A 70,111-nucleotide genomic window follows, 5' to 3' on the forward strand; every position below is an offset into this window, starting at 1 on the left:
CTGTGGGGCCAACGACACTGAACAGGGGGGCGAATCCTGGCATTGCCCCACGCCGCGGCCGTTGCCCCAGCAGGGCCAAGGACACTGAACTGGGGGGAGGAATCCTGGCATCGCCCCACGCAGCGGCCGTTGCCCCAGCGATGCCAACGACACTGAACTGGGGGGTGCGAATCCTGGCATCGCCCCACGCAGCAGCCGTTGCCCCAGCCGTTCAGGGCATCTGGGGAGTGAACCAGGACACAGGGCTCGTTCTCCTTCTTCGCCCTCCCCAGATTCCAGCAAGACTTCCTCCTCTGGGCCTTCGTTACACGGAGACTTTCAAAACCCATGCAGGAGCGATGGACTTCCTGCTGAAGGACTACATGTAATAAGAGGGGAACCGGTGCGTGTGGGCAGGGAGCGGGGGCAGTAGAAGGGAATCCCTGAGCCTATGAAACTGTATCATGCAAAATAAAATGAAATGAAAGAGCCATGGGCCACCAGCGGCTTGCAGGGCCTTGGCAGTGCCCTCAGTTGAGGGCAGTCATTCAACCATTCATGTCTGTGGGAAAATAATAATAAAACTCATGCAGACCTGAGATTTTCAGTTCCTCTCCATGCTTGGATGACCCTGCTACAGGCGGTCGGGACCCACTGCCTGGGGCCGAGTGCTGCTGGGCGCAGGTCCTAGGGTGCAGGGCTGCTAAAGCCAGGACAAGTCTGTGGGTGCCACCGCAAACTGAGGCTCGAGGTTGAGAAGCCTTCAAGGTCTGACCGTTCCAGATACCTCCCTCCCTGCCACCAGAGGAAGACTAGAAATCGGCCTGACCAAGTGCCCTGCCCACACCTGGAGGAAACACCCTGGGCACAGACAGCAATGCACCCTCTGTCTGTACTGGGCTCACTCCCAGTCTGTGGGAAAGCGCCTCGCTGCTGGGGAAAACCACCTTCCAGGCCCAGCAGCATCCACCCTGGCCACAGCTGGTCAGCGGGCAGGCAAGGGGAAACACAGCTGAGCGGGGAGGCCCGGGCAGCACCAAGGCGCCCTTTGCTCAGAACTTGGGTCCAATTACAACACCTGCAGGGGATGAGGTGTGAGCACTGCCTGGCCAGTGTCCACGGCTGGGCATTTGGGAAGGGGCTCTGAGGTGCCCTGCCTCTGAGCTCCTGTCATGGCCACGCCCACCATGGCAGGGAACGTCTCAGCCCGGTGGCCATGCCTCTGTGCTGGCCATGACCCTCCACAAACCAAGGCCTGCTTCTGTGCTGCTGGCCTTAGCAAGACCATGATGGCCTTCCTGCTGGACCCACTGCCCACCTCCCCAAACCAGCTGCACGCGGGCACCATGGGCACGGGAGCTGCCCCTACAGGCTCCCCGTTAGCACCAAATGATGAAGTAGGGCTGCAAAGGCACAAGGTGTGGCGGGGCTGAGCACTCCTCAGCTGCCCTCCCCACACTGCCGCCCCCTCCATCCTGGGCAGCCCCACTGCCTTTGGCAAGATCCGCCCTCCTCTCAAACCCCACGCTTGGCCAGGCTGTCCCTCGGGTCGCCCCGCGCCTAGTCGGCTGCTCCCTGGGACAGGAGACCTGTGCTCCGGGCAGGAAAGCGCCAGAGGACCAGGGGCCTGCGAAGTACCAGCAGAACCCAGTGCAGTCGCAGCCTTGCCATGCACAGGCTGGCTCTGCGCCCAGGCCCTGGCATCCTGCCAACGCCCACAGCTCCTCTCAGAAAGGGCTCCATCTGAGAAAAGTTTGATGAGCCACGGTCTGCGGGAGAAGTGTGCTGTTGAGTGCTGGCCCTCACGCCCGATGGATCGAGATCTGCTGGTGTTGTAAATGCAGGACAGCGACTGGTACTGTGGTGCCACAGGATGAACCACCTCCTGTAATGTCAGCATCCCATATGGGCCCTCACTGGAGTCCCAGCTGCTCCACCTCTGACCCAGTGCCCTGCTGCTATGCCTGGGAAAGCAATAAGGACGGCCCAAGAGCTTGAGCCACTGCACCCATGTGGAGACCTGGGTGAAGCTCCTGGATCCTGGCTTCAGCCAGGCTCAACTCTGGTCACTGAAGACATTTGGGAAGTAAATCTGCAGGTGGAAGATCTCTCTCTCTCTCTCTCTCTCTCTCTCTCTCTCTCTCTCTCTCTCTCTCTCCTCCTCTCTCCATAATTCTGACTTTCAAATAAAATAAATATTTGTTTATTTTTAAATATGCAGGACAGAGCAAGGACCAAAGTGATGCAGATGTGGGGGGCAGGTGGATTCCTTCCGTGCTGAGGTGACAGGTGCAGGCGGGCACCAGCTTCGTGTCTCAGTGATTTCCACATTCATCTGCTCATGCTGCAGAAGCAGGTGCCCAGTTCCTGTCTGTGGTAGGGCAGCTGTGTTTCCCTCTTTTCTCAGCAGCTCGACAGCTGTACAGAGGCACCATGTCAGTCCTTGGATCAGCACAGAGTCCCAACAGCTCGAGGAAGGATGGCTGTCTCCTGAGTGCAGATCAGAAAGCAGAGACACAGCCACATGGGTAACAAATTGCAGAGCAAAGCAAAGGGCCAGCAGCACCCACGGGCCAGGTAGGAGTTGGGAGGACCTTGAGGGAGGGCAGGGCTGTGCTCGTCGGAGCCTCGGACACAGCCCAGGAGCCCTGCTGGACTGTTTGGGGCGTCCTTTGCTCCCTGTCTCTATGCACCTCTGCACAGGGACCCGGGAAGACCCACCTGCACCCTCCCTACACACACACACACCGGTCTTGCCAAAGGGCCTGTCGCCTCTGACAGCTGGCTCAGCCTCTGGAAGCAAGCAGAGGCACTTGCCTCCTGTAGCTGCGGGTCCAGGGCAGCTTTGGGCTCTTGTAGTCTCTCCCCACCCATTGTCTGTTTATTCTGTGTTGCCCAAAGCTGGCACGGAACCCTCAGTGCTAAAAAAGGACCCGACATGCAACCCCGCGGTTGCATCTGATTTCAACAGCGCTTGCTTTAGTTCTGTGAAAACTGTCGTTGAGACTTTGATGGGAACGGCACTGAATCTGTAAATTGCTTTGGGTGCTATGCACATTTTTAACAATATTGATTCTTCCAAGCCATGAACATAGGGATGTTTTTCCATTTCTTTGCATCCTCTTCAATTTCTTTCATCCGTGATTTATCGTTTTCATTTTAGAGATCTTGCACCTCTTTGGTTAAATTTATTCCCAGGTATTTCTTGTGTAGCTGTTGGAAATGGGATTGCTTCCTGACTTCCTTTTCCAGATGATTCATGATTAGCGTGTAACATTGTTACTGAGTCTTCTACATTAACTCGGCATCCTGTGACTGTGTTGAATTTATTTATTCCGAACACCTGGAGGTATGCTGATAGCTTTTTGGCAGTCTTCAGGAGTTTTCTTTATGCAAGATTGTGTCAGAACAATGACAACTTAACTTCCTCCTTCCAGCTTGGGTGTCTGCTAGTTCTTGGTTTAGCAACGATATTTGGGGGCCCAATATGATAGCTCAGCAGCTAAATCCTTGCCTTGAATATACTGGGATCCCATATGGGTGCTGGTTCATGTCCCAGCTGCTCCACTTCCCATACAGCTCCTTGCTTACAGCCTGGGAAAGCAGTAGAGGACAGCCCAAAGCCTTGGGATCCTGCACGCCCCATGTGGGAGACACAGAAGCAGCTCCTGGCTTCAGATCAGCTCAGCTCTGGCCAGTGCAGCCACTTGAGGAGTGAACTAGCAGACAAAATTTTTCTGTCTCTCCTCTCTAGAAATAATAATAATAATAATGGAAAGGCAGATTTACAGAGAATGAGAGACAGAAAGATCTTCCCAAGCCAGGAGCCAGGAGTCCCAGGCTTTGAACCATCCTCCACTGCTTTCCCAGGCCATAAGCAGGAAGCTGGACGGGAAGTGGAGCAGCCGGGACACGAACCAGCGCCCATACAGGATGCCAGTGCCAAAGTTCGAAGCTCAGCCTGCTACACCACAGCGCTGGACCCGTCCTCTAGTTCTAGAGCTTGCTTAGTTGCACTCCCCTGGACCCCGGTACTGAGCGGAACCGCACGGCAGGAGCAGGCATGCTCGGCTCGTCCCTGGTCTTTGCACTCCTCCCCACTCCAATGCTGCACGCCAGCTTGCACGCGGTCTTTGCTGTGCAGAAGTTTGCTCCTAACCTGTCCCTAATTTCATTCACGAGTGTTGAGCTTCATCAAGTACCTTTCTGTATCTGCTGCGATAGGCGCCCCACTGCCGGCCCGCACAGCATGGCTTGGCGTGTGCCCCGTGGACTTCCATGTGCGGAACCAGCCTTGCGCCCAGGGTGGACCCTCCTGAGCGTGGTGAAGCCTGAGGAACTTGCTAGAATTCTGTCTTGGATCAGCACGGCCTCGTAGGACGAATGTGAGGAATCCTCTCCTGTTATCTGAGATAACTTCAGGATTGGTGTTAATTCTTCAAACATCTTGTAGAATTCAGGAGTGCAGCCCTCTGGTCCCGTGCTCTCCTGTGATAGATTTTTTTTCATTGCTGGTTCGTCCTACTTGCTCCCGGTCTGTTGGGATGCCCTATGCCCCGTGAGTGGATCTTGGTGAGGTCCGTGTGCCCTGTCCGTTTCGGTTGCTGTCAGCTGTGACAGCTCCTTTCTCGTCTCTGAATCAAGACAGCCAAGCCTCGTTTTTTGCGTCTGTTTATCTGTTTTTCTTTTCCAACAACCAGCACTTCATTTCATTGATATTTTATATTATTTTATAGTCTCTACGACATTTATTTGTGCTCCGGGTTTTGCTATTTCTTTTCTTCTACCAATCTCGGATTTTGCTTGTTTTTTCTCTGGCCCCAGGGACACAGTGGTAAGTTGACTATTTGGAACTTTTCTGGGCTTTTACTGCGGCGCTCATTGCCGCATCCCACAGGTGCGGGAAGGCTAAGCTTCCAGCTGTGATGCACTTCAAGAATACTCCGTGAGTTCCTCCTTGGTCCCGGCTGTGAGGAGGCAGTGGCTCAGTTCTGTGTTACTCCGCCTTGCGCACCCACGGGGCGGCTCCGACTGCTGTCTGTTAGTCCCGCCCCACAACCCTCATTTGTGGCTAAGTGGTTTTCTCTGTGTGTTTTATCCCCGCTTATTATTTTTGATAATTCTGTTATAGGCTTTCAGTTGTGCTTATCACAGGATTTAGGGAAAAGTGTTGTGGCTGTCAGAGCAATCTCGAAATGACGACAATCTGACTTGATCATCCAGATGAGAGAAAAGACGTGAGAAGCCCTGGTAACGGGGCTTGCGCTCCGTCCACCTCACCGTCTCAAGGTTTGACGCCCCGAGTGACATCACACACACGGCCTGACTCGCGTTTCCAAGCACCCACTGTGGCCGTCTCTGGCCCATCGACGGCTCCCACGCCACGTGGGCAGCTTGGGGAATTCGGAATCCTGGGTGCAGACCAGCTGGTGCTTCTCAACTTGGGGACTTTCATGTCGGGATTTCCTCATCCTCTGCCGCCGCCCTGGCGTCTCAGCCCTCCCTGAGCCCCCGCAACTTGACGTCTGCCCTTGCTGGCTGCCCCACGCTCTCAGGAAGCGCATTCACTCCTTTCTTTATTTCTTCCAACCGTGTGTTTTCAAACAGCCTTCTTCAAGGATTCTCCTTTTTAATCTGTCTGTTCTTAGTGTTTTCTATCACAATTTTAATTTCACTGAATGTACTTCTCGGTGAAGGATTTCCACTTGGTTTTGCTTAATTATTTCCATCTCTCTAACAAACCTTTCTCTTAAAATACTGACTGTTCCTCTGTGTTCTTCTGAATTGCTTTGTTTCCTTAAAACAGTTCTTTTGAAAACTTTATCCAAGTAGTTAGAAATTTCAGCTCTGCGGTGGCCGGTTTCTGCCACCTCATCTTGCCTTTCGAGAAGTTTCTGACACATGTTGGGGTCCAACATCGTCTGTGCTGAAGAATGGGTTACAGTAACCCAGCACCACCCGGGGCTGTCCTTCCAGAAGCCCCGAGCAGTCGGAGCCAGCGCACACCTCCGTGTTCTCAGCACCACGGAGCGCCCGAAGCCGAGAGCCCCAGCTCTAAGGCCGAGTCCCTTCTCACTGCGTTATTCCTACTCTTGGAAGTTCACACTCAAGCTGGCGTGTGGTTCCGAAGTGCCTAAGAAGGGGCAGTCTGCCCTTCTCATCCCTTTCTGGGCTCACAGAAGGCTCAGACTTCTCACCCTGTGCCCACCCATGCCACAGCACTGGCTCACATCGAACACCACAGCCTACCAAGCAGTGCAGCCCGACCCCACAGAGCATGTCTGCTGCTGGCACTGCTCACTGCCCCACGCTGACCACAGCAGCCACTGTGATGCCGGCTGGGGTAGAAGTCAGCCCAGCCAGGATCCTGGCACTCCACCAGGCACCGAAGCAGACCCACTGCAGAGGACGGTCAGCCTGGCATTCAGGCCCAGACAGCCCTGTGATCTCACCACTCTTCCAAGGTTGGCCCTCACAGGCACCAGGCCCATGTGAGGCTGGTGGTAACGCAGGCCAAAGCAAGCCTGTCTCCTGTCTGATGCGGGGCATGTCCACTGGTGCCACACATGCGCACACACCTCGGGGTGGCAGCCGTCGGGATCTGCCCAGCCCAGACCTCACAAGATCAACACAGAGTTCTGACACGGCCCTGAGGCCACTTGCTGTAGGGACAGTCCTCTGGCCAGCTACACGAGCCCCAGGCTGGGCACCCTTGGGTCCCATGGTCACTGGATGCTCATCAAGGCCACCTGGAGCCAGCAATGACACATGTCAAATGCTCCAAGCCCCCATAGCACACAGGTCAGCCTGTACCCAGGGGAATCTGCGGGCCACACCGGGAGTAAGCAATGGCCAGGAGCTCTGGCCTCCCTGCGGCTCCACGTGCTGCCTGTGGACACCCTGGAGCTGAGAGAGGAGTGACACAGGCAGCTCTTGCTTCTTGCTTTCCTCAAGGGACTTTTTCCACTTCCAACAAGATGAGGCCCCAGGCTCTCACAGGGCTGTCACTCAGCAGAGGCGGTCTGGCGTGTGCACAGCTGTGTACAGGGGCGTGTCTGTGGCAAGGCACTCTCCATCTTGGCGGCTAGAGTTCCGTTAGGGAGGCACTAGCCCATCACGAGCCCCACTCCCGGAGGCCCCAGCACCCCATCCCATCCCAGAGGCCCCAGCACCCCGTCCATCCCGGAGGCCCCAGCACCCCGTCCATCCGGAGGCCCCAGCACCCCATCCCATCCCGCAGGCCCCAGCACCCCGTCCATCCCGGAGGCCCCAGCACCCTGTCCATCCCGGAGGCCCCAGCACCCCGTCCATCCGGAGGCCCCAGCACCCCGTCCATCCCGGAGGCCCCAGCACCCCGTCCATCCCGGAGGCCCCAGCACCCCGTCCATCCCGGAAGCCCCAGCACCCCGTCCATCCCGGAGGCCCCAGCACCCCGTCCATCCGGAGGCCCCAGCACCCCGTCCATCCGGAGGGCTCAGGGTAAGCAGAGGGCCGTACAGGCATTAAGTCTGTGACACCTGTTTTCCTCACTGGTCATATCCACTAGACTTCCCTGGAGCTCCTGGCACTTCCACGTTCCATGGCTCCCCACGGCCAGGAATGGCATCCCCACGAGCCAGCCCAGCTGGCATGGCTCTGGGCACCACCCTCCACATGCAGAGGGAAAAGATGATGGAAGACAAAGCCCCGGGGCCTTCCCAGGAGTCCCTGCCAGGGTCAACACAGCTTGACCCAGCTGCAGGATGTCGGCAGACACCACGGTCAGCAGAAGGTGAGAGGGAAGGGCACAGGACACGGCTGCTTCCCCCAGCCTCGGGCTCCCCAGCCTCTACACAGGGGTTGTTTTCCTCCTGCAGGAGCAAGGCATCTCAGGCCACCTCCCTCTGCCCCCACAGGGTTCCACATCTGAGAAAAGAGCTGCGGGTTCTGACCGACAGCCCACGGCCGCGGACGGGAATCCATGTCTGATTAATTGCAAGGAAGACCTTAGTGAAGGCGTGCTTCTTGCACTCGCTAATCAGCCCCGACAGCGTGGAGGCCCCTGCGTGGACTCACCCTTGGCAGGAGGCAGTAACGGCACCACCGCAGGAAGCCCTGAGCAAGGCTCCGGCACAGGAGCCTCGGGAGCCAGCCAACTGTCCGGCATCCAGGGCCACGAGGGGACACCCAGCCCTCCCTGGCCCTCACCCCTAAGATAACCCCAAGACCGTGAAACAAGGGGGCCTCCGTGTGGAGGGGGCTTGGCAGTGACGGGACACCAGTGCCCGACCAGCGTGGGGACAGACAACACGCTACACTGGGTCTGCTTCGGTGCCTGGTAGAGTGCCAGAGGCACACTGTGTGGGGACAGACTGAGGTGTGATCTGACGTGAAAACCCTGGGAAGAAATCCAGGGGTGGGATGGGCACTGCCTCCTGGCACCACCTCCTGGTACTGCCTGTGCTGGCAGGCAGCAGACAGCTCCAGTACATCCCCATGTGAGACCCAGATTAAGTCCTGGCTCCAACCCCAGCCCCACCCAGCCTCAGCCACTGTGGCCATCTGGGGAGTGAGCCAGCAGCCGGGAAAGCTGTGCCCATGCCCTGCCTCTCAAATTTAGGATTATTTTTCATTCCAAACTACCCATTCTTTGGTGATTAGAAGTTGCCAAACTTTGGGGCTGGCACTGTGGCACAGTGGGTAAAGCAGTCACCACTTGCAATGCCGGCATCCCTTACGGGCACCAGTTTGATTCCCAGCTGCTCCACTCCCTGTCTAGCTCCGTGCTAATGCCCCCTGGGAGAGCGGCGGAGGAGGGCCATGTGCCTGGGCCCCTGCACCCACAAGCAAGACTCAAGAGAAAGTCCTGGTTCGGGCCTGGCCCAGCCGCAGCATTGCACCATTTGGGGAGCGAGTCAGTGGAGGGAGTGCCACCCACACCCCTTCAGATTTCAGTGATTAGAAATGGCATGCGCCAATCCACAAAGAGCGAGCCACATGGACAGAACCCAAGGCCAGGGAGTGGGGAGGCTGGCACCTGCTCGTATGCTTGTCACCTCCCTGACTCTGACCCAACTGCAGCCCCCTTGCAAGGTCCCTGTGATGCCCCTGGACCCCAAGACGACCCGGCCAGCTCTCCCCTCGCCACCCAGGGACTCAAACATGCTGCACAGGCCTGGCCCGCCAGGCAGAGGGCAAGTTCATGACCCCAGCATGGGATCTGCCCAGGAAAGGCCCATCCAGGGAAGGCCAGAATGTGTGTCCACCCTGGTTTCGCCCCTCCTCGGAGGCTGGCCCCACTCCGCCTGCCCTTGACTGAGCTAACGGGATGCACCCTGTGCCTCTGAACACCCTCACCCCTTCTCCTCCCAGGCGTCTAAATTGACTGTACCCAGTTTTCCACCTTAAAGCAGAGTCCCAAATCCCACAAAAGAGCCTCTGGCATCTGACGCTTTCGTGAGAACAGAGTTGATGGGAAATCAGGGGTTTTTTTTGTTGTTGTTTTTTGACGTGTTAATTAAGCCAGTGAAGAGCAAGTAGATTTGGTTTCCTGCCGAACAAAAGTCGTGTTGGATGGGGTATTTAAGAGCGCCTGATGGGACACATTCTGCATGACATTTGCAAGCTCAACATTTCGCGTTTCCCCAAGCCCCCCGGAACTCCTGACATGAGGGATTCTACTCCGGCCCAGGCCACACACCCCATAATTAACTCGTGCTGCCTATGAGAGCCAGAGCTATGAAAGTCTATTTAATCAAGCCTCCCTCTCCGGACTTTCCTGACGTCACACACAGTCTGCACACATTCCGACCATGGAAGGGACTGTTGTCCATTGAATCACAGACTGGACACAGCAAAACTAAACTTGGAAATTCGCCCCGAAGCAGCAGCCACGGAGCACCCTCTTCCCAGAGCTGCTGTGTCCCCGCACAGGCCGGATGTGGCCGCATGCAGTCCTGCCAGCTGAGCGTCTGTGCTGGTTCTCCTGATGCTGACACTGCGGGTACGGCCAAGGGCACCCCAAAACACAGGGCAGTACAGGATGACGTGAGCTTGTTCCCTTAGTGCTCCGTAGGACGGCTGAGGTGGCACTTGTCCAGGGTCTGCCCTGGGAGTTTGCACTGACACGTCTGTGAGCTGAGCCCCCCAGGTGTGGCCAGCCACGTGTCTGGAGATGGTCCTTTTATAGGTGGATGACAAAAGCAAATATGAGGGGAGGGATTCCCAAACTGCACAGGAAGCCAGGACACAGGCAGCCCTGTGAGGCCACAGTGAGGGACAGAGGCTGACTACACCTGACCCGAGGGGTCAGCTTGCTGCTCACCCGGCCCAGCCTGCTGCAAAGCCGGAAGGCTGCTGCTCCACAAAGCCAGCGTCTCCCAGCCAGAGCCTGCCAGTCACTGCACATGACCCCTGTGTGTCCACTGCCGCCCCAACCCTGCACCTGCTGCCCACAGCACACTGGCCGCTCCTTCCCCGATGTTGTCACCCCATGGTTCCAGGGCAGATGGGGCCACAGCAGCAGTCCAGGCCCTTCAGCCTGGGGCCTCCTGCCAACCGGCCAGCGCCAACACAGCTGGCTGACAAGCTCCACTAAAGGACAACAATGGCCACAGCACTGAGCCATGCGTGCTTCTGCTCGGCTCCCTGCCCCCTTGGGACCTCCCTAACCCCACCCCGGCACCCGGACATGCCAGGGGGCGGCCAGCCCCCAGGGACAGGGTGGGTAGCACACACCACACATGTCCCAGAACATGGCCAGCCACGCCATGCGCTCTCAGGCAACAAACGTGTCCCAGAGCAGGGTCAGCAGTGACTGTGCAGACTTGGGCAACAGGCACATCTTGGTTTCCAGCGCCATCCCCCACCTGGACTCCCTGTGCTGGGGAAACACGAGGAAACAAGCTTTAGTGGGAAGAGCAAGGAACTCAGATCACACCAATGACAAGGATGTAGGGCCAGCCAAACAGGGAACCGCTGCCACCAGCCAATGCCAGGACCATCGGATGCCAGCATGATCAGGAAAGGATGGACTAGAGCCCAGGCCATGGAATAAATGCGCATGTGCCTCCAATGAGACAAATCATGAATAAGTAAGCGAGTGGAAGGGGAGCCGCGTCTTCGACCATTAGGCAGATCTTTCCAATGCCACCCCCTCCTGTTCATTATTTCAAAGCAAACACCTTGGCAGGCTTGGACGGCCCCTAGCCTGGTGGGCTGGCAGTCCCAGCTTCTCTTCCTGCAACAATCCAAAGGGAGCGAGCAGGCGCCCCGCCTCTGCAAGCCCTGTGGCCTCCTCCTGCGCGTGGGGCATCACTCAGGGAAGCCACTGCGGCCGACTGTGGCTCTGAGTGGAACAGCTGCATCACAGCACAGCCTGCTCTGCTCTGTGGTGCTTAGTGTGGGCGTCAGGAAGGCAAGAACACAGCACAACTGGTAGGAAGCCCCGAACCTGCGGCAGGGAGGGGAGCTGGCAGGGAGGGGAGCAGGCAGGGAGGGGAGATGGCATCCGTGCTAGATGGGGCCCAGTAAGGAGGCTCTGTCCCTCCCCCACTGGAAGGTTCAGATGAAGTTTGCAGGCAGCCATGAACTATTGTGGCAATTTTGTCTCAAGTTGCCAAGAACCTCCAGAGGAAAGGGGCGTGCTCCTTGGGCTGACTCACAGCCCAGCAGGTAAAGGCCCCCCGCCCCACAGCGTGAACCTGCACCCCCCACAGCATGAACCTGCACCCCCCACAGCGTGAACCTGCACCGGTGGGCCCCAGCCATTCTCCATGGGCTCCTGAGGCCGAGGCATGGCTGCCCGGTCCCCAGTATGCTCCCCGGTCTCACTGAGCCGGGTCCCCCGGAGACCACTGCCCTTCTACTGGTCCAGCCCTATGTGCGACCGTTGCTGTGGGCACTGCATGGGACTTCGGAGCAGCCAAGGTGCGGTCACCATTCCACAGGTGGCTCCTTCTCTGCCCTCGTGGCGCAGGCCCCACTCCTGAGCATCGAGAGGCTGAGAACACACACTGACCAAGGGGCCTCGGGGTGCCCTCACAGAAGCCGGCAGTCACCGGAACACGGACCCTCTACCCTGGCCCTGGGACAGGCATCTGCCCTGGGCCGTGACCTGGGCCCATCTCCACAGCGCTCCTACCGGCTGACAACCCCATCTTGCAATCCTTCCCTAGTCTGAAAACAGCGGCCACACTTTGCTTTCACACCGGGCTCCCACATGAAGCGGCCGGCTCTACTCTGGGCGTGACGTTCAGAGGGCGTGGCCACAGGCGCAGTTCAAGACAGGTTGCTGCATTATTCGTTTCTCATCCTCGAGGTCGCAGAGTCCCTGCTGGTCCAGACAACCCAGCTCAGTGCCACGCACCGCACCCAGCGCAGGTGAACAAGACCGTGGAGCACACGAGCCAGACACCTGCACGGGCTCCGAGGACATGGTGAGAAATCCTAGCCCAGACCAGTGGGGCAGGAGGAAAACACTCCTTCCCCTAAGCCCTCACCCCTGCCGCCAGCAGGAATGCTGACCGGCACAGCAGCTGGGACCACTACAGAACTCACGTGCCACGCCAGTGTGCGCCCATAACAGCAGCAGAGAGAGGTTAGCACAAACATGCATAGCACATTCCTCACCAAGCCCACAGAGGCCCGGGCACCCACTGACCACAGGTGGGTAAGAAAAGCATGCTTCCTCCATGCACAGCGTCATTCAGCCTGCAAAAGGCCCAGCACGTGCCACCCCATGGTGAGCCTTGAGGGTGTGTGCCCCGTGAGACCGGCCATCCACAAGAGGACCAACCCTGTAGGAAAAACCTGGAAAAGAACTCCACGCATCTCCAGCAGCCCTGAGCATCGCTACCTCAAATAAAACGGGTCCTGAACTGCTGCTGTACTGTCAGAACTGATGTTTTTATTCTAGAAACTTTCAAGACACACAGGAAAATGGAAGTGAGTAGTTACCACACCAGCTGGGAATGGCACTTCTGCCATGTTGGTGTGTGACAGGTGCACACACGCACACACAGTCCCGGTAGTCCAACACTGAGTGTCCCCAGGCCCACAGGTACGTGACATGTGTCGCTGGAACAGACCTCAGAAAGCTTCACCAGTGGTGCGTGACAGTGCCCGCAAGGAAACCAACTTTGACTCACATCAATTTGCTACATAAACAGCAAGGACACTGAGCAGACACGAGAAGGAGAAGATGCAGCTTCCGGGGACTCCTGCACCTTCCGGGGATCAGCCATCTGTCCAAAGACTGCTTGGCATCCACTGCAAATGTGCAACCCAGCCCCAGTACCAACATGCTGCCAAGGCCAGGCCAAGACACCCAGGGGACCAGGCCAGCACCTCTGTGCCCTCGGGGCTCACACGGGATTGCCAACCTTCTGTCCACTGGCACTGTTGGCATCCATCTCCATTGGACATCAGAGCACTGGGTCTGAGTGGTCTTGGTGCTGACCCCTAGGATGCATTACTAGTAAGTGGCACCACGTCTCTCCATCCAGACAGGGTTACAGGACTAGGAGCATCTTCCAGGCAGCAAGGCACAGGACCAGAGCCCAGGAGGCCATGGGAGGTGGACATCCTGGCCACTCCCAGTGTCCTGGGGCACCTGAGAGCCAGAAGCCCCTGGTGCCACACTGCGTGGGCTGAGCCTGCGTCATGGTGCTTGTGGAAGTCCCGGCAGCTACTCTCCTGTTGCCTTAACTCTCCTAAGCTCTCACAAGCTGGGAAAGGTCCGGCTTTTTCAGCACCTGCAGCAGTGGGCATGGGCACCACCTTCAGGCCACTGGCAGACAACCACAGCCTGCATCTTAGCTAACAACCCACAGCTGCAGACAGGGCCCAGGAACCCACCTTTTCCAGCAGCCCCACGGAGGGCCAAGCAACCCCGAGTTGGAACACACACCGGTCTGTTTTCAAGTTCAAGGAGGGAACAAGTTCAGGAGATGCTGGCAGCAGCATCTCCTGCAGTTTCTTTTAATTCCTCAGGCCCAAGAACAGAGCCAACGTGCAGACAGAAGCCTCTTCTGGGGCAAACAGCTTATGACGCCCACGCCCAGCTTCTCCCGACGCGGTTCCCGCTCCCTTCACCACGATCTCTCAATCATGTGGATCTTCCCACCAGACCAAACTCACCTTCTCCTTCCGTTTCCACGAGCTCCGTGAAGTGAGGGGCCCCGTGCGGAGGGGCTGGCAGTGCCAGGGGACACCAGTGCCCGACCGGCTTGGGGATAGATGACATGACAACTTGGGCAGACTTGAACTGTGTCAAAATACCCCTTTCTGGTGTTACAAGCCACAGTCCCCGCGGTGTGCTGGCCATGGTGGCCTGGCCGTGGGAGCTGCAGACATCTCTCGGCACCCCAGGGAGAGGCTCGGCAGGCAGCCTCCAGACCCTGCTGTCCCGGCTCCGAAGGACCACCCCGTCACACCCAGAGTCATGCTGATCCCCTCCAGGACCACGCCCCCAGGGAAGCTGGTCACCCTCCTCACACCACTGCAGCGTCTGGGCCGGGAGCTCCCGAGAACCTTCCCTCCAGGAGCTCGCCAAGGCTGAAGCAATCACATCTGATTAAAGGAACGGCCCTGGTAGACCCCTCACCCCCACACGGCCTCCTCCCACGCCTAGTAACAGAGTCCTGTGGTTCTGCGGTGCTTCGGCAGCTGAGCCCTCAGGGTAACCCCTGCTTCACCACCCTCCTTCAACCAAGGACTCTGGGTGTCCACTCGGAGTCCACCTAGGCTGCTGCGGCAGGCTGACTGTGGCCCTCAAATGCTCTGTCCTCAAGCTGACCCCCACTCCACTGCCCCTCGATGGCCATGCCCATGAAGCCCTCTTGCTGTCGGGCCCTGAACCCAAGGACAAGCCTCTGCGCTGAGAAGAGCAGGTGCAGGGAGAAGGGCACGGGAGGGTGGGCAGGCACAGGGGTCAGGGAGACAGGGACGTGGGGCCTGGCCGGGCAGGCAGGCACAGGGGTCAGGGAGGCAGGGACGCGGGGCCTGGTGGGGCCTGGTGGGGCCTGGTGGGGCAGGCAGGGGCAGGCATCCGGCTCCGCCCCTACCTGGGCCCGGAGCCTACCGAACAGTGAGCACCCCCCTGGACACTCACGGAGGTGACACAAGAGCCGTGCAGCCAGGGCAGGGGTCCATGCCAGAGCAGGGGGCATCCCCCTGCCTTGACAAGCACAGGAGAGGAACGTGGGACTTCCAGAGAAGGCGAGGGGCTTCAAGGACAGGTGAGTGGCACAGGCTTCCGCGCAGGCCCACGCATGAGCCACTGGTGGCAGGTGCGCTAGGCGCACACGGGGCACTGTGGGACAATGGCAGTGTACACTGGGCCTGGGGCCTCCCGGAGCTGCAGGGTGAAGAGGGGCTGGGCCCTGGCGGCGGCTGGTGCTGCCCCAGCAGGGGACACGCCTGTGGCCACCCTTGCAGGATCCAGACCAGTGGGCCCCAGCTCCGCCACCCTCCTGTGCAGGTTAGCAAAGGTTTCAAGCTGTGTCGCTTTGGGGGATCTCTCCACAGCAGCAAATATCTAAATTCTTTTTAAAATGTGAATAATTCGAAAGCAAAGCAGCAATGAAATATACATGAACATTCCTGTGCGTGGCGTTTTAGCTTGTTACCACAACGCTTCAAAGGCTTGTGTTGCTAGGAGCCATTTATAAGAGAGCAACATTACAAAAAACACATATCCAGTAAGGGCCCATGGGCCAGGAGACACCACTGTGGCCATCAACAAGGACCAGGGGGCCAGGCCTCGGGCATAAACGGAGGATGGGCGAGCTACAAAAACTACCACCCAGACCAGCTGAACACAGACCAGTCCAGGCCACAGATGTGCCTGCCTCACGGGGCACAGCTCTCAGCGCCTCGTGGACTCACCTGCTGGCTATGTGACAACTGCGTCACTGCCGGCACCTCCCTGTGCCCTGCCACACCTGTCCCGTGAGCATCCTCCAATAGCCCATGCTTCCAGGTGTGTGTGGCCATGGGGGAGGGTCCTGTGCCCCCCATGGGGGGGAGGGTCCTATGCCCTCAGGGATGGGGAAGGGTCCTGCCCTCAGGTGTGTGTGGTCATGGGGGAGGGTCCTGTGCCCCCAGGGATGGGGGAGGGTCCTGCCCTCAGGTGTGTTTGGCCATGGGGGAGGGTCCTGTGCCCCCAGGTGTGTGAGGGGGCTGGAAGGGAGCGGTCAGTGTCCTCAAGAGGGTGTCTCCTGCCAGCTTCCTGGAGCTGTCATTTTCTTCCTGCAGTCCCCTGTTTGCAGGCACAGCTTTCTGCATGGCCATGGTCACTGCCTGGCCCTGTAGAATGGGTGTTGAGCTGTCCTCCTCAGCTCTGCCTGGCCCCCCGCCCACATCTGCCTGCCAGCCTCGCTGCCTTGTCTTCAACCCCCCAGCTGCTGTGGTCACCCCTGTGTTAGCAGTATTTGCCAGGGGGCCGTAGGGGTCCCTTTTATATCCACAGCCCTCCTAGCCTCATGTCCAGCCCATCTCCGCCCTCCTAGCCTCACGTCCAGCCCATCTCCGCCCTCCTAGCCCCACGTCCAGCCCATCTCCGCCCTCCTAGCCCCACGTCCAGCCCATCTCCGCCCTCCTAGCCCCACGTCCAGCCCATCTTCAGCAGACATCTCTGCACATTGTAGGTGCACCTGCTCTTTGTGGAAATCAGCTCCTTTCGCTGCACCTGTCATTTGCCTGCAGCCGCCTGGGAATGCTGCTGTTTGGGGGCGGGCCCCCTGGCCTGGGTCACCAGGGCACACCACCCCTTTCCCAGGTGCACAGCCCAGCTCTGTCCATGGCTGTCTGACGACCCTGAGCACCCTGGGAATCCTGGACACACCCTCATTTGTCAATTGATATTAAAGTCTCAAAACCATTCTCTTCCACGGGCCAGCCTCTGCAGCCTCCTGACTTCATGGTTGGAATGCTTCCGTGTGCCAAGGAGCTGTGACCGGCAGCCCAGCCGCGCCCCGCAGGATGCCCTGCACTGGCCTGCCAGACACCAGGCTGAGGATGTGAGCCACTCTGAGTCTGCTCAGAGAGGCCAGGCAGTTCACCTGGGGTGCACAGCGGGAGAGCGCAGGGCAGTGCTGGCCCTGGAGTCAGCCCCACGTGGGCTCATCAGCCTAGGTCCTGCCAACGGCACAGGGAGAGCCAGCTGCTGCCTTGGCTCCCACAAAGGCCCTGGAGGACAGGTCGTCCACATGTCCACACAGTGAAGCCCTTTCTGGAATGTTCTATAGCACCACGCACGTGTCAGGCATTGAGCCCGGTGTTTGCAGTCCGTGCTGCGCTCAGGTCAAGCAGCTGTGACCAAGAGGCTTAAACGCCTGCATGTTTTGTCTCAAACACCTAGGAGTGGGGCCAGGGGTGGGGGTCGAGCTCGGCTGCGAGGACACCTTTGGGATTGGGACCCCGTGAAGTGGCACTGCTGCCCGGTAACAGGCAAGAACTGCAAGTACCACTGCCACCTGGGGAGCAGGGCACTCTCAGACCCCACCATGCTGACTGCCAGGTTCCTTCTAGAAGTTTCCTCAGGTCACCAAACACGGTGACCTCATCTGCCCTGCCGGCTGTGACCTCAAGCTGGAGGGGTGAGGGACAGACAGGCAGAGGCTCCTGGCCTCAGCCTCCACCTGCCAGCCCCGTGGCAACCCTGCTGGGTCCCCAACCTGCCCCTCTCACAGCAGACACGGGGCCCCTCTGCTGGTGCAGAGTCTCGCTGGCTGGCCCAGAACCTCCTCACGCCTGCACCTGTCAGCTGATGCAACAGGAAGCAAAGCAGTTCCAAGTGAGGCTGTGGGCGCAGAGCTGTTTGTCAGTGTCTGAACACCCTCCCCTTCCCTCGGAAAATAAATTTCCTCAATTACAGTGATAAACTTAAGAGCTTTTTCCTTAAAAGGTTTCCTAATGCCTCATCTCAACACTAAAAGCCAAATACCTGCTTTGGGTGCTCACTGGGCCAGGCCGGAGACGCTGCATCCTGCTGGTCGGCCAGCTCTCCCCGCCTCCACCCCTCCCTGTGGAGTCTGTCGACCCCACCGTGCAGGAAGGTTGGGGCGCTCCAATGGAAGGAGCAGCCGGTGGCACCATGGGCAGACACAATCAGGGAGCGAGAGTCGGGCCTGTTTTACAGAACCTGCCCTGTGCAGCTCCCATGGGTAAGTGCTGCGCCTTGTCAAAGTCAAGGAGAGCGGATGGAGAGTGGCCTGGGGGCACACACAGCAGGTGCTTCCCTGAGGCAGCAATGAAGACCCACATGGGGGACGCCCTCAGTAAAGCTCATCAGGGCACAGGGGCAGGTGCCCAGGTGTGTGGGCCCAACAAGCTTCCAAGCTGGCACCCTACACACCTGCGGACCTTGGAAGACGCGCCAGCCCCACGCCGGCGTCTGACGTGCAGGGGGTTATCAGGAGGGTGCCCTGTCAGACTCTCGGTGTGTCGTCACAGCAGGGATTGCCGCCGTGCGAAGGTCGGCTAGCAGAGCTGTAGACTGCCCTAGCATGGGGCCAGGTGGGACAGGACCACCAAGCCTGCCCCTGAGCAGTCGGCCTGAGCGCCAACCCCCTGGAGCGGCTGCTGTGCCCGCCCCAGCCACAAGCCCAGGACAAGCCAGGAGACTGCCTGGAGCCGCTCAGCTCCAAAGAAAGGAAGGGGCAGCTTGTGCTCTGCCTGCTGCCCACTGTCTGCTGCCCACCACCGGCTGCCCACCACCGGCTGCCCACCGCCGGCTGCCCACCACCGGCTGCCCACTGCCTGCTGCCCAGTGCCTGCTGCCTGCTGCCTGCTGCCGGCTGCCCACCGCCGGCTGCCCACCGCTGGCTGCCCACTGCCGGCTGCCCACTGCCGGCTGTCCACCGCCTGCTGCCCACTGCCCACTGCTGGCTGCCCACCGCCGAGGGCACAGGTGAGGTAAGCGTCCAGGCCCGACCAGAGCTGCTGGACCAGGACTGCCTGTCAGGCTGGCACAGCAAGCATGGCACCAACAGCCTGGCCATTAAGAGCGCCTGAGCACTAAGGGGTACAAGAAGACAACCACCATGCCTGGGCCCCAGCGGACCCTCTGCTGTGCTGTGCCCTGGACGTGAGGCCGAGCCACACGCGTAGCAGCCACCGCACCGCCGACCCCCAAGTCCCCAGGGAGGGAGGCAGAGCTAGACGGGGCGACGGCAAGAAGGGAGAAGAGACAGAACGGCCCAAGGCTCACGGAGGCCTCCCAGTGCCACCCTGCACACGGGGCCAACAAGCCAGGCTCTGAGACCCTCACAGGACCCTGTAGGGCAGGTGCGTCCTCAGCCGGCACAGGCAGACCTGCGGGTCCGGACAGCCGAGAGCGCCCCAGCCCTGGGGTCCCAGTATCTGTGCCTGGGCCCGTCCCCTGCCCCGGGGCATCATTGGGCAGCACGGCAGCGTCACAGGCCCTCCGTCAGGACTGCACGACGCACCTTTGCAGGAGCCTCCCAGCAGCGAGGCTTCCCCCGAACCCAGAGGCAGTCCTCTCCTGAGTGGAGGCTGAGTGGAGGACCAGCCCTGGATCAGCAGGCCACACAGGCACACCCGCACCCCAGGGAGCCCTGCTGAGCCCCCCGAAGCCCCACGTCTGCCTTCTCAGTGAGCAGGTCCATGTGGAGAGCCACAACCTCAGCAACGACGCTTCCACAGGACGGGCTGGGGCGCTGGCACAGGCCACGGGCGGTCGGACGGCGCGGGCAGAGCCCTGGCCTGGTCCCGGGTAACAACCCTCCTGGGTAACCGGGGCCTCCGGCACTCATGACCCACGGTGAGGGGATGTTTATGTGTGTGCGACTCCATCTGGAGCGCGTCCCCAGAGGAGAAGGCCCGCTGCCTCCCCCTGCGTGGGTAACGACCAGCACTCAGAGGTGAAGAAGCCAAATTACCTCGCTCCAGCATCCCGCCATCTCCTGGGGCGCAGGCAGGCCGACGCAGCAAGCCGCGGTGAACTCCGCCTTCCCGCCTTCCGGGAGAGACGAGACGGAAGCGTGTCAGGGAGTCTGGGCGGTGGAGAAGACACGCCTCGGCGATTCGCAGCTTTATTAGAAATCAATTGCATTTCTACTCAGCTGGCAGAATCGCTTCCCAGCACAACGAGACCTTGGTCAGCATACATTCACCTGGGCGCTTGGGAAGGAGAGCCGATCCTGTGTGGCTGCAAAGGCCTATGGGCCACCTGCACCTGCCAGCTGACGCCCCATCAAAGGAGACAGGTGAGGCCCTGCCCCTCCTCCTCTGGGGGGGCTGGGGGGAGCTGGGGGAGCTGGGGGGAGCTGGGGGCGCTGGGAGGAGCTGGGGGTAGCTGGGGGAGCTGGGGGGAGCTCGGGGGAGCTGGGGGAGCTGGGGCGCTGGGAGGAGCTGGGGGAGCTGGGGGCGCTGGGAGAGCTGGGGGGAGCTGGGGGGAGCCGGGGGAGCTGGGGGGGGGGCGCTGGGAGGAGCTGGGGGAGCTGGGGGAGCTGGGGGGGCTGGGGGGGCTGGGGGGGGCTGGGGGGGCGGGGGGGGCTGGGGGAGCGGGGGGAGCTGGGGGGGCTGGGGAGCTGGGGGGAGCTGGGGGAGCTGGGGGAGCTGGGGGGCTGGGGGAGCTGGGGGAGCTGGGGGGAGCTGGGGGAGCTGGAGGGGAGCTCGGGGGAGCTGGGGGGGCTGGGGGGAGCTGGGGGAGCTGGGGGAGCTGGGGGAGCTGGGGGAGCTGGGGGAGCTGGGGGGGCTGGGGGAGCTTGGGGAGCTGGGGGAGCTGGGGGAGCTGGGGGAGCTGGGGGGGAGCTGGGGGAGCTGGGGAGGGGAGCTGAAGGGGAACTGAAGGGGAGCTCGGAGACCCTGGGGGAGCCCAGACAACCGCCCTGTCTCCGGTTTGGGGTAGCTGGTAGCACAGCAGGGTCACCCCTTTCCCCAGGTATCAGTTCTCAGCCATAAGTAACAAATCTGCCCCCAGGGCAAAGGACCGCTGGCACTACAAGTGGGCCGGACCCCACAGCCAGGCCTGGGGGGCAGGCACAGAATGCAGGGCGCAGAGCACGTCCCCTCCACCTCCAGGCCCCTGGCACCGCCACAGGTCAGCTGGTGCCCTGCCCACACCAGCCAGTGCGTCAGGACAGCTGTGGGGCAGAGAGGCGGATGAGACAAGGCTGTACACCCCACATCGAGCCAGGTGAGTCTGCCTCGGGGCCGCACGCAGTCCTGCAGAGGCCGGGGGTCGCTCTCTGGCCTTGTCCCCCTGTCTCCATGTGGTCCCGTGGAGGGTGATGGCCAGTCCACAGCACACAGACACACACTCCCAGCAACACTGGGCAGCGAGGGGCATGGCCCCGTCAGAGACTGCGACGGGCAGCAGAGCTGATGCCCCTGTTGGAGGTCAGGGACACACACACGTTCTAGCGGGTTATGCCCCGGCTGGGTGACAGGTGTGCAGGTGACGCCCCTGGCCCGGGATCCAGCACGAAAACCGGAGGCTGGCGCGCCCTGGACCCGGTCCTCGCGCGTCCTCTGGCGGCCGGAGGTCGCCTCCGCGGGCGCGTGCCGGGCCAGATGGCGGTACGCAGCGCCCTCGCGTGGACACGCGCCGCCATAGCCGCCGCGGCCACCTGCACCTGCCGGGGAGCTGACCTCGGGGTGCAGCCGCTGGGCAGATGGCGTGACCGGACCTGGCGCTCTGGGGGCTGCGCTGCAGCTCCGCGTGGAGGCCGAGGGGTGTGCGGGTGCATGCCGGCCTGGCCACTCGCGACGGGACAGCGCAGAGTCCCCAGGCCCGCTCCCCGCGGAAATGCCCCTGTGGGGCAGCCAGGATTCACCCACGTGGCGTCTGCCGGGTGTCAGGGGGACACACCTTGCGCCCGCCTGGGACCCACGAGGGCAGGGGTGCGGGCTCCTCGCTTCGGCAAGCTGCCCGCGTAAGCGGCACCACGAGTGACCATGGTAGTCTACCGACTGGACGCCAGCTCCTCGACTCCCGGTACACCCCATTCTGGGGACCCCCCCAACGTCAGTCCGGCCTCACGAGGTGACTCAGGGCAGCCCGCCTAACCCGCAGAGCCAAGCTGTTAGGGCTGCGGTCAGATCTGAGCGACAACCGAACCCCAAGTCCGCTGGGAGGGGCCCCTGTGGTCACACCACCTACCACCCCTGCAGGGCAGCTGTGCTGCAGGGCTGGGGCCCTGGTGCTCCCCACTTCCAGAGGTGTCTGCCAGGAAGAGAGTGCCCCCCACTGCCATTGAACCCCAGCATCCAGGGCTGGACCAGGGCTGGAACTGGGAGTCCAGTTCCTGGAGCCGTGGCCATCACCCCCGTGGCCTGTGCCCCCGATGGGCACAGGATCAGGAGCCAGAGCTGGGCACCACACCCGGCCGCAAGGTGAGTGGCAGGTGTGCACACTCCTGTACCCTCCCTCTCCACCTGCAGCTGGACTCGGCATCCCAGGTCTCACGCAGCTCCACGCATTGGGACGCGGCTGTGGGCGTCGGCAGGGCTCGGCCACCGGCTCCCAGGACGCTGTCCCAGAATGATGGGACTCGCGCTGATGACCACACTTACCAAGAGGAGAGTCCAGTTAACTTTGGTTTCTTTCACGGAAGGACAGAGACGACAGGAAATGACCGCTCCCCCGGAAAGCCTCCTCTAAGGTGACGCCTTCTGACCGTGTACGCGAGCTCCGGCAGCAGCCGCCACTTGCCTCAACCCTGTCCAAACAGCCAATGGTTCTTCTCAAGTGAATGGCCGTCCAGCCCGGATGACCCGAGAGAGCCCGGATCCCCGGGGGAAACTGAACAGGTTCAAGGGCTCAGAGGTCCCAGCAGACCCGATGCAAGGGGCTGGCACTGTGGCATTGTGGATTAGGCCTCTGTCTGTGGCACTGAATTCCCACAGGAGCTCCCTGCTTATGGCCAGGGCAAGCAACGGAGGGTGGCTCGAGCCCTCGGGTCCCGGCTCCTAAATGGAAGAGGCTTGAGGCTCCTGGTCCCTGGCCTCTGGATCCTGGCTTCTGCCTAGCCCCCCTGGCCCTTAGCGCTCGGCCCCTGGCCCCAGGCCCCTGGCTCCCGGCTCCCAGCTCCCAGCTCCCAGCTCCTAGCCCCTTGCCCCCAGCCCCCAGCCCCCAGCTCCTGGCCCCCTACTCCCAGCTCCCGGCTACTAGCTCCTGCCTTCAGATCCACTCAGCTGCGGCGGTTAGAGCCTTCTGGGGAGTGAACCAATGGGTGAAAAGTCTCTGTCTCTCCTAACTTCTAAGTCCTGGGGGGAAAGCACCACACACCCCAGCTATAGGCAACTGCCCAGGCTGCCTTGTACCTAGGCAGGAGTTACACTGCTGGGAGAACAGCAGCCGGGCACTGCCAGGCATGCCAATCAGTGTTAACTATGCCAGCATGCCAGCTGCTTCACTGTTCTATTCTTTCCTCTTCGTCTCTCAAGGTAGGTCGGGAAGGAGGGGGACTCCGGGCTAGGAGACCCCCTGGCCCCCAGGCAAGGGGCTGCAGACTGCCTGGGAAGGGCGTTGGAGCAGCTGAGGGCATGTCTGACGGCAGGGACAACTTCTTGGGGACTTCCAGGGACCAGCCCCCTGCACTCGCAGATAGCGGAGGGAGCGAAGACGGAGTGGTTCACAGGGGCATGTCTGCTGGGGCCAGGGCACCCTCCCATGTGGGAGATCTGGGCCGGGCCAAATGGCATCACCCACTCCCCGCTGGTGTATGGGGTCGGAGACATGCCTGTCTGGGCTAGGCAGTGGTGCCCACTGCCTGGAGTGTCAGAGCACGGGGTGGGCCACATGAGGCTGGGCCGTAGCCCCCAGAAAACACGAGAGAACAAGTTCTGGGGCAGCTTCCAAAGGGGAATTTTGGGCTCGCCTCTGTAGGACTGTCGCCCGTCAGTTCATGCCCAGAGCTGGGGGCAGTGGCAGCCTCAGCCAGGCTGGACCACAGAACTCACTGACAGAAACCGACCTGACACTCCACAAGACCCAGAGCTGCGAAGAGGCTGGCCAGGGCTAGGCTGAAACCCACTGGCGCATGAAAAAGCCAGGACAGGGTATGGGCTGCGTCCAGCTGGGCCAGGCTGCAACACCCACCGCTGAAAGCCGACACTATCGGGTGAGTCACGCCAAGCTGGGCCAGAGCACCTACCAAGACCGGGGGTAAGAATGGGCCTGGTGGAACTCTGGGGCTCCCTGCCAAGCTCCCACTGGTGAATGTGAGGGCAGACCAGGCTGGGCAAGGCCACAGCATCCATGGTGGTCTGGGGGTAGGCCAGGCCACGCTAGGCTGCAGCATCCACTGAGTGCAGGACTGAGAGCCAGCCATGTCTTGAGCTCTGCTGCTGGCGTAGGAAACACCCCTTCCAGGTCGCAGGTTCCGCAGACGGACACGAAGCCGGGGCTAGAAGCAGGCCAGACCAGCCTTGGCTGCAGCACCTGGGCTGCGTGAGCCACAACTGGGGAAGGCTGGACAAAGTGAGAGCCAGGACAGAGTGCAGGCCGGGCTGGGCTGAACCGTACACCTGCCAGTTCACATGAGGGCTGGAGTCGGGCCAGGCTGGGCTAGGCTGCTGCTCTTACGGGAGCTGTGACAAGGGCAGACCGGGCTGAGCCAGGCTCTGGCACCTGCTGGTGACTGCTGAGACTGGGGGTGGGCCGTCTCAGACGGGGCACAGCACAGACCTGGGGCTGCGAGGAGGCCTGGTTAAGGAATTCAGGGACCCCCTGGTGGGGTGCTGGGGTGCTGCTTCACTGGAGAGCGTGAGAGCTGGGGCCGGTGGTAAGCTGGTCTAGATGTGGGCAAGCTGGGCTTGGCTGCAGCACCAGCTGGCAAGTACCAGGGCTGGGTATGAGCCATGTCAGACTGGACGGCAGTTCCCCCCAGCAGGCACAAGCTCCAGGGTGGGCACATGCCTCACAGAACTGTGGGCACTGCCCTGCTAAGCTGTACCTGTCACTGGGGAGTACAAGACCCAGAACTGGGGCAATCTAGGACAAGGCAAGGCCACCTGCTGTCAACCACGAGGACCAGGTCTGGGGGTTGGTCAGGCTGAGCAACGACACAGCACCCACAAGTGTGCACTAGAGCTGGATGGGATGTGGGCAGAGCTGGGCTAGGTTGCAGCCGAGGCTGGCATGTGCAAGAACGAGGGCTGGGCGCAGGCCTGATGGGGTTACTGAGTTACCCAAACCAGGCTGTGGCACCTGGTGACGTGCGAGCACTGGGTCTGTGGGCATGTGGGTCTGGGCTGTAGCACCTGTCGGTTCGTGTCAGACTCGGGTGGGGGCAGAACTGACCCTGCTCTGGCTGCCACACAGTACTCAACAGTCACCCAGGCATGGTGTCTTGGGGGGCTCCCCGACTAGACCACTGGACTGGACTCTGGCTACAGTGAGGGAAGTCACGGATGTGTGGTCCGACCTTGGTCTGCATGCATCGGGACTGTGCACGAGGGGACGTGACGGCCAGCTCAGGGAGGCCAGCAGGGACGGAAGGCAGGAGAGCTTGGACAATTCTCCTGGCCAAGCTTCGCGGCGTGTCCCTGGGCCTGTGGAAGCACTAAGGCGGACTTTGCCAACCAACAGAGCTTGGAAAGATTTTCTCAAAACCTTAAGCAATGAAGCCAACAACCCAGAACTGTCAAAACCACCCGAGTCGCACCCTCAAATGACCGTCCCCCATCTGCTGGCGCTGACGCAGCTGACAAGCAGTGTCTTCCCGTCCTGCCCTGCAGAACCAGGATGGAAAAACAGCTCCTTTGTCACACTCATCTTTGTACCTGAACCCCCTGCCCTAATCAGAGGCCCACAGAGGTACGCAGCCCCTCAGCTATGTAAATATGAAAAATGAAAGATTTTAAAGCTTCTTATTGGAAAGGCAGATCTACAGAGAAAGAGAAAGAGAAAAATCTTCCGTCTTCCAGCTCACTCCCCAAGCAGCTGCAATGGCGGAGCTGAGCTGATCGAAGCCAGGATCCAGGAGCTTCTTCCAGGTCTCCCCATGGCTGCAGGGTCCCAAGGCGTTGGGCCGTCCTCCACTGCCTTCCTAGGCCACAAGCAGGGAGCTGGGTGGGAAGTGGAGTGAGTGCCTGGGACACAAACCAGTGCCCATATGGGACCCCAGTGCATGCAAGGCAAGGACTTTAGCTACTAGGCTACTATGCCAGGCCCAAAAATTAAACATTTTTAAGAAGTCACACTGAAAGTGCGTCTCTCCCTCTGTCCTCCCAAGAGGCAGCAGAGGACTGCAGACAAGTGGACCTTGTATTTTTACTATAGAATTCCTAATGTTGCAGTGCTCGCCTGGGAGGTGCTTCCCTTTTTCCTTTCTATATTCACCTGGTCACTTGCCAAATGAAGCCACAATGCAAGAGGTCCGAGGACTTCCTGTGTCACATGTGCGAAGCCAGCCCGTCTGACCGGCATCTTTACCTCGTCAGGCAAACCCCTCTGTTGGAGCTGCCCGAAGGATTAGCTGTCTCTCGCAGACCTGCAGAGGGGACAGACAGAACCCAGCTCGGCCCTCAGCACCACAGCCTTCTGCCAGGGTGGCCTGTGCGAGCGCCAAGCCTGTATCCATGCACGCCTTTGAGCGGGCCACTCAGGGTCCCCGCGCTGCTCACCTACCAAGTACAAGTTCCCACTTCCCAAGCCTGTTTCTTCCCTTTTTGTATTTCAAAGCACTGTGCTGCCAAGCCCTCACATGGTGCCAATGAGCCCTACCAAACACAACCAAGGAGTAGCGGAGGAAGCCACGGCTGCCAGAGCTGACCCCGTGGGCAGCAACAGCACCCTGATGCCCAAGGCAGAGCTGTGAGTGCAGACACACCCAAAGCCGCTGCAAGCATCCAGCACCTGCCGGCAGGTCCCTCCGACACCCGACAGAGTACCACGCCGCCCAAGCAGCGGTCCTTGAGGACAGAGGGCAGGGACCACACGTTTCCACAGGCTCAAGGAAAGAACATGTTAGAAAACTTGACAGGTGGGTCCACCTGGGACAAATGACACTTGATCAAGCCAGGTGAGGAAAGGCCACCGACCTCTGACCCTCCCCATGGTCAGCCAGGAACACGTGTCAGTCAGACGGGCACCATTGCCAACAGCTGCCGGCACCGAGGGCTCCGGGACACTGCAGCGGCGGTCCGCGCTCAAGCTGTGCTGCCCAAGGAGCGACCGCAGACGGCACCAGGACCCTCCCGCCGCAGCAGGCGCTGGCGCTCTATCCCCAGCTAGGGGCAGGCGTTTACTCTCAAAGTTACACCAATGTCTCCATGTGTCTCGGGGAAATAAGCCAGGTTTCACATTGCACCCAGGACACAGGGAGACTGCAAGCTGATTACACGACAGGACCAGTGGCACTTGTGAAAATGGAAGCAGAACTCTGCAGGCACAGTGAGCACAAGGAGTCCGCCTGCCCTCCTCCACGACCGACTGGCGTCCCCAAAGCCGACAGCTTAGCAGAAGTCCATTAGGAATTGTCTACACCTGCATTTTAAGTCTCACATGGCAGTTACTCTCACTTTAAATGGAAAAAAAATGTAGGGACCAATGTTCAGGACACTATGGCTACTTGGTCACAACAGCAAGAAAACCCAGACGCCCAGCAGCACGCACTGCCCGGGGCAGCTCTGTGCTCGCCATGGGGGCACACAGGCCCCCTTCTCCCATCTCTACAACAAGCTGTAACTTAAAGACACCAGGCGCTCTGGGGGAGCTGGGCTTGCCCGCTGAAGGCCTGCACTCCAGAGCCCCCAGGAGCCACACTCAACACCAGGCCGAGAGCCAGGAGCACCACGGAAGGTTCCAGGACTTCAGGTGTCCTCAGCCAGTCTGGAGCGCTAAGCAGCATGTGTGACGACAGACAAGGCAGCGTGTCATACTTCCCTGCTCCTTGCCAGGTCTCCCAGACAACCCGATGAGAGCCTGTACCCACACCTGTGTGCCCCGCTCTGCCCAGGCTCAGATCCTGTACCCACACCTGTGTGCCCTGCTCTGCCCAGGCTCAGATCCTGTACCCACACCTGTGTGCCCTGCTCTGCCCCAAGCTGAGAACTCCAACCAGAGATTTCCAGCTGGGTTCTTCTAAAGGTGTAGAGAGCTTTAGCCAGCAAGGGGAGCCATGGGGCTGGCTGCGCCTGTGCGGGTCCTGCTGCGGCTGCACTGCAATCCGCTCTCCATTCCTGAACTCTGTGATGGCTTGCGACGCTACAAGAGGCCCACGTTTTAGGAAGGGAGGTGTAGAGTGAGTGAACTACCGCCACGCCCTGTGTCATCTACACACACACAACCACACGACCGCTGGGAGGTGAACTGAAACATGTTTATTGCATTCTAAACGTACATTTACTTAGCAGGGCCCTGTGAATACACAAAGCGTCGCAGGGAAAGATGCACGTTCCTCCTAGTCCACGTCCGAGGACTACCGTGAACTGCCCCTGGAATTAACTACTCCTGGCACTAGTGGGCACCAACTCCATGCATCAATTTTCTCCTCTTAGTATTGGCAGTAATTCACCATTTTCTTTCAGTTCCTAAAAATAAGAAAAAAAACAATAAAATATACACGCATGTCAACGATGAAAGGCCCATCACAGCTTGCACCTGTTCAAAGAAACACCTCAAGAATTAAAACTCGTGTCTCCCCAAACCCTCAGTATTGTGCCACAAAAACTGAATGCAGTTAGAAGGCAAAGCTAGAGACGTGTTTACACTACAGAGCATCAAGCACAAGGAGCACAGGGAGAAGCTGGTGGCCGTGGGAGGGGAGTAAGATGCAAGGTCGGAGCAAGGGGTGACGTGACGGACGTGACGGACGTCCACCCACATGGCACACGCCCCTCCTGCTGCCCACTCCCACGCAAAGGACAAGTAAGATTTGCTAGTTTAACGTTCAGTTAATCTACGCAGCATCAGCATCAACAAGGAAACCAGAGGGCCACGTGACCTACACAGGTGCCTCTGCCACGTGCAGATCCAGGCACCTCTGGGAAGCAGCGGGGGACCTGCCCCCATTCAGCTGACCAGCAGGCCTGCAGCACCGGCTTCCAGCACAGGAGGCTCGTAGCCTCCACGGAGATCACAGGGGCGGGTAGGCACCCAGAGCCTTCGTGCGCATGCCCGCTCGCTCTCCACACCAGCAGCATCTGGGAGCGCTCCCTCCCAGGAAGTGGCGCTTGTTAGCAACTCAGGCCATTAGAGCACTGAGTTCCCCAAGTCCAGGGGAAGTTCCAGGTTGAACCTGCTCTGCTGATTCCTGGGCCCGGAAAGGGCCAGGTGGCATCAGCACACCCAGAGAGCCACAGACGGCCTTGTTGTAAGAGCACCCCAAAACGCAGGCTGAGTCACCCCCACACCCGCCCGAGGAAACAAAGTAACATTATCACCGATTTCCAAGCACCCATTTTCCAGCAAGTCACAAAAGTCCTACCAAAGCACCTTGCGACACCGGGAAAGAGGCGACGCCCGTAGCTCTGCCCGAGTAAAACGAGATTCACCAATCAGAGCTTTCCCAGAGCTGCCAGCGGCCGCGGGCCAGGCCAGGAGAGCCCTTCCCCAGAGCTGCCAGCGGCCGCGGGCCAGGCCAGGAGAGGTGAGCACAGGCCGTGTTCCAGAGCACACAGGCTTTCGCAGCACACCCACCAGGTACCCGGTACACATCGGTTTCCAGTGCTTTCAAGCTACGGAAAAGCTGCAGCTCTTCCTGCAGGAATAAGACAGTTCCCTGCGAAAAAAATGCCTCACTAGCTTTTCCAACAGCGTCACAGCCCACTGGAACTCTGGGACAGAGCGCGCGACAGCACTGCACAGGAGCAGCTGCAGGGCGCCAACAGCTCTGCAAAGACGTGGAGCCAGCCTACAACCTTCACAGCCTAACAGGAAGGAAGCTCCTCTGCCCACTGCCTGGACACAGCTGCCCGCCACGCAGGCTCCCCCCAGGCCCTGGGCAGTGGGCAGACCACCTGCTGGGACAGCAGATCCCAGCCTTCCAGCCGGGGTGGGCCTGGGCCCAGGGCCAGGGGCCGCAACAGCTTCTGTTTGATTGGCACAAACCAGCCCAGCGATGACATACAGTGCCAAGCAGCAGGCTGCCCTACGCTCCGGCCATGAGGTACAAGGTCAGCCAGGCCCGTTTCAGATCCCTGTGTTTACCCAGAACAAACCAAAGTCAACCAATATCTTCCAACAACCTCATAACCGCTCACGGAAGGTGGGGTGACGCGGAGCACCCCGAGGTGCACACCTCTCACGGACCCCTCTGAACGCAGGGCAGCGGGAGCACTCCGAGGTGCACACCACCCTACGGCCCAGCGACTCTGAGCACGAGAAGGGCCTGCTGCGTCCTCCTGAGACAGTGTCGGGGGCCACGGCGGAGTGGCCGGCAGGGGCTCCAGCCCAGTACCTCCCGTTCCTCCTAAACTCTCCTGGCTCCCTGCACTCGAGCACAAGGGAGCCAGGAGAGAGAAAAGGACCAATGGACCCATCGTCCTCATCACTCTAACTGGAGCAAAGCGCCAAGCAAGACTTGCAGAAACAAGAAGCCGAGGAGGACTGCAGACAAGTGGACCTTGGTATTTTACTACAGAATTCTCAAGAGCAAACGCACGGGGAGGGCAAGGAAATGCCAAAAGGTGGGAGCGCAGAACGCCGAGTGAGCATGGCGTGTGCAACACTGAAGGGACCCCGGGCCAGCAGGTGGCAAGGCGGGCAGCAGTGGAGGGAGTGGAGCCAGAGGACAGGGAAGAGAGCTACGGGCACAGCAGGAGGTGCTGAGACAAGCTGAGCGAGCGGACAATGACAGCATGCTCACTGCAAGAGGGGCCCTGGGCCAGAAGGGCCTGACACACCCTAGGCAGCCGGAGTCGGCCAGCCCTCAGCAGAAAGACTCGGTCTACAAGTACGCCCGGGCCCGCAGCCCTCCTGGGACAGTCTGGGCCCGCAGCCCTCCCCAACAGCCCGGGCCCGCAGCCCTCCCGCACAGCCCCGTAGCCCTCCTGGGACAGCCCGGGCCCACAGCCCTCCCGCACAGCCCTCCCAGACAGTCCGGGCCCGCAGCCCTCCCGCACAGCCAGGGCCCGTAGCCCTCCCCAACAGTCCGGGCCCGCAGCCCTCCTGGACAGTCCAGGCCCGCAGCCCTCCCACACAGCCCAGGCCCGCAGCCCTCCCGCACAGCCAGGGCACGGCACTTACCTTAACGATGTCCAGACCCCCGATCAGCTCCCCCTTCACGTAGAGCTGCGGGTACGTCGGCCAGTTGGAGTAGGCTTTCAACCCTTGCCGCACCTGGACAAAAAGAGAGAGGCTGAGGCCACCGCCGCATGGTGCTACAGCCCAACCATGGCAGGAAAACAAGCACGGAACACCCAACTGACCTCGTCGTCCTCCAGGATGTCAAAGGTCTCGTAGTCAATACTACAAAAAGGAAAGACATTTTACTGGAAAACATGGTCTTGCAAAAACAAAACAAAACAAAAAGCCAAAACCCCAGAGAAGCCAGGTGGCGTTACAGTCAGGCATGGCCACATTCGCCACGGCCTGACACTGCTGGACTTGTACTCCAGCTGTTCCCGGCGAGTCATCAAGATTGAAACACATCTGCATTCTCTAGAACGAGGGCACTTCCACAAGCTTGGCAAACGGAATCAAAAAGCACGTGTGTTGTTACGGACAATCTCCTGAATCTGTGCGTAGAAGAGCTTGCTGAAAATGGTGATTCACGGGTTCTCCGTGACCTCTCTGAAGCCCGCTGCTCCTTGGCCATGAGTTAACACAGGAGCTAGCAGCGGTTCTCAGACAAGGCGGTGACCCGGCGGGCCTCTGCAGGCCACTGTCTGCCCCGCTCACTCAGAGCAGGGAAACTAAAGAAGCAAGTGGCAAAGAGCAAAACAAACAAACAAACAAAAAGCCAGAGTCTTCACCCTAGGCGAACCCACAGTGCAGGCCTCGCTGCGCGGCCAGGACGGACCCCAGCCACACTGCACTGTGCCAAGGGCTCTCTCACGCGCCCACACACCCACACGCACGCACGCACTCCCGCTCCTGGGGGGAGAGGGAGCAAGAACGAAGGAGCAAGCACGCCTTCTCTCCAGGTGAGCCCCCTCAGCCATCCCGGCCGCAGGCCTGGCCTGGGGTCTTCCGCCGCGCACACAGCAGGGCCGGCCCAGGTGGTCTGCCTCTGGGAACCAGGGCCATGCCCTCTGACTGGCCGCAGCAGAGGGGACAGCAAGGGGGGAAACAACCAAGGCATGAACAATAGCGTGCTTTGCCCTGCCCTCACACCAGGACCGCCCCGGCCCCTCCATCGCCCAAGTGTGCGGTGTCCCCGGGGTCACCTGCCCCTAACAGCAAGAGCCGGCCCAAGTGTGCGGTGTCCCCGGGGTCACCTGCCCCTAACAGCAAGAGCCGGCCCAAGTGTGCGGTGTCCCCAGGGTCACCTGCCCCTAACAGCAGAGCCGGCCAAGCCACTGCACGTGCAGTCAGCACAGGCATTACATTAGCCTGACTTCACACTTGATCTCAGGCAAAAGGCCGAGAAGCGATTTGGTTTCTTAAAAAAAAAAAGAAGCAGCTATAAAATAAGAAAAATTAGGTCAAAACAGGTGGTAAGCCACAGAACATGTGCTACAAAAGTCCCAAGGGCTTCATCGCCAAGCAGACGGAAACCAGCGAACAGCAGCCCGGTGCCCGACGCCCACCTCAAACCAGGGACAGGCTGACCCCATGCCCACCCACTGCAGGTACTGCCTAGTGAAGAAAATTCTAAACCGCTGGTAACATTCCCTCCTGGCAGCATGTGGGTGCGCAGGCAGGGCCCCGGGCAGCCACCGCCCCCGGCAGCCCCGTTCTGTCGGGACAGAGACTCGGGAGGGCGGAAGAACGGACACCGACAGAAGCACACAGCTCACGGCGGACATGAGAGCGAGGACTTACCCAGTAGTATTCAGGATTTCCAGAATTTGTTTGCTGAATCCACACTTTGCTTCCTAGATTCAAAAGCAAAAATTACAGATGACACATTTGTACAGGATCCACCTGGCACAGCCTCATCTACGCTGCTACCCAACAGCACTCGTACCCAGTGTGACCTACAGCTGGCGTATCACCCAGCACATGGTCAGCAGCCCCACGGTGACCCCTGCGGACATCACCCGAGAGGACACGGCCTCCCCGCTCTCCAGCAGCCTCCGCGCCGTCAAAGCCTGATTTCCTACGGAGTTCAGTTCTATGTCATTCGCACAAAATGATCTCAACGCTTTCTCCAACAACAATCACATCTCCCTAGTCCTGGTTGGGCTTCAGTCCCCATTTTGGTGTGTTTGTTTAAGTCTTTGCATGAAAAGCTACTGTGCAGTTCTTGCACTCTCTCAGGGTCTTGTACAAGGACTTGCAACCACGTAACATTTTTAATAGTTGTGACAATACTCTCCTAGTACACTTGTTAAAAGTTATCAAAAACAAAACTACTTTAAACCATTGTCCTAGGGAATCATCAGCTTTCTACACCTTGTGTTAATAAGCACAGAGCAGCAGAAGGATCCAGGCTGGCCCTGGGATTTCCAACAACCTGGGACTTGGATGAACTCCCCCTGCCCGACCAGGAGCTCAGTACGGTGTTAACATGGCACCCGCGGCGGGCACACTCCTTACCCAGGGCTCTGGCTGGCTCCCTTCCTGGCCCTGCTCCTGCTCACACACCACAGCAGGCAACAGGTGAGGACGCAAGCGCACGACTTCCCGTCACCCACACGCACCCCCAGAACAAGTCCCCAGGCCCTGGTTTTGGCCCAGATCCGGCTGCTGCAGCATTTAGTCAGGGAACCAGCAGAAGGAAGATTTCAATCTGATCTGTCTTTCAAATACTTCTAAAAACTTTCCAATTTTTCCCTGTGACCCTTGGGGCACCTGCCTGACTCCCTCTGGCTCATGAACAGGGCAGCCGTGTGCTCAGGACACGCTGGCAAGAAGGAATGGCAAAGGTTCAATTCCTAAGAAAACATAAAATACATGCATGTATAAACCCACATGCAAACGTGCACATGGCCAGGTTATAAAAGAGAATTTGTTTTGCTCAAGGTAACAGTAACACATCAAACTTGACAGAAAAATCAAAGTCCTTTCATCAAGAAAGTTACAAGAACCTCATCATTCCAAATGAGAGCCACTGTTCTCTCCCCATTGCTCGGACACACCAAGGCACGGTGGCTGGGCCCCTCGCCCATGTGGACCCCTGTGTGGGCTGAGGCGGGCACACTGGGCGCCCAGCAGCAGCTCACCGCCACGCAGCAGAGCCAGGGAGACAGGACAGCTGACCAAAGCCCCGCTCCCCGAGACGATGATGGCAGAGTGCAGCAGAAATGCAGATTTGTCGCTGCCAGCACCAACCAAGGCTGGGTAACTTCCTGGAGCCACTGCGGCTTCATGAGCTAAAGCCAGGAAAAAGATGCAACTGTCCCCTTGCTGCAGATATGAACATCAAGGGAAATTACAAACGAAACCATTTCTGAGTTGCTTACCTGCTTGTTTCCTTTCATAAAGAGCATCACGGTGGCTTTATTTGTCAGCACTTTGAGCCTAAAGAGAGAAAGTCGGTGTGAGCATTGCTGAGGGCCGGCAGCCTGACAGCCACAGCCTTGAGCAGCCATCCAACAAGCACAGTGACACCCCCCTCGTCCCATTCCCGCCCTGCGCCACTGCAAAACACAGCAGGGCTTTTAAGGCCACACACGCTCCTGCAAGTTGCAGTTGAAGCCCATCAACTCAGAGCACTTAAAAAGACAGTAATAATAACCAACTCAGTAAGGAACTGCTCCATGAGGGTGCTGTTTGCAGCCCACCTGGCACTTCCAGAACCAGACACCAGAATCAAGGTGCACACCACCTCATCTTCACCCCACAGACCCCACGCTCCGTGCCAAGCCGTCCCTAGGCTCCCCAGGTCTGGCTGGAGGACCAAGGCATGGGTGCTCAGGACATCACAGCAGCTTCCACACAGCACAGCTGACCGTCAGGGACAAGGACCACGCCACCTCCCCCTGCTATGGATGATCGGGGTGGTTCGAACTCTTTCTCAAGGAAGCTCTCCCAAAGCTTCACCTCCACGGCCAGCACCATGACTCACGACTCTCCAACAGGGGACGCTGCCCCGACCACTCACCCATGACTCCCATAGCAAGCAGCTGCAGGCCACTCGAGCCGGGAAACACCCCCTCCAACAACAGCCCCTGCCCTGCACCCTCTGCCAGCATTCACGGGTCTCAAAGCTGTGCCACATGTATCACAGCCCCAGCCAGCTGCAGGTGCCCAAAGCACAGGACATCACAAGTGACACACCAGGACAGCAAGGATGGCAAGGACAGCCTGAAGAACAGAACCCAACTGAGCCACAAACACGGCTACACAAGGCACTGCTGCCCTGGGACACAGGGCACCCCAAGCCCGGGCACCCCAAGCCGGGCACGGCACCCTCACTTAAGAGGCAGGAAGGTGCAAACCACAAGCACCAAGGAGGTGCAGCCAGCTCCAGGGGCCGTGGGCACGAGCCACGCAGGAGGCCCCAGGTGCCCGAGAACTGTTAACCCCAATACATTCAGTGCTAGGACCATGACAATGGGAGGGCTTACCCTACACCAAAGGCTGTAGGCCAACGTATTAAAGAGGCCTGTGGAAGCCTCCACATCATATCCATGTCACTAAAATCCCTTTAGGTCTCCCCTGAAGTTCAAAATGTCTAACATAACTTCTCGGGCCAGCACAGTGGCCTAGCAAACTAATCCTCCACGGTCGGCACCTCAGCCCATATGGGCACCGGTTCATGTCCCGGCTGCTCCATCTCCAACCCAGCTTCCTGCTTGTGCCCTGGGAAAGCAGAAGATGGTCCAAAGCCTTGAGCCCCTGCACCCATGGGAGACCTGGAGGAAGCACCTGGCTTCACATCAACTGAGGTCTGGCATGCCGGCCATTTTTCCATTCCTCTCTTTCTGTATCTCTGACTCCGTAGACAGGCAGATAAACAGATAATGTCCCTAGAAGCTAGAATGTGTACAACTCTACAAGTAGCTTGTTGCTCGGCTGCCCTGGCAAAGGGTGAAGATGAAGGGTGCCGTTCCCCTCACAGCACGGCCAGCACCCCGAGCCGAGCGCAGACGGCAGCACCACCACGACAGGCCAGCCGGCCACGGGAGCAGTGAGCCGGCCCTGCAGGGCTGCAGGACAGCTGTGAGCCAGGCGACGACCCCGGCAAACAAACATCCACAAGGAAAAAGCAATGCCAAAGTGACATGTGAGATTCTGAAGGTAAGTGACAGCTCTGTGGGGTAGAGGGTTAAACCCATGCTGGCGCGGACTCGGGACTCAGCTGCTCCCTGCTAACGCACCCGGAAAGGCAGTGCTGGGCAGACAAGTGCTGGGGCCCGCACCCACCCACAGGAGCTCCTGGCTCCTGGCAGCACAGCCAGGGAGTGGAAGATGTCTCCAGCTCTCCTCTCTACAACTCTGCCTTTCAAATAAAGAAACAAATCTTTTTTCAAAAGACAATAACAGACAACAAACAATAGACTATTTGAGACTTTTAACACTTACCTTTCCTCTAACTTGGGAGCTTTTGGGCAAATCGTATCTAATTCATTTGAAGCTTCCAGTTCCTGAAATAAGCACACATGTCCATCTAAGAAATGTCACTCTAACACAAATCTCCACAATCACAATAAAACAAACTGAAGTACTGTGTATGTTTCAGGTTCATGTTAATTAAACAGACTCAAAAGACATCGGTACTTGGGAATTGCAGAGACCCCAACAGCACTGCCGAGGCCCTGCCACACTTCTCCACGCTGACCTTAACTATGTCGAGTCCACCTATGAGCTCTCCGGACACGTAGAGCTGGGGGTACGTGGGCCAGTTGGAGAAGGTCTTGAGGCCCTGCCGCACTTCCTCGTCCGAGAAGATGTCGAAGCTGCTGAACTGAATGTTGTGTCTCTGCAGGATCTCCACCATCTGCTTGCTGAACCCTGCGGGCGGGAGGGAAGGCGCACGGGGAGTGAGGCTCCGGCCTCCGGCTGCACAGACCTCGCCGAGACGCCATGCGGGACTCGCGACCAAACATTCCACTAACACAACCACGCGGGAGATGACACGGCGGGGGTGGGAGCTGCCCCAGCCGCCCCTCCCGCAGACCACCTCTGCAGGCCCCCCAGCCTTCTTGGGTCAACTCTGGGGGGGAGCAACTCTACAACAGAGACCCCAATCCTGCCCGCGCAGCGGCCCTCACGCTCCCCATCGCCGGGGCAGGTGCCAGGCGCGTGCTCTCTGCGGCCGCACACCAACAGTAACAGACGGACCTGCTTTCTCAGCGCACGGCGAGCGCCCTGACCGTTCCCACATCCCCCAACGTACGGGACCTGATGTTTTTTTCACTACACTGCAGAGACAATTTTCTGTTCCTTGATTTTGTTATACATTTCTGACATCATCTTATGACATCAGCATTAAAAAGACAGAGTGGGAGATCAGGCTTTGATAATTCCACAAGTCTAGTCTGGAAAAAGGGCATTTTCCTTCCCAATAGCTAATTCTTCCCAGTCTTTTCCCAATATATGGAACTACCCTCCCATGGCACATCATCATCATTCTTGCCACAAACTGCCATGAGTCACTGGACAAAGGCCCCATCTTCAGGTTCAAAAATCCCAGTCAGACTTAATAGCGTCATCTTTTTGTTTTATTTTGAAATAAAATCAAATCCTAAAATTCAGTAGAAGATGAATTACAACTGGCTTTCCTGACATCACCATAAAGCACAGAGCCACAGGCTCCGAGCATCTCGGAGCGGTGGTCCACGCAGACCAACTCTGTGCATTTGTGTAGTCTATAATAAGTGCCTTTGCCACAGCTCAAGTGTTAAGTTCATGTACAGCCTCAAGTAAAACACTGATTCTGAAATTTTTTCATTCATCTGGGAATTCATTAGTAAACAGCTAAGGGCTGATAGCTGGTGGTTATTCTGTTACCAATATATCAACTCACTTCTACTGGAACCAGCTGGAAAAAAGCTTTAGTTTAGCTTTAGGCAATTACATGCAGACGAGAAAGGCGAATTGGTAGTTTCATTTTTAAGAGTTAAAGTGGCTGGGAATGTTACGCTTAAGGATAAAACAGTAAGAAGGCTTTATTCTGAAAACAAAACATTTACACCCCTTTTCTCTCTCTTTTTTTAATTTTATTCATATATCTGAGGTAAAGGGAATATTGAGGGAGAAGCCCCACCCAGTCTCCCACCCTCCCCGGGTCCCCGATGTGGGGCGTGCTCTGAGATACTGGCTCAAGTGGTTTGCAAAAAGCCAGCTGGTGGTTGCAATTGCTCGGTTGGTTTTGTTTTCAGCCCCGGCTTCCACAGGAACCAATTGGTGTTACAGTCCAGGCTGGTTCTGCCCAGCACACACTCAGCCCTCACATAAACCAGTGGGAGCTGCAGCCTAGTCAGGGTGACCCACAATAACCCCCACCAGACCCGCCCCTGCCCTGGTTTGCCAGTATGTGCAGCAGACTAGTCCAGTCTGTCCCACATCCCATTTGGCTCTCGTACATGTCAAAGGGTACTGAAGCTTAGTTCCATCTAACCAGCTCAACTATCCAGCCCTCACAGATGCTGCTGAGTGCCTCGCTGTCTAGCCACCCCAACCCCTGTCCTAGTTTTCGTGCCCTCCCGTGGGAGTGGTAACCCAAGAGGGAGGAGCCCACTGTTTCCCTCCCAGGTCTCTCACTCCCGGTTTATGCACTCTCCAGGTGGTTCTGTGGTTTGACTTGACAGAATTAGCCCCCAGTGCCAGTTTCTGCCAGCTGATGCTGCAGCTAAGCCCAAACAACCCTCACCCACTCTAATTTATGCTTGCACCAGTAGGAATAATCAGCCCAGCCTGGCTTTTCCCTGATCTAGTCCACATGAGGCACACAGGTGTTGCAGCCCTGCTTAGTCTGGTCTGCCCCCATCGCGGCTCATGCTCTCCTGTGGGAGTAGCTGTGCAGCAAGGGAACCCTCCCTTATTGCCCTGTCGGCTCTGCCCTCTTCCTGATTCTCACGTGTGCTGCTTGGTGCTGCGGTCACATCTGGCACAGGCAGCCTCACCTTGGCATTCTGTGTTGTGTACTGCTTTCGTCGCGACCGAACCTGGTTCAACCCACACTCTGCTCCAGCACTTGGAGTTGCCAGTGGATGATGAAAACTGGTTCAGCCTGGTCTGTCCCCAAACCATGCCAAATGTATGCCAGTAGGTAACTTTCCACGGCCTGTTCTGGGCTGTTTCCTATCATGCTTCTTGCGCTCACCTGCAGGGTCTGTGTCCTGTCAGAGGAGTTGCCCAGGCTCCTCCATCAGAACCCCTCCCAATGCCAGATTTTGCGCATACCAGTGGGTTCATGAGCCAGAACTACTCAGTTCACCTCCTGTCCTAGCAGGAACAGTGGCTTTTGCTGACTGACCTTCAACCCAATCTGGTTCTTGATGTTGGATGTTTCAGCGCAGCCACAGCTTGTCCATACCCACATACAGCTCATATGTGGCTCAGTTGGGGTTGAGACCTTGCCTAGTCCGTCCCACATCTACCCTGGTCCTCCAGAACACCAGAAGGTGTTGCAGTCTGACCCGGCCTGGTGCGTCTAGTCCCAGTCCACACTTGTGCCAAGGGAGACTCCAACTGTAACCCGATCAGAACACAGCCCCACTTCAGCTCATGTGCCCCTTAGTGGGTACCTCCTCCAGCTAGGGTTTCCTCTTAGCTCCCCAGCCGGGCCCGTTCCCAGCCAGTGTCCAGTCTGCCAGTGGTTGTTCTGACTCAGGCACAACCCGTCGCCTATCACGACCCCTGCCTTAGACACTGTGGCTCAGCGTCCGCGCCTCACACAGACCAAATGGTGCAAGAACCTAGTTGGGCATGTCGTGTGCCCCGTCCTGGTTTCTAATTTAACTTGTGAGCTAAGGTTTGCTCAGTACTGCCCGGTGCACCCGTTCTATCTTCCGAGGAAGAATTACTGTCTTTGGGAATCTTCAGGATTGATTCACTTCCCCAAAGCACTGTGGGTTCAGCATGGAGCTACCTAAGCAGCGACTCAAAGAACATAAAATCCCAAGGCTCTCCGGCCAGCAGGCAGGGCCTGGCATCAAATGGTGCACTGGCCACCCCGGGACAGCTCACCTCGTGCACATGGCCCTGGACCAGGCCTGCCTGAGCTCCAGCAGCTGCCTTCCTAGGGGTAAGCCTGGGGCTTTGTTAGGCAGGCCTCGAGCTTGAGAGGCGGAGGGTTAGGGACGTGGCCTTGGGCTTGGGGATTTGAACTTCCAACAGCCGCCCGGCAGCTGGGAGCTCTCAGGACAGCACACCTTTTCTCTTTAATGCATACGATAAAAACACGCCAAGGGAGTGAAACCATCTCCAACGCCTACAGGGTCACTGTTTCTATCTGCTCAGAACACCAACAGGCCATATTTCATCACTATCTAACAAAAAATCCTAAAGAATACTTCGGACCTAGATACAATTTTGTGTCTTGACTTGAAAAATAAAAAAGTTAGGGTGACTCCTACTGAAGGAGAAATGTTTGGGGTTCTAATAGCATTTGCTTTGCTAAAAGCTTTATCAGCTAAAAGAACACCAACAAGTCACAAATAACTTAATCCAGCACCTAGCATTCCGCTTGACAACAGGCGCATCGCACGGCCTCTCACACTCTTCCTGAACCTAAGCACCCTCTCTTCCCACGCTCCTGAGGCCCACACTGCAGGGCAGTCCAATCCACGCGAGACCCACACAGCACGGACAGTCCGATCCGCCCGAGACCCACACAGCACGGACAGTCCGATCCGCCCGAGGCCCACACTGCACGGGCAGTCCAATCCACCTGAGGCCCACACAGCATGGGCAGTCCAATCCTGGAATCCTGCAGGAAGAGCCTGGAAGGGATGGATGCTGGAGAGGCAGTCACACGGCAGGCTCCAAGGCAGACCCCAGTCGTGCAGGCAAGATGTTACTCGGGCATGCTTGAAAGCAATGAGGGAGGATCCAGCACAGTAGCCTAGGGGCTAAAGTCCTTGCTTACAACCTTGGGATCCCACAAGGGTGCCAGTTCATGTCTAGGCTCCACTTGCCTTCTAGCTCCCTGTTTGTGGTCTGGGAAAGCAGTAGAGAACAGCCTAAAGCCTTGGGATCCTGCACCCACATGGGAAGCCAGGAGGAGGCTCCTGGCTCCTGATCAGCTCAGCTCCAGTTGCTGTGGCCAATTGAGGATTTAATCGGTGGACAGAAGATGTTTCTCTCTGTAAACCTGCCTTCCCCCCAACAAAAAACAAAACCAAAACCAAAACAAAACCGGTGAATATTTTCAAAAAGCAGCCCGGGGAGAAAGGGCTCAGCATTGTAGCCTAGTGGCTAAAGTCCTTGCCTGGACGCACTGGGATCCCATTTAGGCACCAGTTCTAATCCCAGCAGCCCCACATTCCTTCCAGCTCCCTGCCTGTAGCCTGGGAAAGCAGCAGAGGACGGCCCAAAGCCTTGGAACCCTGCACCCACATGGGGACCCAGAAGAGGTTCCTGGCTCCTGGCTAGAGATCGCCTCAGCTCCAGCCATTGTGGCAACTTGGGGAGTGAATCAGTGGACGGATCTACATATCTGACTTTCCAGTAAAAATTAATAAATATTTAAAAACAAAAATCAATGAGGCTGCCACTCCATCAGGGCGCAGCCCTCGAGAGGAGCGACCTCTGGAGGGATGCCCCTCAGGGTACAGCCCACAGAGCTTTGTCTCTGCTCCGCTCTGTATACCTGACTTTGCAATAAAAATACATAAGTCTTTTTAAATAATTTTCATTTTAAATTTTGAATTTTATGCTATAATTCTGTAGTGTATGGGAATCCCCTCCCTCCAACTTCCACCCCGACCAATCGACCCCATATTGTTACAACAGCACAGTCCTTCAAAAGGAGTTAGGATTCCATCAGCCCACTGCTGGAGTGCGCCCTACATTGCTGGCACAGGCAACGTCAGACAGTCCGTCATTCCGTTGTCTACACACGTCCAACACTTTCACTGGGAGTCCTTTTGTCTGGAAGTAGGGATGCGTGTTGCATCGTATCTTCACGTTTGGATTCGGCACTCTCTTATCACTCCACCACTGTACATTCCAATTTACATGATAGATTCCTTATATCAGAGAGAACATATGGTATTTCTCTTTTTGGGATTGACTTATTTCACTGAGCGTAATGGTCTCTAGTTGGGACCATCTAGTTGCAAATGGTATAATTTCATTCTTTTTAATGTCTAATATTCCATGAAGTAGATGTACCACAGTTTCCTTAACCACTCCTCTTTGGATGGGCATCTGGGTTGTTTCCACGTTTTTGCTATTGTAGATTGTGCTGCTGTAAATATAGGATTACAGATCCCCTTCCCATATATGGTTTTAATTCCTGTTGGGTATATTCCTAGGAATGGGATAGCTGGGTCATATGACAGGTTTATTTGCAGTTCTCCAAGCACTCTCCACACTGATTTCCACAGTGGTTGTACTAGCCTACACTCCCACCAGCAGTGAAGGAGGGTGCCTTTCTCCCCACATCCATGCCAGCAGGTGTTGTTAGTTGAGATCTGAATGTAGGCCAGTCTCATTGGAGATAGGTGGTACCTCAATGTGGTTGTCATTTGTATCTCTCTGATGGCTAGAGAGCCTGAGCGTCTTTTCATGTCTGTTAACCATTTGACTCTGTTCTTCTGAAAAATGTCTGTTCATTACCTTCGTTGATTTTTTCACAGGGTTTTTTTCCCCTGGGTTTCTGCAGCTCTTTGTAAATCCTGGATATTAGTCCCCTATCACTTGTGTAGTGTGCAATGATTTTCTCCCATTCTGTTGGATGCTTCTTCACTTTGTCAATTGTTTCCTTTGCTGCACAGCCCACACATGTATAGCCAACTAATCTTTGACAAGAAAACTGAAAACAATCCAGGGAAAAAGTCTGGTCTCTTCAACAATGCTGTTGGGACAACTGGATAACAGCCTGCAGAATAAAGAAGCAAGGCCGGCACCTGTCACAGTATACGAAAATCAGCTCTAAATGGATCAAGGATTTAAATTTGCACCCAGAAATCATAAAATTATTAAAGGAAAACATAGGAAGCACTCTCCAAGAAATGGGAATGGGAAAAGACTTCTTAGAAAAGACACCAAAAGTACAGGCAGTCAAAGCCAAAATGAACAAACGGGACTACATCAAAATAAATAAATCTTTAAAAAAAAAAAAGCAACAAGCATGCTATGCAAAATACCAGGAAACAAAAAGCCTATTAAAATGTAGTTATAGAAATTAGAATAAAATCTTGAACAGAAGGAACTGTAAACTATTATTTCCTAAAACTCTTTTTAATTTCCTAATTACACCTCTTGTTATCTGTATATTTATAATACCATGCTTTCCAGCTCAACTGGCTAATCACTCATCTGCAAGCACCAGTAACCCATATGGGCGCCGGTTCGTGTCCCAGCTGCGCCATTTCCTGTCCAGCTCCGTTTGTGGCCTGGGAAAGCAGCCCAAAGCTTTGGAACATGCAACCGTGCTGGAGACCCGGAGAAGGCTCCTGGCTTCAGACAAGCTCAGCTCTAGCCACTGCAGTCATTTGGGGAGTGAACCAGCGGATGGAAGATCTTTCTCCCTGTCTTTCTGTAAATCTGGTTTTCCAATAAAAATTTTAAAAATATTTAGAACTTACAAAGTCTTATTTTCAACCTTTTTTGTGCAATGCCACTCTTGTAACTAATATTAAAATAGCGAGAATCACCATTTCAGTTAACAAAATAAAAGCAGGAGAACAATTATTTCTTAAGTTCACTGCTAACTTACGTGCCGCAAGTAGTACCTCGTAAGGCAGGGCCCAGGCACTCAGAGGGCACCCACCCCACATGCAGAGTCACTGTGCCACGGCCACCAGACAGGGCCGGGGCACGGCCGGAATCACTGGTACACCAGCCTTTCTGCCACCTCCGAAGACACCCTCTCTAGGCCTCAACCATGCCACTGTGCCACCTGCTATCACTTGAAAATATGAACAGGAAGAGGAATAAGGCAATGACATGTTTCATCTGCAAGAAGAGACGACCATGCTGGCTTCACTTCAGGTTCAGCAGGCTTGTCTGCACTCCTGCCACCACTAACAGGGCAGAGACAGAAGTGATGTCCCTGGGCAGCAGCTGCAGTGCCCACCCTTCCACACAGAACCACGGTCTCCAGGCGGCCACCAGGAGCCAACTCTGTCAAGAGCAGCTTACACAAACATGGCTCTTCCTGCTGCCTGGGCCAGAAGATTCTTCATGCAGAATTATGAGAAAGGATTTTTTTTCTCTTCGAACATAGAAATCATCATAAAATTATTTTTAAAACTACTTTTTCATAGCTTGGTATGTAATAACCATATGGGGAATAATTTAGAGTTGAATTTAATTTGAAGGCTTCAATATTTTTAAAGTCACACTGGACATGCAGGAATCATAACAGCTCACTTGATTTTACGGCCACCTATCTTCATCAATTCCCTCCCGTGCGCCTGAAACCCTCACTTTCCGCATCTCAACAGCATCACCCAAAGGAACCAAACGCTCGATTATGCAGCAGAATAATGCAGTAGTGAGAAAGGTGAGGAAGAAAGCCACGTACATCCAGTACCAGAGTGGCCAAATCACCCTAAAACTCACTTACGGGCAAAACTATGCGCATCGATGGGTACAAAAAATAAGCAACTCCAAGCCACCAATTCGGAATCCTTTGAATTACCAGCAGCTGTAACCTGGGCATGACAGCAGCAGGTACAACTGCCACCATGAGACACCGATGGGTAAGCAGGCAATGCTGAGAGCGCTCACAGTGAAGCTCAGCGGGCCCAGCTCCACTGACAGGCGACACGCCAGCCCAGGCCCCTCTGCAAGCTGGATGCATCGAAGGGCTCGCGCACCCCAGGTCCACTGACAGACAGAAGACACGCCAGCCCAGGCTCCCTCTGCAAGCTGGACACACTGAGGGCTCGCGCACCCCAGGACTTCCTGGGACCAGGACACATCGGAGGGTTCGCGCACCCCAGGACTTCCTGGGACCTGGACACATCGGAGGGTTCGCGCACCCCAGGACTTCCTGGGACCTGGACACATCGGAGGGCTCGGGCACAAAATCCCAGGACCCCCTGGGAGCTGGACGCATCAGAGGGCTCACGCATCCTAGGATCCCCTGGGACTTGGACACTATCAGAGGGCTCGGGCACAAAACCCCAGGACCCCATGGGACCTGGACACATCGGAGGGCTCGGGCACAAAACCAGGACCCTCAGCGAAGTCCTGTGCACTGACTGTCCTGACTGGCACTCTGCAGTGCCCGCCAGCAGCCCCGCCTCCCTGCAGGCGCTGCACCTAGCTGCAAGGCACACACGGAGAGCAAATTCAGGGCTTAGGTGATGCCAACCACAGCCTCTTACCACAACGGGGCTCTTGAGGGGTCCCCTTCATGAACAGCATGCAGGGGGCGGCGTGGGTTAACTGCTTCAGGCGGACACTGAGGTCTTCCTTGGGGTGCTCACTCGCGGCGGGAGGGAAGGAGCCACTCGCCGCGTGTCGCTGGACTTTCTTGGTCAACTCGGGGGCATGGGCACCATCTAATCGGTCGATTTTCTGAGAATTCTAAAGTAACAAAACATTAGAATACACACGGGATTCCTTCGCTATCTCTACAAAAAATCTCCAGGATGAGCTGCTACATGCGTGTAGCTGATTTGTTTTTTTTAAAGAATTAACAAACAGGGCCCAGGGCGATACCCAGCAGCTAAATTCTCTAAATCTTGAGTGTGCTGGGATCCCATATGGGCGCCAGTTCTAATCCCTGCGGCTCCACTTCCCATCCAGCTCCCTGCCTGTGCCCAGGGAAAGCAGTCGAGGACGGCCCAAAGCCTTGGGACCTGCACCCGCATGGGAGACCCCGAGGAAGCTCCTGCCTCTGACTTCAGATCAGCCTGGCTCCAACCTTTGCGGCCAACTGGGGAGTGGAACCAGTGGATGGAGGATCTTTCTCTCTGTATCTCCTCTCTGTAAATCTGCCTTGCCAATAAAAATAAATAAATGTTTAAAAAAAGAGAAAATCATTTATGAAAAAAATGAAAACACCCGGTTACATCTGCCAGCCTCGCACATCCACTTCAAGAAATACAAAATGTTCTGGTTCTCCCCAGGAAGCGTACTGGGCAAACACTGCAACATCTCACTGTGAGACCAGAGACAAAAGAAGCGACTTCCACCCTCCTTGGGGAGAATCTATTACGATGTAGAAATGAGTTCTGGGGGTTATGGTACCCCCTGGTGCCCTGAAATCATCCATCAAGCCAAAACTGACCATTATACCCAAGCAGACGCCCTCCACAGCCACCATGGAGCTCAGCTCAGGACCCTCCAGCTGCCTGCTGCTGTCTGCCTCTGCTGGGCACAGCCCCCAGGCCCATGCAGCTGGGACCCTCCTGCTGCTGTCTGCCTCTGCTGGGCACAGCCCCCAGGCCCACGCGGCTGGGACCCTCCTGCTGCTGTCTGCCTCTGCTGGGCACAGCCCCCAGGCCCACGCGGCTGGGACCCTCCTGCTGCTGTCTGCCTCTGCTGGGCACAGCCCCCAGGCCCACGCGGCTGGGACCCTCCTGCTGCTGTCTGCCTCTGCTGGGCACAGCCCCCAGGCCCACGCGGCTGGGACCCTCCTGCTGCTGTCTGCCTCTGCTGGGCACAGCCCCCAGGCCCACGTGGCTGGGACCCTCCTGCTGCTGTCTGCCTCCGCCCGCCCAGGCCCACGCGGCTGGGACCCTCCTGCTGCTGTCTGCCTCTGCCCGCCCAGGCCCACGCGGCTGGGACCCTCCTGCTGCTGTCTGCCTCCGCCCGCCCCCAGGCCCACGCGGCTGGGACCCTCCTGCTGCTGTCTGCCTCTGCTGGGCACAGCCCCCAGGCCCACGCGGCTGGGACCCTCCTGCTGCTGTCTGCCTCTGCCCGCCCAGGCCCACGCGGCTGGGGCCCCGGACCCTCTTGCCCTTACCTTGAAGAACAGGAAGGTGGGGACTGACGTGATGTCGTATTTCTCAGATACTTCAGGAACAGCCTCAGCTTCCAGCTTTAAGACAAAAGAATTCAAGCTTGATTACGGTAAGATTCTCTTCTCTACTGCGATACGGAAATCAGCGTCTCAGCGTTATCCGTTCAAGTGCTGGCATTTTTGAACACTGCAGCACCAAAGCCTGTGACATGTTTACATTTAAATGAGGCACACCGGGCTGGCATGTGGCCCACGAGTCCATGGTGTGCAGACGGGCTCACAGGTTTTTATTTGGTTGCACATTTCAAAAGATGCCTCGAGGCTGTGAATAAAATTTTTGGTGCACTAGTGACCTAGTAAATTTTCAATCCTATGCAGCGACGACTATATTGAAGTCCATCCATCACTGACCCGGTTATGTCATCAGAGTGCTGATAACCTGCCCACAGCGCTTCTGGCCGCTCGCTCTATTGACTAATTTCAGGAGGCAGTACATCATGAGTGACAGCCGCAGCCTTCTGCAAATTAGGAAGCAAAAAGCAGCATTTCTTCAATAAACTATCGATGACGATCATTTTTAACTCCTGCAAGGCCACCGGCCGATGAGCAGGTGTGCTGCCGGCCCCTGGAGAGCTGCAGACTGCAACCACTGACAACCAGGTGGCCACACTGCGTGCCCTTAAAGTCCCTCCACGATGGGACAGCTGATGCTAAGATTGAAAATACATTTACTGATATAACTTCTAGGTAGTTAAAATATAACCATTGTAAGCAATTCATGTGGGTCTTCATAAGCAATATACTTTGAAAAAAGCTAAAGCATTTTTTTCCACAAAGGATTGTCAGTCTAACGTAAACTTCTGAAACAAAAATCCATATTCACATTGTACCTGCAGGAAATAGCTTATTGATAACTGATATTGTTAAAAGTTGTTAAAACACATGTACTCTATCCAGGAGGGAAAGATTTCCACTGGGCTTCAAATCCCGTTTCTACCTAGAGCTCTGCCCAGCGGGCTGCCACCGGGAGGCAGCCGTACCTCCTGGTCTGGACTCTCAGACACTGCCCAGCCGGCCGTCACCGGGAGGCAGCCGTACCCCCCTCTCGGAGGCATGGGGTCCCATGCAGGCTGTCACTGTGCCCACAGGGACGGAGGCAGGGGGTCCCATGCAGGCTGTCACTGTGCCCACAGGGACGGAGGCAGGGGGTCCCAAGGCACAGCCCTGAATGGGTGCTTCCTTCCACTTCACAGGCCATCGTGATGCGGAGAGAGCATGCCCAGACCTCTCATCTCGCTCCAGACTCACACTCAGCACCTGTGGCCCACGCCTGGCTAAGCATCCCTCCACTGGCCCTCCTCCCAGGCCTCTGCAGCTCACCAGGCCTGGCTAAGCATCCCTCCACTGGCCCTCCTCCCAGGCCTCTGCAGCTCACCAGGCCTGGCTAAGCATCCCTCCTCTGGCCCTCCTCCCAGGCCTCTGTAGCTCACCAGGCCTGGCTAAGCATCCCTCCACTGGCCCTCCTCCCAGGCCTCTGCAGCTCACCAGGCCTGGCTAAGCATCCCTCCACTGGCCCTCCTCCCAGGCCTCTGTAGCTCACCAGGCCTGGCTAAGCATCCCTCCACTGGCCCTCCTCTCAGGCCTCTGCAGCTCACCAGGCCTGGCTAAGCATCCCTCCACTGGCCCTCCTCCCAGGCCTCTGCAGCTCACCAGGCCTGGCTAAGCATCCCTCCACTGGCCCTCCTCCCAGGCCTCTGCAGCTTGCCGGGCCTGTGCTGGTGTTCCACTCTAGAGGAGAGCTGACTGGTCTAACTTCAGAACGTACGTCATGACATCACTGGAAGCCTTCTCGCTGCTCCCCCGGAGCCCAGCATCTGCCCCTGGCCTGGGGGAGCCAATGGCCCCCAAAGCCAGCTGACCCAAGTCAGAGGGAAGTGGCTCGCACCCCCGCGCACCTGAGTAAGACCTGAACCCCTCCACTGTCATCACAGGAAGATTCTGAAAGTGACATTTTTGTAACTTTAAAAAACCATTTTGCCAAAGTCAGCCCCCAAATAGTTAACAAACCATATTACTCATGGAATAGGTCCAATCTAGGTTATTTAAATTACAGCACCTGTGACATGGAATCCTATATCGGCTAAGATGGAGAACACTAGCCTGGTGGTAGGACACCTGCTGGAGCACATCAGCGCCCAGGTTGAGGTTTTCAAACCCCAGCTTCCTGCTAAGGCAGCTGTGAGCAGCCAGGAGCACGGCCCCACAGCGGGCTCCCCCGAGGCCTGGCCCCAGCCTGGTCAGGGGCAGTGTCTGGGCAGTCCATCAGCGGGCAGCACGGCCCCACAGTGGGCTCCCCCGAGGCCTGGCCCCAGCCTGGTCAGGGCCAGTGTCTGGGCAGTCCATCAGCAGGCAGCACGGCCCCACAGCGGGCTCCCCACAAGCCTGGCCCCGGCATGGTGAGGGGCAGTGTCTGGGCAGTCCATCAGCAGGGAGCTTTTCTGTCTCACAGTTCTTCCCTGATTAAGTAGACTTTTAGGAATCTATCTGTGTGAACTGTACCTTTCACATGGCTGCATACTTGAATTAATCAAACTGCAAAGATTCTTATTTTTGTAAGAAATGTAAAAAGGGGGGGCCTGGCGCAATAGTGCAGTGGTTAAAGTCCTCACCTTGCACACGCTGGGATCCCTTACAGGTGCCAATTTTAATCCCGGCGGCTCTGCTTCCTGTCCAGCTCCCTGCCTGAGGCCTGGGAAAGCAGTCGAGGATGGCCCAAAGCCTTAGGACCCTGCACCTGCGTGGGAGACCCGGAAGAGCTCCTGGCTCCTGGCTTGGGATTGGCTCAGCTCCAGCAGTTGCAGCAGCAGTTGCAGCCGCTTGGGGAGTGAATCATCGGACAGAAGATCTTCCTCTCTTTCTCCACTCTGTACATTTGCCTTTCCAATAAAACTAAATAAATCTTAAAAAAAAAAAAAAATGCACAAGGGGCCAGCACCATTGCATAGTAGGCTAAGCCTCCGCCTGGAGCACTAACATCCCCTATGGCCGCCAGTTCAGGTCCCGGCTGCTCTACTTCCCATCCGGCTTCCTGCTTGTGGTCTGAGAAAGCAGCAGAGGATGGCCCAAGCCCTTGAGACCCTGCACCAACATGAAAGACCCGGAGCGGCCTCCTAGCTTCGAACCAGCCTAGCTGCAGCCATCTGGGCCATTTGGGCAGTGAACCAGCAGATGCAAGATCCATCTCTCTCTCTCTGTCTTTCCTTTTCTGTCTATAAATCTGTCTTTCAAATAAGAATAAAAAATTTGTTCTCAAATAAAAGCATAGCAGAGCCCTCTGGAGCCAGCACAACAGCTCATCTGGCTTATTCTGCACCTCCAGGCACCCACAGAAGCCCATCTGGGTGCCAACTTGCATCCAGCTGCTCCACTCCCCACGCAGAAAAGCAGCAGAGGGTGGGCCAACGCCTTGGGACCCCTTATCCTCTTGGAAGACCCGGAAGAGGCTCCTGGCTCTGGATCAGCTCAGCTCTGGCTGCTGCTGCCACTCGGGAAGTGAGTCGCAGACACGAGACCTCTGGCACTCCTCTCTAGAAATCTGTCTTTCCAATAAAAACAAATATGTCTTTTTTTAAAAGAACTCTACAAAATAAAATTACCATGACACAGCTGAAATTAAAAAATCAAAGGACACACATTTCAGTGAGTAACTATTTCACGTCCCCGGCCTTGTATCCAAGACAATAAAACGCAGAGCAGCTGCCGAACGGCGACGAGGCCACCCGGGGCCCTGCAGGTGCACACTGCCGAGGCAGGCACCCCTGAACCCCGTGTAACAGGACCCATCCCTGCAGACAGCAGCCAGACAGCACCTAGGCCGACTTCCTCACCAGCAGCTCGCTCTTCCTCTTCCCATCCTCACTCCCTCCGCCAGGCGACTCGGTGACACCGTGTACTGCCATTCACCGGAAGACGCAGTGACAGGCCCAGCAGGATAGAGCCCTAACAAACCATGGCACCTGACACTGTAACCCTGTGCTCTCTTGTGAATAACTTTTCAGCCAACTGAAGTAAGGCTTGCAGCGCCTATAGGCCCCTGCAGGTGTGAGGGCCCCAGGAGGCACCAGAGCTGTGGTGACCGAGGCAGGGGGATGCCACCTGCCCTATGGCACACGGAAAAGCACGGACATATGCCAGTGCATCGCCAGCGCTACACACAGGACCAGTCTTTAAGCATTCAATCCCAGGGAGCGCCAACACTCTGATCAATAACGTCTCTATTACTAACTTCCCTAAGACGGTATTCATCATCCCCTGCTAGTTCAGAACTCTTACTTATATGCTGCTGCAAGTCTCCAGCACAAAACCGACTAATCCCTCTATTCCACAAATGAAAAACTCCAGCAATTGCATCAAAAAAAAAAAAGCACATTTAAGAAATAAAATTAAAAGACATGGATGGAGCAATAGAACATTGGTTGTATATTGTAGACATTTCCAAAAGCCTTCATTAACACAAGTGTTTTCTGGGCTGGCACCATGGCATAACATGCTAAGACTCGGCCTGGGTGCAGACTCGAGTCCCAGCTGCTCCCTTATGATGTGCCTGGGAAAGCAAGGGAACACAGGTCAAACGCACGAGACCCACATGAAGCTTCTGGCTCCTGGCTTCAGCCTGGCCCAGAGCGGCCAGTGTGGTTATCTGGAGAATGAACCAGTGGACGGGAGACCTCTCGCTCCTCTCTCCATAACACTGCCTTTTAAATAAGAGAATCTTTTAAAAAATGCTGTTGAAGTGAACTGCGCACAGCTTAGTGGTCAAGGTCAACAACCTCTGTAGCTGTGCACCCGTCGTTTGCTCACTGCCGTTAGCAGGTGCCTCGAGGCGACCTTACCAACGTCCACATGGCTCTGCCCTGGACGGCAGCTAACCAATGAGACCATACAGACTCAATTTCTGGACGTGATGACGGAGGACCAGCCAAGCTGAAGCTGTGGTTGTGTCCAACAAAGGCTCAGATACGACCGGCACAAGCCCACGGAGGGCTGCCCGCCCTCGGCCCCTGGCACCAGCCCATGGTCAGCTGCTGCCCTCAACCCTGGCACGAGCCCACACAGGGCTGCTGCCCTTGGCCATGGAGACTGAAATCTCACCACCACTGCTGGTCCCAAAGTGAGAAGTAACTCTAGAGTTACTTTAAATAAATGATTCCAACAGCAGCTGAGAGCAGTGCGTTACCTAGACCAGTAACACTATACAAAAAGCAGACTTGGAACAATTACCATCAACGTGGCTGATCTTACAACTGACTCATTTAACCAGTCGGTCCACTTGTAATCATTATCTCTTATCACTGAGCACGCATGAAGATTTAATGTCCCTACCTAGTATTTATACAGGACATTTTAGGGCTAAAGTCACATGACATTTTCACTGTAACTTTCAAAAAGCTCTTAAATTTTGAAAATCTAACATTTTAAAAAATATTTATTTTTATTGGAAGGTCAGATATGAAGAGAAGAGAAGAGAAGAGAAGAGAAGAGAAGAGAAGAGAAGAGAAGAGACGAGACGAGACGAGACGAGAAGAGAAGAGACAGAGAGGAAGATCTTCCGTCCGCTGATTCACTCCCCAAATGGCTGCCACGGCCGGAGCTGAGCTGACATGAAGCCAGGAGCCAGGAGCCTTTTCAGGTTCTCCCATGCAGGTGCAGGGTCCCAAGGCTTTGGGCTGTCCTCTATTGCTTTCCCAGGGCACAGGCAGGGAGTTGGATGGGAAGTGGAGCAGCCAGGACATGAACCAGCACCCATATGGGATCCCGGGGTGTGCAAGGTGGAGGACTTTAGCCACCAGGCCACCACACTGCACCCAAAAATCTAACTCTTACACGTATATTTGCCTTATCTGCATGAACCACTGGGAGGATTCCCACGTGGCTCCCTGCAGCTCCTCAGGGTGTGGGCCCCGGCTGAAGGGAGGAGGCCCCGGAGCACACAGCCGAGTCATGTCTACCCAAAGCACACTTCCCTCTACAGAAGCTGTCTGAAGCTTTCATCACAACACAAACCAACAGCTTGTCAGAATTTTGCCTTCAGTTTCCATGGAGATCACAAACAGCTGATCTGCTTAACCCCTCTTACAGACTGAACGCGTCCCAAATGCTGCTTTCAACAAATAAGGCTTTGGGGGCTAGCACAGGGGTTCATTAGGCTGACCCTCCACTCAGCAGCACCAGGATCACATATGTGCCCTGGTTCGAATCCCAGCAGCTCCAGGTCCTTGGGCCCCTGCATGTGGAAGACCAAAGAAGCTCCCAGCTTCAGATCAATACAGCTCAGGCCATTGTGGCCATCAGAATCAGTGGACAGAAGCTCTCACTCTCTCCATCTCTCTTGTCTCTACAACTCTGCCTTTCAAATAAATAAGCCTTTACAAATAAACAGAGAAAAAAGCTTTGAGTTTTGTTAGCAAGGTTCCTGAACACAGGTAGGCCTCCCTTTCCAACAACTCTCAAAATGAAGCCCCGCCTGATTCCGTGAGATGTGTACTTGGGGCCACACTCACCGGTCACTTACCCCCGGAGAACGGGGGCTGCAGGACCTGCAATGGGAGGCGTGGCTCGCCGGGCACTTACCCCCGGAGAACAGGGGCTGCAGGACCTGCAACGGGAGGCGGGCACAGCAACAGTTGGTAGGGGCCTACCGCCTTCCAGCCTTCTCGGCACCCCAAAAACCTCACAGGCTTTCTGGTTACTGACTTCCAGGCAGCCACTTCTCCCTAAGCCCTGGTCCCCACAGCCCATGGATCCTGTTTGGGAGCCCCACGCAGGTCTGCTGTCAGCCGGGTCTGCCGTCAGCTACCCACAGCCGGGTCTGCCATCAGCTGGGTCTGCCGTCAGCTACCCACAGCCAGGGTTTAGTCTGCTTTACTCTAAACGCTTCTGTTCTCACGGTATGTCCACACGTTCACGGCGACATCCTCCCACCCAAAGATGCTAAGGAAACTGATTTTACACTACTTGAAAAATGCAAAACTACCTCAAAAACTACCTAAGGAAAATCGATTGTGAAAATAACAAATCGCAACAGCTATCAATATTTGAACTCTCACACCATTCCTCTCATGTATTCATTCATCATACATCAGAATTAAAGTTTTAAAAAATGACAACAAAATGTCTTACCTTCACAAATGAAATGTGCCGGTGTTCCTTGGCCAGCTCCGCCATGACCTCGTTCATCTGCGCACACTGAGGAGCCCACGGCGCCCAGAAGTGGACCACGAGGAGGGACCTGTCCGCCAAGAAAGCATGTTCTTGAAACACAGCACGAACTCCACGCGAGCAGACCCACGGCCTGTGAGAACGAGCACGAGGGCCCGAGACCCTCTGCGATGCATTTCCACTTCACAGTACTTCTGGAGTCAATGTTTAGTCCACCAGAGGAGGTTCTGAAAATTCACCCATCTGCATAGAGCTGGGCAAATCCACTGTGCTTTCAGACCCTTGAGCAAAACAGACTGAATTTCTGTGCCAGAGGCACAGGTTTAAAACAAAGTGGCAGATGCATTCTTACACTAAAGCCAGAATTCGCTCTTTTAGAAACGGTGCCGTGATGAAGGGCTCGCTGGGAGACAGATCAGCACAAAGGGAGCGCGGCCACGCTTCTCACCAAGGCACTTCTTCACGCTGTCCTACTGTGAGCTTTCCAACTCTGAGATTTCAGAAAGTGTATTGCGAAAGGGACTTAAGAGGACATTGCAGGGGCCTTCGGCAGTGGCTGGGCAGCACATCACACGGGAGCAGGTCCGTCTAACCAATGTCCAGGCTCAGGCCCTGGGTCCCTGCTCTGCACACGGGACACCCCACTTCCTGCTGAGCCCACAGCCTCAGGCTCACTATGCAGCCATTTTCTAACTGAAACAGCAGATGAAGACCTGTCTCCCTGCCTTTCAAACAAGACCATTTTTAAAAGAAGAGTCTCACTACACTGTTGGTTAAATTCTTAAGCATCTCAGAGCTTCTCTGTCGTATTTCCACAGATAACTACTCTGGCTAGGTAACTTGAAGGTCTGCCGTCACGTGTCACTGAAAGGCCCTGAGTTTGGTTGGTTTCTAAGTTTATTCACTACTCCTTGTCTGAGAAAGTTCCAGGATGACTTCAGGACAAGGAGGCCTTGGGGGAGAGATGGCAGAGCACAACACATCCAGGAGAGGGCAGTGGCGCCCAGCAGAGCACCAGGAATGTGGAAATGGAGAGAAGGGCTGGGGTCGTGGGGGGCAACAGAGAAGCAGGGAACAGATGAGGTACAGCTCAGAGGCCACCTGCGCCTGCGACTCTCCCCTCCACCCCGAGACTGCCGCCTCTCCAGCTCCTGAGCCCCTGAGGGCCCCACAGCACACGGGGCAGCAAGAAGAGACTGGGAGCCGGTGTTGGAAGGGCTCAGCGTCCCAGCGGGCAGGCAGGTGGGCAGACAGGCAGACAGGCGTCGGGGAGGCCTGGGGCAGTCCAGGCAGCGGGAGTAGTGGGCCGCACCGCAGAGGCTGGCAGGCACCTGGTCCTAAAGAGATCTGTGTGGGCAGAAAAAAGCCCAGGTCAACAGACGGGCTCTTTCTTGTGAGGAGGGAACCATGCAAAGCAGAGGCAGAAGTAGAAGACCCACACGGCAGTGGGGAGTCGGAGCCTGCACAGCAGAGCAGGCCTGAGCCCAGGGCCCGGCCTGCAGGGAAGGACAGGGGGACAGAGGGCAGCAGGTGGTGGCCTGCAGGACTGCGCTCAGGAGCCTCTGCCTGCTCAAGCCTCACCTCCGGGTGGCTAACACAAGTCCACTTAGGCCGCGCACAAAGGCTCCCAGCGGCTCCCACCTAATAACCAGCCTGCAACCCCCACAAACCGGGTAGGTAACTCACCACTACAGACACACCCAGTACAAACTTGAAGACTGAGAGCAGCAGCCGCCAGGCACAGCAGCAGAGCTGGGGGAGTCTGCCAGGCCACGGAACAAGAAGCACTCACCTACAGCAGCCACCCCAGGGCCCGTCCTGGATGGTTCACCAGTGTGTACACAGCTGTGACAACCCCTACCAAGGGCTAACACACCACCTACAAGGACACAGTCCAGAGCACGCTCGTTCAGAAACTGGCTAGCCACTTGTAATCCAGCTCCCTGCTCAGGTGTCAGGGAAAGCAGTGGACACAGCCCAAACACCCGGGCCCCTGACACCACGTGAAGCTCTGCATGGAGTTCTGGGGTCCCGCAGCCAGCGGATGGATGAGTTCTCTAACCCCACCTTTCAAACTACACGTTAAAGTGGGGGAGGATTCTGTAGCTGTCACGTTAAGCTGCCACTGGGACAGCACGTCCCACATCAGCTTCCTGGCACCTGGGAATCAGCAGGTGGCGGCCCGCGTACCAGCCCAGCAGCCCTGGAGCCACAGGACTGCGGACGGGGGGCCTTCTCCCACCTTCTTCCTCCTAAATGAATAAAGCCTCATGGCCTCACCTGTCACACCATCCAGACTTCCACACTGTATTAATGCAGGCACTCAATCCCTTGATCCTTTAGTAAATTTTTTCATCAAATTCACCAAGGCTTGTTTAAATCTTAAAGCAAAAAGAGATGCCCTCTCCTGGCACAGCACCCTACCGCGGTTCTCCACCCGCAGCCAGCCCACGCGGGCACACCCCCACCCGCAGCCAGCCCCAAGCGGGCACACCCCCACCCGCAGCCGACCCCACACGGGCACACCCCCACCCGCAGCCAGCCCACACGGGCACACCCCCACCCGCAGCCAGCCCCACGCGGGCACACCCCCACCCGCAGCCAGCCCACACGGGCACACCCCCACCCGCAGCCAGCCCCAAGCGGGCACACCCCCACCCGCAGCCAGCCCCACGCGGGCACACCCCCACCCGCAGCCGACCCCACACGGGCACACCCCCACCCGCAGCCAACACCACGCGGGCACACCCCCACCCGCAGCCAACACCACGCGGGCACACCCCCACCTGCAGCCGACCCCACGCGGGCACACCCCCACCCGCAGCCAGCCCCAAGCGGGCACACCCCCACCCGCAGCCAACACCACGCGGGCACACCCCCACCCGCAGCCGACCCCACGCGGGCACACCCCCACCCGCAGCCAGCCCCAAGCGGGCACACCCCCACCCGCAGCCAGCCCACACGGGCACACCCCCACCCGCAGCCAGCCCACGCGGGCACACCCCCACCCGCAGCCGACCCCACACGGGCACACCCCCACCCGCAGCCAACACCACGCGGGCACACCCCCACCCGCAGCCAACACCACGCGGGCACACCCCCACCTGCAGCCGACCCCACGCGGGCACACCCCCACCTGCAGCCGACCCCACACGGGCACACCCCCACCCGCAGCCAACACCACGCGGGCACACCCCCACCCGCAGCCGACCCCACGCGGGCACACCCCCACCCGCAGCCAGCCCCAAGCGGGCACACCCCCACCCGCAGCCGACCCCACGCAGGCACACCCCCACCTGCAGCCGACCCCACGCGGGCACACCCCCACCCGCAGCCGACCCCACGCGGGCACACCCCCACCCGCAGCCAACACCACGCGGGCACACCCCCACCTGCAGCCGACCCCACGCGGGCACACCCCCACCCGCAGCCGACCCCACACGGGCACACCCCCACCCGCAGCCGACCCCACACGGGCACACCCCCACCTGCAGCCGACCCCACGCGGGCACACCCCCACCCGCAGCCGACCCCAGCTCTCCCTCTATGCAGACACCCCACCCGCAGCCGACCCCAGCTCTCCCTCTATGCAGACACCCCACCAGCACACCGATGTCCACTGCTCTCCAAGCGGGCACTGCGGGCTAAAGACAGATCCCCTCCCATCCACCGTTGAGCAGAGCAGTGCCGTGGCAAGCAGACATCAGCACAGGCAGTGTGTGGCCTTCCTAGAGGCCGCCTCAGACATCTGCTCCTCCCTCGGCCGCCCACACACCAGGGCCCATGTGCCCACCACGGAAGGGGCACAGATCAGTGGGAAAAAATCCAAATGGTGCCAAACTTGCACCTGCTAGGAGGGCGAGAAAACAGGAGGTACAAACACAAGCAGTGAAACACAAGTCCCTCAGCTGAGCTCCGGAGTTCAGGAAGTCCTGGACCACTCCGCCTGGGGGATGTGCTCAGTGCACCGCAGCCTGCTCCAGGCTCCCAAGGGAGCACTCAGTAGCCCCTGCCCCGCCTGGCTGCTCCTCAGGGTTCCCCGCCAGCGGGAGGATCCCCACTGGCACCCATGCGCACCCATGGCACAGGAACCCCTTCGGGAGGATCCTCCCCGTCTCTCCTTCAGGAGAGGAGGGTCGCTGCGCTCCCATGGCGCTGGGTTCCACACCGGGAGGACCCTCCCAGCCTCTCCTCCAGGCGGGTCGCTGCGCGCCCATGGCGCTGGGCTCCACACCGGGGCCCGGCGCAGCGCATCTCACGCAGCCACGCCGCAGGGCGCGCTCACCCATTCCACGCGGGAACACTGACGCCCCGGCGCTTACGGGGTAGAAAGGGCCAGTCCGCTCGGACCGCTCGGCGCACTGCAGGCGCCGCAGCCCGGATGCGTCCACCCGCGGGCCTTGGCGCCCACGCAGCCCCGGCCCTCGCGGCCTCCGCCGGGACGAGAAGCACGCGCCCCAAGCCAGCGAGGTGGGTCCTCCCCAACCGCCGCCGGCCTCGGCAGGCTCGGGCCGGATCCCCCGCCCGCCGCCCGCCGGGGACCCGGGCCCCGCCGCTCCCCAGCCGCCGCCCGGCCCGCTCCCGCCCGCCCGCGTACTTGGCTCGGAGGCGCAGCAGCTCCTCCATCTGCTGGGCAGAGCCGACCTCCACCACGGCCGCCGCCGCCTCGGCCGCCCCCGCCGCCATGCTGCCGCCGCCAGACAGGACCGGCCGACCGCCGGCCGCTCGATCGGGGCGGGGCGCCGCGCGCAGGGCGGCTGCGCAGGGAGGCCCCGCCCCCCGGCCGGCCGCGCGGCTGAGCAGCCTGGGAAGGCGGGGCGCGCTGCGGCCGGGCTGAGGGGGCTGGGGCGCCGGAGGGGGCTGGGGCGCCTGCCAGGGTGCCTGAGGGGGCCTGGCTGAGGGTGCTAGGGCCGACCGTGGGTGCCTGAGGGGGCTGGGGCCACCCACCTGTCGGGGTCTGGCGCTGCCTGTGGGTCCCTGTGGGTGCTAGTGCCACCTGCGGAGTGCCAGGCTGTGCGGCTCCTGGGCCTGGAGCTCAGGCCTGTGGCATCGCCCTGGTCTGTAATGCTGCCTGTCAGGGCGCCCGACTGTGGAGTTCCTGCCGTGGGGCTCCTAACTGAGGGTGCTGGCCTTCTCAGCACCCCCCAGCAGGAGTCCTGATTCCTGAGCGCCGTACCCCTACGCCCCCTGACGCTGACCACCAGTCCCCATTGTGGGCTCTGACCTGCCCCCCCCACACTGCCCTGGGTACCTTCCTCCTCCTGGGCTAACCCTCTGCTGCCCAGTTCCCCCAGCCCCGGGAATCCCCAGGTCACAGGGCCTTCAGGGTGAGGTCTCTGCTCTCCTGTTGGCTGCCCCCCAGGAAGCCCACCCTGCTTGCCTGGTGTTCTCGGGGCGCCCTGTGCTTCTACCTGTAGGGTCTCCTCTGGGGGAAACAGGGGGCTCCCTGGGCCCCACTCACTCAGTGGCCAGCAGCTGGCTAGGAACTGGGCTCACTGGACTTGAAAAACTCTTATCTTCCCCACCCCCCAAGGATTAATAATTTAGATATTGATTGCATGTTGAAATTATAGTTTAGACAAATTGGCGGCTTTTTAGAGCTTGATTTCATTTTCATTTGAAAGAGTTACAAAGAGGAGGACAGAGAAATCTTCCATCTGCTGATTCACTGCCCAGATGGCCAAAGCTGCTGGAGCTGAACCACCCAGAGCCAGGAGCGTCTTCCGGGTCTGCCAGCTGGGGCAGGGTCCCAAGGCTTGAGTTCTTCACTGCTTTCCCAGATGCCTTAGCAGGGAGCTGCAGGGTAGCTTAGTGGCTAAAGCCCTCACCTTGCACATTGCCGGGATCCCATACGGGCACCAGTTCATGTTCTGGCAGCCCCGCTTCCCATCCAGCTCCCTTCCTGTGGCCTGGGAAAGCAGTTGAGGACGACCCAAAGCCTTGGGACCCTGCACCCACGTGGGAGACCCCAAAGAGGCTCCTGGCTGTTAGCTCCTGGTTTCAGATCAGCTCAGCTCTGGCCATTGTGGATGGAAGATCTTTCTTTCTGTATCTCCTCTCTGTATATCTGGCTTTCTAATACAATGAAATAAATAAGTCTTAAAAAAAAAAGTGGAGCAGCAGACACAAACCCATGGGCGGAAGTTTAGCTTAGTACGCCATGGCACTAGCATTGGGTTTGTTGCAATTTTTTAAGATTTATTTTATTTGAAAGTCAAAGTGGCAGAGAGAGAAAAAGACATTCTTCCCTCCACTGGTTTACTCCCCAGATGGCTCAAAGCCAGAGCTGTTTGAGGCCAGAACCAGGAGCCCAGAATCCAGGGTGGTCCTGTAAAGGTGACAGGGACCCAAGCACTTGAGCCATCGTCCACTCCTTTAGCAAATAATAGGATCATGGCCCAGCATGATAGCTCACTGGCTAATCCAGCGGCAAGTGCCATGATCCCATATGGGAACCGGTTCACATCCTGGCTGCTGCACTTCCCATCTCGTTCTGTACTTAGGGCCTGAGAAAGCAACAGAGAATAGGCCAGGGCCTTGGGACCCTGCACCCACGTGGGAGACCTGGAAGAAGCTCCTGGCTCCTGACTGCAGACCCGCCAAGCTCTAGCTGTTGTAGCCATTTGGGGAGTGAACCAACAAATGGAAGATTCTCTCTCTCTCTTTCTCCCTCCCTCTTCTGTTCCCTCTGTAACTCAAATAAAGATAAATCTTTAAAAGTTGTAGGCAAAAATCTTGGTCCTTCTATGAAAAAAATAGCAGGAGAGGGAGAGCATCCTTTGCCTACTTCATTTTAGACATGGAAGTTCCTATAAAATATAAGTAGACGTCGCCTAGACAGAGGTCTTGTGGAGGCAGAAAAGGAGGTGACCTCCTTCCTGTCCATCTGAAACTGAGACCTTGGTGAGCGAAGCAGGAGAAACTGCAAAGCAGGAGGGAGGCAGGCTGCCGTCGGTCTTCTAGAAAACGGGGCACAGCCAGCCCCCACTGGAGGAAGCGCCAGGGAAACACGCACAGGATTACGCGCGCAGGCGGCCCCAGCCGTCTGACGTCACAGATGCGCCAGATGACCTCTTAGCTTCCCCAGGCTGGAGCAGTGCTGGGCTGGCCCTGCTGGACGAAGGAGGCTTGTCTGTCAACAGCCAAGCAGTCCTCGTTCCGCGCCAGCTGATGCAGTGAGAACCTTGACGGCCCACCCCGGCTTTACAGCTAAGGGGCCCACCCAGACCCACCTTTACTGCCTCCCTCCCCTCTGGGACCTTGCCCCGGGAGGGGCTGGACTCGGTCCTGAGCTGCCGGGATCATCAGGGCCCAGGGGCACAGGGACCAGGACTGAAGCCCTGCTCTGGGAAAAGCCAGCGGGAGAGGGGAGAGGTTGCTGAACTTCTCTGGCTGGAGGACCACCCCCCTCCCCCGTGACTGACATGGATGGAGAGGGGCGTGGGTGGCCTTTGCTGGCATGGTTATCCTGGTGTGGAATAAGCACCGCTTTTTGCTGTTTAACAAGCCATCTTTGAGCCCTGACCTCTTGCACATGTGCAGTCCATCCCTCAGCAGGGGTGGGGGAGTGGGGTGGGCACAGCCAGTCTCCAGTGGGTAGGGAGCCCAGTGTCCTCCCACCTGACTCCTGGTGGCCACAGACCATGCGTGGAGCAGCAGGGGAAAGGAGGCCCGAGTCTGGGTTGAAGGGCTGCTGGTTCACATTCCCAGTGACGCCAATGTTCCTGCAGGAGAAACTCCATCCCAGTGACTCCGCCCCCAAAGACCAGTTGGGAAGAACTCCAACTGGAGGGAATTAATTTCCTGTGGAAGCCCACTGTTGCAAGATTGATGGAGGCCCCCTGCCAGGAAACAGTGCAAGTGTAAGTACAGTGGATTTATACCTGAAGGGTACGTATTTTAATTTCTGTTCTCAAGCTGTGAGAACATCTTCTGGTGCTACTATAAAAAGCATAAATGAGTACTGGCCCTGCGAACACGTGGCTTCCCACAGGAGCCCTGCCCCATCCCGCCTCCCTCCCTACAGCCCCAGCACCTGCCCGGGCACTGCGGGCACTGCGCTGGCCAAGGCACAGCCAGCCTGGCCCCAGCAGGAAGGAGCCACCTGCCTGCCTGTAGGGAATTGCCCCCTGTGTTCAACAGCTTTCCAGGTCCCAGGGTGCTTGCTAAAGCGGGGGCAACCAGCACTGGACCCAAGGAGCCAGCAGCCCCAGGCCCTGCAGTGACCCCAGGGCCAGCGGGCCTCGGCCCGTGGCGGCAGGGCTGTCTGGAACCGGGCACCAATTTGCCATGTTCCCTTCCTGAGCTGTTTTTATTGGAAGAACTCAGTGTATATGCTTGCTATAAAGGTTGTTTATGCTGTCATAGCTAGATTTTTATTGGTTGTATTTTTGCTGCAGTTGCTTGAAAAATAATTATTTTCAAAGAAAAGAAGAATTACATATCCTGTAAACTAAATAAGACTCACTGTTTATTAGAGAACCCTGACAGCTCCTCAAACACAGGGGAAAAAAATTTCCAAGCAGCGAATGGACAATTTATGTGCAAGTTTATTTGTAAAACAGATTTCAACACATACTTCATCTTGGCTCTGCCAATAAAAATGCATTCCATTTCTTCTCCAAAGTGTGTGTTATCTGGTGGCTGCTTGGCAATCCGGTTTCCCCGAAGAGAAGGCTGCTGGGATCAGCCTGTGCCCACTGGCCGGACCTGCCCTGGTGCGGGCTGCGCTGCGCCAGCGGCGCTGGCAAAGAAAGCAGAGTGCTCGTAATAGGCAGCGTCTGCAGCACAACTTCTGCGGTCTGCAAGTCGCCTTTTGTTAAAATATTTTTTTAATGTTTTTTAATTGTTTACAACTTATCACAGAAAATAATAATAATAATAAAACCAACCACCCCTCGGGCTGGGAGCAGCTCCTGGGCGCAGCGTGTGCTTGCAGACTGTAGGGGGCAACCTCCGTCTCTTTGTGGAGGGGTCAGCCCAGAGGGACCACAGTGGAGCAGCCCTGCCCAGGCACCCCTGCCCTGCTTCCCGTCAGCTGTGTGTGCACCCAGTGCAGAGCCGAGGCCGAAGAGGAGGGCTGCTCCCTCGTGGGGCACCCCTTCCCACAGCGTGGTTACCTGCAGGTCCAGCTCCCTGACGCCTGGGTCCTGAGTGCTTTCACAGGCCCTGTCGGAGTCCCTCCTTTTTGACACACAATGCTGCGTGTGTCTGTGTGCGTGATGGCTCTCCCTCAAGTCCTCTGGGGGCTGGTGTCCTGCTCTTGTTTGGCATTCTTGTTCCCTATTTATGGAACAGAGGGCACAGATGAGCTTCCCTTGGTGTGACACACAAACCCCTCATCAAATAAGAAGTCGCTTATTAGAGATCCTGTAACACCTCTCCCCATTCCCCACCCCCCAGCTCGCTGTGCCAGGCTCCCGGATACGGCACGCTGCCCCATCACAGCCCCCTTGCCTGAAGGACAGTGCCAGGCTCCCGGCTCCGGCACGCTGCCCCATCACAGCCCCCTTGCCTGAAGGACAGTGCCAGGCTCCCGGCTCCGGCACGCTGCCCCACATCACAGCCCCCTTGCCTGAAGGGCAGTGCCAGGCTCCCGGCTCCGGCACGCTGCCCCATCACAGGCCCCTTGCCTGAGGACAGTGCCAGGCTCCCGGCTCCGGCACGCTGCCCCATCACAGGCCCCTTGCCTGAGGACAGTGCCAGGCTCCCGGCTCCGGCACGCTGCCCCATCACAGGCCCCTTGCCTGAGGGCAGTGCCAGGCTCCCGGCTCCGGCATGTTGCGCCAACACAGCCCCCTTGCCTGAGGGCAGTGCCAGGCTCCCGGCTCCGGCATGTTGCGCCATCACAGCCCCCTTGCCTGAGGACAGTGCCAGGCGCCCGGCTCCGGCACGCTGCCCCATCACAGCCCCTGGCCAGCAGTGACTCACAGCTGTAGTGCTGACCGCTTGCTTTCCTCTCCCCTAGAACCGTGTAGTTGTATTATTCCCTATACAAGCCCCCGTTATTATTGGCCATAACCATGTTTGCCTTCCAGAAAGCTGTCCTTTCATGATGGGATAAAAATATTAAACAGTGTCTGGGACACCTAGTCACCAGCACATTCCAAACGGATCCCAAAGCCAGATCCGAGCCTCCCTGAAACGCTGCGTGTTAACGGTAGCTATGCAAAGCGTTGGCATTATTCAGCAAGCCCTTTGCAGGCACTCTGTCTCTTATTTGTCAGAGAATACAGTAGGGGAGTCTCCACGTCTTTGCTTTTGTTTCATGATTTCAAATAGTCAGAAAATATTACATTCACTAGCAATCAATTCATTTTGATTGATAAAAGGGGTTAATAAAAACTGCCTCAGAAATAAAAAAGGTGACGGTGATGTGTCTGCTGCTACCTTCCTTCGGCTGTGCATACAGAGAGCGAGCTTTTATACGTCTCCCCAATAAGTCTTCGCCCCTTGTTTCCTGCACCCAGCGAGTCATTTATAATCCTTATTATTTCCAGCCCATGCACGCGCATGGCATCTTTCATATTTAACATGCTGGGGGCTTCCTCTTCACTATGTAGGAAGGAGGAGAAGCAAAAAAAAAAAAACGTATAATTTATATGAAAGTACATGTCAAAAATGGATTATCAAACATACCCGATGTGGTTTCATACACTCAAAAATAACAGAGAATCAGCATGAAATATGAAGCAGCATGCTCCAATTTCAATCTCCTGTTGGACAGCGTGCGGCGTAGGATGCGCACGGCTGTGTGTTCAACAGACACTCCTGGGCAATTAGAAGCAGGAAGAGATGGCGCAAGGTGCAGTCAGTGCTTCCTGTTCCAAGATGGAGCGCGGCTTTGCGAGGTGCATTTTGGGGATTATTAACGTGCTCATTTTATAACTATTTGGCTTTGTAGCCATTCTTCACTTACTGCAAGTGTGAAGAAACGCCAACCGGACGGTGTACAGCTCCTGCCTTGCACACTGGCCACGCTGTCCCCGTGACGTTGAGCAGTAGAGTTGAGCACACACGTCACAGCCTTGGCCGGCAGTCGGAGCGCTCAGAGCAGCTGGCATCACGTACCCCTGTCTGACTGTCCGTTTGAAATCATCCGGGAACGCTCTGAGATCACAAAGCTCGGCGTGTCGTCGGAGCGCTCAGACAGTGGGTCACACCTCGCCTCAGTCAAGCACTCGTGCAGTATTACACGGATCACATTCAGAGAAATCGGGTACTGGAGTTTGCCATAAAGGAAAATGCAGCCCAAAGTAGAATGGCACTGGGACAAAACCACAAGCCTCATCCAGATGGTGGCTACCCAGGGACTAGCTTATGAAGAAACTACTACAATGAAAAATAACCTGGACTTGCATTTTGTGTGATGGTGGGGTAAGCCCCAGCTGGGGAGACCCACATCTCATATGGAAAGACCTGGCATGGAATCCTACCTCTGCTTCTAAAATAAATAGATAAATAAAGCATTTATATATTTGGAAGTCAAGAGTTACAAATACAGAGAAAGAGACACGGGTCTTCCATCTGCTGGCTCACTGGGCCAGAATGAAGCTGAGTCAGGACCTGCTGTGTTTTCCGTGTGGGGGATGGGGTCCCAGGGTCCCAAACACTCCGGGCATCGTTTGTGCCTTCCCCAGCACGTGAGGGCGCAAGAGACCACTGTCAGCACGCGGCCCTCGGCCACCTCACCACAGCAGGAGCTGTCTGAGCTAGAGGCCCTGAGATTGGCACCAAGGGGCAGGGGACCCTTCAGGCAGGGCCCTCCAAGGCATGGTGATGCTCAGAGGAATGGCTTCAGCTTGTTTGGGGTGGGTAAACCATGGGTACCCCAGGATGCGTGTACATTTCTAGAACATTCAGTGCTCACACAGTCACAAGATGGGGTCCAGGCCCGGCACAGTGGCCTGGCGGCTAACGTCCTCGTCTTGAACACACCAGGATCCCATATGGGTGCCAGTTCTAGTCCCGGCAGCCCCACTTCCCATCCAGCTCCCTGCTTGTGGCCTGAGAAAGCAGTTGAGGACAGCCCAAAGCCTTGGGACCCTGCACCCATGTGGGAGACCTGGAAGAAGATCCTGGCTCCTGGCTTCAGATCGGCTCAGCTCTGGCTGTTGCGGTCACTTGGCGAGTGAATCATCTGATAGAAGATCTTCCTCTCTGTTTCTCCTCTCTGTATATCTGACTTTGCAATAAAAAATAAATAAATCTTAAAAAAAAGATGGGATCGCCCGCCTGTCCCCAGAACCTACCTCTTCTCTCAAACTCGATTTCCAGAAAACACTGCCCGCCACTCACGCTCCTTCCAGCACTGGCACCCACGTTCCTCCAGGTGAGATCACAGCACATCTGTTCTGTGAATATTTTACGGATTACGTAGCAGGTCGCCATGGATGTCCAGCCACCTGTTGGACTCTGTCTTTCACGGGCTGAGGAGGAAGGTCCCACGTAACGGCACAGATGGCCTGTGTGCTCATTTGTGCCTCTGTCAGCAGACCTGGGTGCTCCTGCCTGCTCAGGGTAACTCTCCCGGAGTGTGGGTGTCACAGACGCTGGGTGCTCCCGCCTGCTCAGGGTAACTCTCCCGGAGTGTGGGTGTAACAGACACTGGGTGCTCCCATGTACTCAGGGTAACTCCCCTAGAGTGTGGGTGTCACAGACGCTGGGTGCTCCCGCCTGCTCAGGGTAACTCTCCCGGAGTGTGGGTGTCACAGACGCTGGGTGCTCCCGCCTGCTCAGGGTAACTCCCCTAGAGTGTGGGTGTCACAGACGCTGGGTGCTCCCGCCTGCTCAGGGTAACTCCCCTGGAGTGTGGGTGTCACAGACGCTGGGTGCTCCCGCCTGCTCAGGGTAACTCTCCCGGAGTGTGGGTGTCACAGACGCTGGGTGCTCCCATGTACTCAGGGTAACTCTCCCCTAGAGTGTGGGTGTAACAGACGCTGGGTGCTCCCATGTACTCAGGGTAACTCTCCCCTAGAGTGTGGGTGTCACAGACGCTGGGTGCTCCTGCCTACTCAGTGTGCCATCGTGTCACGGACATTTGCTGTTCCTTCCCGCAAAGCTACTGGGTCCAGTTTTTGCAAGTCCTCGCGTGTTCTGTCCTTCTTCGTAGAAGCTTCATTCATTGAAAGACGGACTTGGAGATGTCTCCCACTCACTCGTTCACTTCCCAAATGGCCACAATGGCCAGGGATGCAGAATGGAGGGCTGGAGCTCACAACTCCACCTGGGTCTTGCATGGTTACAGGGGCCCAAGGACTCAAGCCACCTTCCCTGCTCCCCAAGGTGTCCGAGAGCGGAGTCGGATCGGGAGTGCCGCAGCCGGGACCTGAACTGTGCTCACACCGTGGGGGTGGTGCTCACATCCGGCAGCAAGAGGCCTACCCGCTGTGCCGCACTGCCCACCTTGCTTCTTGAACACATAATGGGGGGGGGTCAGTGTGCTTTTTAAAATTTTCTATTTTATCTTTACTGTTGTTTACATAATTGAAAGAGATGCACACCCACATGGGCCTCTGTTTAGGGTGGGGAGGATCAAGGTCGGAGGAAGGAAAGGCAGATTTACAGAGGAGACACAGGAAGATCTTCCATTGACTGGTTCACTCCCCAAATGGCCACAAAGGCCGGAGCTGAGCTGATCGCAAGCCAGAAGCTTCTTCTGGATCTCCCACGCGGGTGCAGGGTCCCAGGACTTGGATCATCCTCAACTGCATTCCCTGGCCACAAGCAGGAAGTGGGAAGTGGGGCCCGCGGGACACGAACCAGCGTCCATATGGGATCCTGGTACGAGTAAGGCAAGAACTTCAGCTACTAGGCTACCGTGCTGGCCCAGTTCTTTTTTTTTTTTCTCCTTCTCCTTTTTCTTTTCCCATGTCCTCTGGAGTAACAAACAAGAGGGCCGCTCATCTCCGTCCAACTACCTCAGCCCCGGGGGTGGGGTTCATGCTTTGATGCTGCCTCGGCGACCTCATGTGGGGGAGCACATTGCGAGGGTGTCACTGGAGCGGTCTCGGTAGTTCCGAGACCAGCAGGTTGTAGGAATGGCTGTTGGGAACGTGTCCCCAAGGCCTTTCCGGGGCCTGAGTCCTGGCTGCTCTGCCGCAGGTGCAGCTCCTGCTAAGATGCCCGGGAAGGCAGGGGAGCCCCAGGGGGCCAGGCCAGACAGAGCTCCTGCCCGTGGCTTCAGTCTGACCCAGGACTGGCTGCTGTGGCCATTGAGGGACTGAAGCGGTGGAAGGAATGACTGTTTAAAAATGTAAGTGTTAGGGCCTGGCCCCGTGGCCTAGCAGCTAAAGTTCTCACCTTGAACGCACCAGGATCCCATATGGGTGCCAGTTCTCATCCTGGCAGCTCCACTTCCCATCCAGCTCCCTGCTTGTGGCCTGGGAAAGCAGTCGAGGACAGCCCAAAGCTTTGGGACCCTGCACCCATGTGGGACACCCGGAAGAAGATCCTGGCTCCTGGCTTTGGATCGGCATAGCATTGGCCGTTGTGCTCACTTGGGGAGTGAATCATCAGACGGAAGATCTTCTCTGTCTCTCCTCCTCCCTGTATATCTGACTTTCAATAAGTAAATAAATCTTTTTTTAAAAATGTAAGTGTTAGCATGAAGAGAGAGCTTCAGGATCGGAGGGTGCCACCAGTTGAAGCTCTGACGATCTGAACTTTCTCACTCCCCCTGGAATTCTGGAGTGCGCCTGCGAACGAGCCCAGCACCATTACGGGGTAAACTCGGTGTGGGTATTCTGCAGAGGGCGCGTGCCAAAGTCTGGGGGAACACGGTGATTTTGGTGCAAAGCATTTAAATTGCATGTGGCTTTTTTGTTTTTGTCACACGCATTTTCCAGGAGCATTCCAGTAAACCTCCCCATCACACGCACGGACACCCCAGCAGAGTCCATTTGCCCGCACACGGGCTGCCCGGGGCCGCAGGCGACCTTGCCGTGGGCCCAGGCCGGCCGAGACAACAGGGCACAAGCAGGACACCCGCTGGACACCTGCTGAACAGAGGGGAGCAGCTGAGGACTACAACTCCCAGCGACCACCACGGGACAGCCTCGCCCGCCGTGATTGGCCCGCTGCTCCGTCTGTCCGTACTGCAGGGGCGCAGGGACCAATCCGGAGAAGGAGGAGGCGGGCCTTCTCCGGCCGCCGGCGGAACCCTGCCATGGATTCTCGCGCGGCTGCGCCGGGCTCCGTGAGCGGAGAAGGAAACATCGGCCAGCTGCGCACGAGTGTGACCTGGTCCCCAGAGGCTCCGCTCGCCACTGCTCCTGCCTGCGGCGCCTCGCCCCGCCCCGCTCTCCTCATTGGCTCTCATGGGTCACGTGCAGAGGGTTCCCGGAACGCGCCGACTCGCGCCGGTGTCGCATGGACGTCCTGGTGCCGGGCTTCTGGCGACGGCGGAAGCAGCAGGAGCCCCCAGCTCCGGGGGAGGCGGTGAGCCCCGGGGCCGCGGCGTGAGGAAGGCGATGATGGCCGATGGCGGGCGTCCCGGGCGGGGCCCTCACCGGACGGCGCTTCCCAGAGGGGCCACTGGCGCCGGCGGGCGGAGCTTCCGCCCTGCAGCGGGCGGGGCTTCTGACAGCAGAGGGCGGGGCCTGGAGCCTGCGGGCGGGGCTTACACAGAGGGGTGGCGGAGCTCGAGCCTGTGGCGCGGGGCTCTGTCCTCGGTGGGCGGAGCTCGAACCTGCGGGGGTGTGGCTCACATCGTGTGGTAGGCGGGCCTCTGTCCTCGGTGGGCGGAGCTCGAGCCTGTGGCGCGGGGCTCTGTCCTCGGTGGGCGGAACTCACACTGGTGGGGGCGGGGCTTCCACCGCGGTGGGCGGAGCTCAAGGCTAAGGGGCGGGGTTCTGTCCTAGGAGACCGGCCCAGCACCT

The 70,111-nt window shown here is 57.6% G+C and overlaps 2 protein-coding genes across 2 annotated transcripts in view; one reads left to right on the top strand and one right to left on the bottom strand.

The window, feature by feature from the left end:
- Positions 1 to 28,280: 28,280 nt before the first annotated feature.
- GLRX3 (glutaredoxin 3) lies at positions 28,281 to 58,922 on the bottom strand. The gene is made up of 11 exons (XM_040991920.1): positions 58,831 to 58,922; positions 54,195 to 54,303; positions 47,019 to 47,093; positions 45,433 to 45,634; positions 36,765 to 36,937; positions 36,509 to 36,570; positions 34,444 to 34,501; positions 32,861 to 32,913; positions 31,303 to 31,342; positions 31,121 to 31,213; positions 28,281 to 28,464 (listed from the first exon to the last, which is right to left on the bottom strand). The coding sequence occupies exons 1-11, from the start codon at positions 58,917 to 58,919 to the stop codon at positions 28,414 to 28,416; spliced, it is 1,005 nt and encodes a 334-aa protein (XP_040847854.1). The 5' UTR covers positions 58,920 to 58,922; the 3' UTR covers positions 28,281 to 28,413.
- Positions 58,923 to 69,372: 10,450 nt separating this feature from the next.
- CUNH10orf143 (chromosome unknown C10orf143 homolog) overlaps positions 69,373 to 70,111 on the top strand; it is a 24,703-nt gene continuing 23,964 nt past the window's right edge. Inside the window, exon 1 of the mRNA XM_040991922.1 lies at positions 69,373 to 69,671. Coding sequence (XP_040847856.1) covers positions 69,603 to 69,671 — 69 coding nt within the window. The 5' untranslated portion in view covers positions 69,373 to 69,602. The remainder of the gene's footprint in view (positions 69,672 to 70,111) is intronic.

The sequence above is a fragment of the Ochotona curzoniae genome, unplaced genomic scaffold, assembly GCF_017591425.1.
Source record: "Ochotona curzoniae isolate NIBS_2020 unplaced genomic scaffold, NIBS_Ocur_1.0 contig_66, whole genome shotgun sequence".
NCBI classification, from domain to species: Eukaryota; Metazoa; Chordata; class Mammalia; order Lagomorpha; family Ochotonidae; genus Ochotona; species Ochotona curzoniae.

What these genes read in the sequence shown, in the direction of transcription:
- GLRX3 (XM_040991920.1), bottom strand. Translation starts at nt 58,919, where the DNA reads ATGGCGGCGGGGGCGGCCGAGGCGGCGGCGGCCGTGGTGGAGGTCGGC. An exon ending in GGCACATTTCATTTGTGAAG is followed by an intron (nt 47,094 to 54,194) that starts GTAAGACATTTT and finishes TTTGTCTTAAAG; the next exon opens with CTGGAAGCTGAGGCTGTTCC. An exon ending in GTGGACTCGACATAGTTAAG is followed by an intron (nt 36,571 to 36,764) that starts GTCAGCGTGGAG and finishes TGCTTATTTCAG; the next exon opens with GAACTGGAAGCTTCAAATGA.